Source organism: Spinacia oleracea, chromosome 5 (assembly GCF_020520425.1).
Source record: "Spinacia oleracea cultivar Varoflay chromosome 5, BTI_SOV_V1, whole genome shotgun sequence".
Taxonomy (NCBI): domain Eukaryota; kingdom Viridiplantae; phylum Streptophyta; class Magnoliopsida; order Caryophyllales; family Amaranthaceae; genus Spinacia; species Spinacia oleracea.
In genome coordinates, this window is record NC_079491.1 from 26,549,428 (window position 1) to 26,621,516 (window position 72,089).

The 72,089-nt window shown below is 34.2% G+C and overlaps 2 protein-coding genes and 1 long non-coding RNA gene across 13 annotated transcripts in view; 2 read left to right on the forward strand and 1 right to left on the reverse strand.

Annotated features, from left to right (window-relative positions):
- Nucleotides 1-970, forward strand: part of LOC110785136 (acetylajmalan esterase) — a 6,512-nt gene extending 5,542 nt beyond the window's left edge. The window contains exon 5 of the mRNA XM_021989580.2: nt 500-970. Within this exon, the coding sequence (XP_021845272.2) occupies nt 500-726 (227 nt within the window). The 3' untranslated portion in view covers nt 727-970. The remainder of the gene's footprint in view (nt 1-499) is intronic.
- Nucleotides 971-29,407: 28,437 nt separating this feature from the next.
- LOC110785137 (probable pectate lyase 5) lies at nt 29,408-34,211 on the forward strand. The gene is made up of 4 exons (XM_021989581.2): nt 29,408-29,899; nt 30,556-31,414; nt 31,858-32,063; nt 33,869-34,211. The coding sequence occupies exons 1-4, from the start codon at nt 29,754-29,756 to the stop codon at nt 34,161-34,163; spliced, it is 1,506 nt and encodes a 501-aa protein (XP_021845273.1). The 5' UTR covers nt 29,408-29,753; the 3' UTR covers nt 34,164-34,211.
- A 5,407-nt stretch (nt 34,212-39,618) lies between these two features.
- On the reverse strand, nt 39,619-44,580 carry LOC110785112 (uncharacterized). Of its 11 annotated transcripts, none has more exons than XR_008922078.1 (7): nt 42,986-44,116; nt 42,820-42,878; nt 41,714-42,465; nt 41,564-41,626; nt 41,391-41,450; nt 41,141-41,293; nt 39,619-39,983 (listed from the first exon to the last, which is right to left on the reverse strand). It is a non-coding gene; the product is annotated as an uncharacterized lncRNA (long non-coding RNA). The 11 variants fall into 11 exon arrangements; XR_008922083.1 differs by having other exon boundaries at nt 39,632-39,983; nt 41,714-41,886; nt 42,376-42,465; nt 42,820-44,107; XR_008922080.1 differs by lacking the exons at nt 42,820-42,878; nt 42,986-44,116 and adding an exon at nt 44,139-44,580 and having other exon boundaries at nt 39,634-39,983; nt 41,714-41,886; nt 42,376-42,465.
- Nucleotides 44,581-72,089: the final 27,509 nt, after the last annotated feature.

A 72,089-nucleotide genomic window follows, 5' to 3' on the forward strand; every position in this document is an offset into this window, starting at 1 on the left:
GAGAAATTGGTTGGCTAGGTTAAAAAGTTGGTGTGACTATTATTGCAACCAGTGATGGTCCAACTGTCCAAGCCTGAATGGTCTTAGAAAAATTAGGACATTTTCCTATTGAGTTTATTCTCAACTCTCTTGATCACGAGATAATATGGGGTATGTAAATGAAATTTATTAGTGGTAGCATTATGTCATCGTTTTATTTATTTTAAGTTTTACGTGAAAGAGTAAAAAAAAATACAATAATTCGGATAAATTAATTAAAGAAGAGCAGGTAATTGAACCTGTGAGAACCTCGATCACAAGTGTGTCATCATTTATAATCACATACTAGTTACTACGTAACATTTAAATAATTTGAAACGTTTTGCTATCATGATTCCCCTTGAATACCTATTTGTAACTGGAAAATGAAGATAATTTGAAGACAGAGAAAAGTTTGTCAAATGTTAATTAGTATTTAAATTGATGCCTAATAACAAAATGTTTGGACTTTTTTTGATAGGTTTTGAGCGAAATGGATCAAAGAAGGCATGTTGTGCAATTGGTCGCAATCCGTATAACTATGACTTAAAAAGAAGTTGTGGAAGTCCTGGAGTTCCAGTTTGTCAAGATCCAAGTAAAACAGTAAATTGGGACGGAATACATATGACTCAAGAGGGAAACAAAAATGTTGCAAGATGGTTATTAAGACAATTTGTACCTACGCTTCAAAGACGACGTCATGCTTAATCAAAGTAGTACCCGATACTCCATACTATTGCACCCTTTGATCAAGATTTCTCCCATAGAAAATATGATATTTTGTACCCTGAAGAAGGTATTCTAGGCAAATGTCAATTATAGTGAGCCTTGTTTTAGTTTAGGCTTCATTTCTATTTGAGAAATTTGAATATTGAATATGCTACAATGCTGGACAATTTTTCGATGGTGCTTTCGGACAACCCAAATGAGAAAAGATTAGTAAATTTGATGATTTAGGGTGCGTTCTATTCAATTTATTTGATCTAAACTTAATCTGATCTGAACTTATCTGATCTGAATTTATCTGAACTTATTCGGACTTATTGGAACTTACTGAAACTTATTATTAACTAGTTTTGAAGCCCGTGCGATGCACGGGTTTGTCAATTTTCGTACATCTTTGACTTATCATGTCGTCATTTATACATAGGTGTTTTTTATAAATTATGCCTATAATGAAAAGTTAAAAATAGGTCCCTATTCAAACTAGAGCATAAATATTTTCTTAAGATCGATTTAAAATATTACACTCATAGAAAAAATGAACTTATAAAATGATTAGTTCATGGGACAACTCTAGTAAGATTATTATTTCAACCAATCAAATTCATTGGGTCATTTAATTTCTCACATTTTTCCATTGGGGCATTAAATTTTTCTCATTTCCCAATATCAAAATGTTGATAAAAGTGAAAACATTATAAGTAAACGTAATTTATCTCGTTTAAATAAAAAAGTTGAGAAATTTTAATGCAAATTAATTATTCGTTAAAACGCGTGAAAAATAGCAAACGTAAAAAAAACAAAAAGAGACGGAGGGAGTACTTTGTAGTTAAGAGTAATAAGAGTAATTACTGATATTCTTCTGATTTATTTGTTACTTCTAAAGTGAGATGTCATTGAAATCCTCTTTATATTAGGCGTCCACTTAAGCTCACACCTATTTCTTTCCTTGCTTAAAGAGACCTAGGCGAGTCAACACAACCATAATGTCCATAAATAAAAGACATCACCAAAATTACTATGGCATTGGAAAAATTAACTACTGAACATTGCACTTTTCAGGCAAAACAAAAAAATGTATTCACATGTTTGTTGTAATCTCTTATCTTTTATCACATTCATAAGATAATAAAATATATTTATATGTTGAAATCTATCTCTTATCATGTTATCATATTAAGTGGTTTGTTGAAATCTGCCTCTTATCATATTAAGTGGTTTGAAGCTCATTTGTCTCCAACGAAAACTTTATTATCAGTTTCTAAATACGACAGGACTCGTTATTCATGTGATCTCAACAAAATCATTACATATATTTTGTATAAGTATATACTCTTTTTGTTGCTTCATTTTCGACGTAGTAGTTAGTTGATTGTTTTTTTTTTCTTTTTTAATATCTTTAAAGATAATAATTTATATTAACTATGCTACCTATCCATTCCAATTTATGATGATGATAATAATTATCATAACTCAAAATTATGATATAAATATTGATCCAAATATCAAAGGTTTAATGTAAATAAAACTCTATTACATGCTTGATAATTATCTCAAAATATAAATTAATCGTACTATTAATTTGACTATTCTATCTTTTTTTCTTGATTATTTTTCCTTTTTAAAATAAAAAACTTTAAGACTGAGTATAGCCTATTAATTATTTGACTCACTTTTCGTATTGGATTGTTTTGCCACGTAGATATTTTTAATGAACTAATTAATTATATATACAATTCCATTTAAAATTAAACACTATACTAATTAAAAATAAATCTAAAATTCAATTCAATTCAATTCAAAATAAAAAACTAATCTAATCTAATATATAAAATTTAACAATTGTAATAAAATTTTTATTTTAAATGAACAATTTAATAAACGACTAAAATCTAGATTTTACTAATACACGATTTAGGAGCGCGCATAATGTAAAAGTGATGAATTTTATGAAACGGAGGGAGAAGTATAATAGCATGGAGTAATTGTTTTAAACATCAAGCGTACATCGGTACATTCTTGTGTGTATCCATTAATTAATGAAGCTTTACGTACAATACAATTAGTGAATTAGGACATTTTTACAGAAGATTACAAATCAATCCCATTTACATTGAATCGTATTCATACGCTTCAAGTTGTACTTCTTAATCAAAATCTCATCAATCCTCCTAACCAGAATCCTCCTAACCAAGAAGCTCTCAACCAGAACATAACACCCCACATCGTGTAAAAGACACAAATCCTGACACAACCGCACGGGGTTCGCTTATATCATGGCTTTGGTACCATAAAAATACCATCTTCCTACGACAACAACATGAGGTGGTAGAGGATAAGGAGGAGGAGGAGGTAGAAGAAGAGATGTTGGGACAAACTCGTTAAGGCATAATGAAGTCATGGGTAATTTAAAGAAATAGAGGGATATATATACAAAAAGCTGGTAGAAATAGGATAAATTTTGTTGGAATCTAATCTTTATCATAAGCTAAAATATTTGTTAATATAATATATATATATATATATATGGCCGTAGGATTGGTGCTAACATTCCAACAATTTTGTTTGGTGCCAGGACTCTAACATAATATACGAAAAGGTAGACGTAGGATTTGGTGCCTAACATTCTAACGAAATTTAATTATGGCAGGGCTCTAATATATTATTTAATTTTATTTTTTGATAAACCTAAAATATTAGTGTGTGATGACATGAAAATCCTACGTGGACGCTCTAAATACTCTCCAAAAAACTCCCCTTTATTTATATATATTAGATTATAATGACAATAAAAAATAAAAAGTAATAAATAATAAACAAATAATAATAAATAATAATAAATAAATAATAATATATAATAAATAATAAATAATAAATAAATAATAATATACAATAAATAATAAATAATAAATACTCCCTCCGTTCCATAATGATGTTCCAATTGAGGTTTTTGACACTATTCACAATAGAATAGAATATTCTATATTATTCACAATAGTATAAGAAAAAACATATTCATGTGGGATCTTGTTTGATACGTCTCAATGAACACCTTAAGAATATCAAAAGTTATAATTTTTAATACTTCGTATTGTGTAACTATAGATAAATACGATATACTACCTCCGTTCCTAAAAGTTCTTTACGCTTTCCGTTTTAGTCCGTTCCTGAAAGTTTTTTACACTCCTACTTTATTCCATTTTTATTCTTATTTGGCCCACCATAACTTACCCACTCACAATACTTTAATATTAGTTTCCACCCACTCACATTATTGGACAATTTATAGCCACTCATTTTCCATTTGTTACCCCACCATCACATGTTCACCAAAATTCCTTAATTACCGTGCAAATAGTAACCGTAAAGATCATTTAGGAACGGAGGTAGTAAAACGTGTGTTGGAAAACGTGAAAAAAAAAATTGGAACATCAGTGTGGAACGGAGGTAGTAATAAATAATAAATAATAAATAATAAATAATAAATAATAAATAATAAATAATAAATAATAAATAATAAATAATAAATAATAAATAATAAATAATAAATAATAAATAATAAATAATAAATAATAAATAATAAATAATAAATAATAAATAATAAATAATAAATAATAAATAATAAATAATAAATAATAAATAATAAATAATAAATAATAAATAATAAATAATACTACCCCCGTTTCAGAAAGTTCTTTACGCTTTGGAAAATATGACCAAAGTATAAAAACTTTGACCGTAAATTCTCATCATTAGATACATCAAAACGTTACATGTAAGATCTTGTTAGATTGGTCTCGGGATGTATTTTTAGAATATTAATTTTTTATAATTTTTTTCCAAACACCAAGGGAAAAATAGTAGTTACACCGTCTATAAGAATAATGCTAAAAAGCCATGAACAAAAATGAGGACAATTCAGTCTTTTAATTATTGTATGAACAGTAAACTCAAAGTCCTTACTTTAATTTGGGTGTAGGATAGGGTTACTATGATTCAAAAAATCGTTAATGGGTATCTTAAAAAGTTGTTAAATTTTTATAGTCACCATATGAACAATAAAGGTCTATATGTATGTAAAAAAAGTGTTAGCGAAAATTATTAATTTTAGGTCCACGCTAATATTATTGTGCAGGTCCACCCAAGAATACCGTATGGACAGGACTTCAATCCATAACTTACTGCAAACTCGATCACCGTTCTAGTATTTTCTTAGTGATATAATTAATGAATCTATGTTACAGTAAACTTAATCAACGCTAACAAATCTGTATATAGCATAGGTTGTGTTCAAGAAATCAAATCACATTCACTTGGGCCCAAGACTAAAATGCAAGGCCCTGTTGTGTAGCCTTAACCATAAGCCCATAGCCCCTTGACTGGAGAAAGCCCGTTAGAGTAGTGTAGAGGACCAGTGCAACCCACATTACTGTACCAGTGCCAAGTACTCCGTATTAAGTAATGCCTTTATATGCATAATGCCTTGGCCTATTTGAAAGGGGTTTCACCTTCCAATCAAAGGTTCGGGGGGTTTAATCCTCATAATGGGCACTTTGAGAAAAGGTTTCCCTTACCATTTTCCCAATTCTCAAAGTGTCTAGCCTACTAATCCGGATGGGTTGATCCGTGTAGAGTTTGGACCTAGTAGATCATTTTATCTTACCTCCAAAAAAATAAAAATATCAAATATACTTTGTATTCATGCTACATTTCCACATTTTTCCCATTTTGCAAGCCGCAGACAGAGTTTCAAACAATATTTTAACTTTTTGTACACAACAATTAGGATAGATTTCTTTTAAAATTATAATCATGATATTATTATTGTATTTACATATATTAAATTTATATTTATATCTACTTTTGAAACAGAAAATCTTACATATCATGACAGTGCATGTCATCCTTTAATCATTCTGATGTTTCAAATTGCCGTTGCCTCTCCCATATTGCATAAACAACATTGTCAACATTTTAAATTAAGAAATTCATAAATCGCACGCTAGTTTAATCAATTCACTGTTCTTTTATGTATGATATTATGGCAAAAAAAAAAAAAAAAAATCAAATCACACTCACAAGTCACAAGTCACAAGTCACAAGTCACAAGTCACACACTCACACTAGCTTAGACTGTAATGTTCATTCGAGAGAGAGAAAGAAAAAAGCTTAAGACTATAATGCAAGGCCCAATTGCGTAGACCTTAAGCAGAACCCTTGCACTGGAAAAATGGTAGAAAACAGGCCCATTGTTCTAACGTCAATGTCTAGACTCTGAAAGATTAAGGGTGTGTTCTTTACACGGTTGTTAAACGCAACCTAATTTAGTTGCGTTTAGCATCTCCCTTCTTTTATATCTGTAATGGCTACACTAGGGTACAACCATCTATTGGTGTACCTCCCATGTCTCAAGCACGTGTATTAAAAAAAACTTATATATAAGATTTTAAAATAAAATTAAATAAAAAATTTATTTCAAAACCTCACTTTCTTTCCAAAAAATTCTTCTCTAAAAAACCAAAAAAATTCTCTCTCCAAACATTTCCATTTAAACTTCCAACTAGCTTTTTTTTTCATCCATTACGTCGCCATAACCACTCACAAAACACTAACATTTGTAGAAATCTGCATAAAAATTGAAAAAAACGAACATAGGTCACCCTTTTTTTTATTGAGATTTCAAACAAATTAATGAAGAAACAATTGATGTTTGAGAGAATATCAATTTGAGCTAAAATATGCAAAAATAAAAGGTGAGTGAAACATTTTTTTTTTACTCATATTTTGTTAATATTTAAGTGGTTCAAATTTTTTTGGTTTACATCTCCATTTATTCTCTACATTTTTCTTGTCAATTTCGAGACATTCAGACCTGGAATTTTAGTTTTTGTTTAGATCAACTCCTTCCGTCCCAAAATAGTTGTTACACTTTTCTTTGCATAAAGTTTTAGGTGATAAGTGATTTTTTGGTTATCAATTGTTATTTTATTGAAAAAGTAGATGTGATAGAAGTTAGTGGGATATTTTTTTTTAATTGAATGAGACTATGAGAGAGGGTGTGGTCACAGTGGCGTATCCAGGATTTTGAAACAGGGTAGACACTTTTAAAAAAAAAAAAAAACTACAATTTTTATAAAAAAAAAAAGATATAATGAAAATGACAATTTACGGCGTACTAATTAGAGAGTACAATGTTTACATAAAATTTACCAATTTCACCTTTCACTCTTATTTTATAAATTGAAAGATTTTAAAGATTATGCAAGAAAAATGTATACAGAGTACTCCGTGTTATATAAGCAAATAATAACAAAACTTTAAAAATATACGAAGTAGAAATTAAAAATCAGATGAGAATATGACGTGTCATCCCTGAAAAAAGAAAAAAAAAACTAGAATTTTAAATACTTAGCAAATAAAAATAAAGTTTATATATTTAATCTGCAACATAGAAACATAAAGGCAAGATGCTAGAGTGGTTAGCAATGAAATTTAATTAAGATATTGCCCCCTTTGGTCATGGGTTTGACTCCTACATTGAACAAATTTGTGTTTTTTTTTTCTTTTTTAAAACTCATCCTATTAAAATAATTTTTCAATTACAAAACAGAGTAGACATTGAAGGAAATAATGCCCTTGGTCCAAGTATGCATTCTATGTTAAGTCTAATAAATGCGGTTCAGTATTAATTAACAAGTTAATAATTCAGTGAGATCAAGTGAGCTGAATGCCTAGCTAGAGGCCGCTTCAGTTCAAGTGGAATTAATGATATTAATCCACAGCTTACTCTTGACTGAACCCGTAGGGTCACACAAATAGTACGTAAACGGATCAAGTATTTAATAGCATTAAATACTCCATCTATGAATATTCGGAACCGACGGATCTTGGTTTCAGTGGGAGCTAAGATCGTCACAGGCAAGGAATGAATACTCCGGAAACGATGATATTGCCGGAAACGGAAATATGGATCGTATCGGAAATATAAATATTATCCAAGTCGTAGATGTTGCCGGAAACGGAAACATGGTACGTGTCGGAAAATATTATCGGAAATGGAAATATTGCCAGAATCGGAAATATTGCCGGAAACGGAAATATTGTCAGAATCGGAAATATTACCGGAATCGGAAAATAATTCCGGAAACGGAAATATTAAATATTTGTTCGAAACGGAAATTAATTCCGGAATCGGAAATATTAAATATTGTTCGTATCGGATATGAATTCCGGAATCGGAAAATTTAATCGGAAGCGCATCGTACGAATAAGCATCGGACGAGGCCTGCCGGACGAGGCCCAGCACGAAGCCAGGCCATCGCCCAGCAAGCCAAGCGCGCCGCACAAACAGCCACGCCAGGCCCAGCGCAAGGCCAGGCCCAGCAGGCTGCGCGCAGCGCGCAGCGCGCACAGCGCGCACAGCACGCGCAGCGCGCAGCGCGCGCGGGCGCTGAGTGGGCTGCTGCTCGCGCGCACGCATGGGGCCCATCGTGGCTGTCGTGCGTGTGTGTGCAAGTGTTTGTGTTCGTGCACGTTTCCTAAAACATGCAGAGTTCGGTTAATGATTAAATTCCTAATTCTATTTGATAAATTAATTAAATTAGAGTTCTTGTAGGATTCTAGGTTTAATTAATTTGTATCTGAATAGGATTTCGATTCCCTTTCCATACCGCTATAAATATGAGGCTAGGGCTCACAATTTATAACACAAGTTTCAAAGTATTCAAAGTGAGTTTTTGAGAGAAAAATTCAGTCACACATTTGCCTATAAAGTGCCGAAAATAATAGTACCTTAAGGGCGATTCTAGTTGGTCAATCTTAAGGCGGATCCGGACGTGCTGTGGACTATCTACGGAGGGACGACACTTGGAGTCCTAAAGACTTGTTCTTGTTCGGTTCGAGCGCAGCTAGGGAAGGCACGCAACAAAGAGTATGCATCTAATCTATGCTAAATGATTATGTGTAAATAATATGTTTTCCTGGGTTTATGGTTTTTCCGCATGATTTATGAATTGTCATATGTATCATAACCTAATAGTGGTATCACGAGCCCCTTATTATTTTCATAATCTAAATTGCATGAACATGGTTAAATATTACAAATTTGCAAGAATTAAAAGGGGTGATTAATTTTCGTAATTGTTAATTAATTGCAAATTGCGTTTATTTAATTATACGTACGCAGCTTTTCGGCAGTTTCTTCGTTACTCATCCGAATTGAGTGATTTTTGTGTCAATTCCGCATGCAAAAGGCATTCTAAAATTTTGACAAAAAAAGTTTTTTTCTGCCGAACCCAGAATTCTCAAATTCGAAGCCTAACTATGACTTTTCGAAGGTTTTAGTTTTTCGAATGCAAAATTTCGTAAATTTAAGATGTTAAATTAAATATTTGCGATTCTTGTTGATAAATCTTGAATTTTTGATTGACCTACTGCATATGTTTAACAAGTTTGAATGCCTAGTCTTGTTAATTATGCAATCTAATTATTAATTATGATTAATTTGTTGAAAATTAGAATAATTTAGAATTAATTTGATTTTCATAATTAATTGTAATTTAATTAGAAACCTATGATTAAAAACCACCATAAAAATTGTAAATTTACGATAAATTTTAAATTTTTATGACCTAGACTTGAATCCATAACAATCGAAAATCAATTGATAATAAATTTTCGATTTTTCGCCCTAAAAATTATGAAATTAATATTATTTATCAATTTGTCATTAATTTTAAATATAAATTTTAAATTTTTATGCGATTCGTTCATATAACTTGCACGCACGAAGCAATGGACGCTTCGTGTTACCCTTAAGGGGTGTTGTATAATGCGGGCATGCGACGACGAGCAAGGGAGCTCGTCGCCCGTGCGGCACGAATGCAATGAGCAAGGGCGTAGTGCACGAGCACAAGGCAGCAGCCCTGCCTTGTGTCGTGTGCCACGACCAATGGACGAATGGGCATGGGCGTAGGGCGAGCCAAGGCAGTCGCGTGTGGGCAGCAAGCGAGCTGCGCCACAACGCGCGCTGCCTCGCACAAGAGCGCGCAGCCTCGCGCGCAGCGAGCGCAAGCTCGCGTGCCACGAGCGCTGCGCCTAGCATTGCTCGCGCGCACAGCGAGCGATGTCGCCCGCCCAGCGAGCGATGTCGCGCGCCCAGCGAGCGATGTCGCGCGCCCAGCGAGCGATGTCGCGCGCGCACTGCGAGCGATAGCCCGCGTGCGATGAGCGCTGGCGCGCGCAGCGAGCACCAATGCGTGCGGAGGCTTGCGATAGGGATGCAGCAGCTATGCGACGAGCGCATGGGCTGCGCGCACATGGCCAGCAATGGCTGTGTGCGTGCGGCCCATGGGCATGCAACGCGTAGGGTGTTTGCGTTACGATTAGATCGTTCTGAATGTTTAATTTGAAAATTTCAGTTCACGTAATTTTAATTAATTTTAAAATTAATAATTTAAATTATTTTCTTGGATTTTAATTTTGAATATTATAATTATAATAAATGTTATTTATTCTAATTATTTTACTAAAATTAAAATCATGAATTAATTTAAATGCGACTGAAATTAAATTAAACTTTTTGGATTCAATTATAAATTTATATGAGCTTTAAATTTTAATTAAATTTGTATGTTTCCGGTTAGACTAGAAATACATTTTTATGTTTAAAATTGGTAAAGCATATGAATTTATTGGTTTAAGTGGGAGCGCTTTTTAGTCATAAACTCTTGATTAGGTCTACAAATCCTTAAGGTTAAAACAACTTGATTAGAATTAATAAGGACTGAATAATTGGTAGATTATTGGTGCCCTTGATTAATTGCTGCAAATGTTTACGTGATGCATAATGTGTTTTACTAACCAGCTATGTGGGCCATTCATGATAATGAATGGGTGAATGGTATATATTGTATATGTACTGTTTTGCAGGTTATGAAGTGACTAGTATGGCCCAAATAGGATAGAAAATATGGTCTGCGTACCATTAATTTGAATGTAATTGGTCTAAAGTACCAAAGTTATTTTTCAATTCAAATATGGTCTGCGAACCATCAAATAGTTGTAATTAGTTATAGCTTATCCTATTTGAAGAAAATGGTGCCTCCCACGGAGATTTTCAAGACGGACTTTGAAGTCAAAGCTTCAAGATGAAGTCGGGCCATACTAGATCACAAATATCTTATGCATGTTTTAAGTTATTTATTGTTTTAAATATGTCTTAAAATGCATGAGATCAAAAGCTTGATTATGTTGCATGATTAAGGATTTTAGTTCACTTAAAATCTAACCAACATAGTAAGAGCCTTAAGTTCCAAACTTAAAAATTGAGTTAAAAGGTGCCATGCCAAAATATACACTTGCTTGGATATCCTTTACATCAATCTAGTAATAGTTTTCGCTCAGCGAGGTGTTACTTATTGGTCCTAAAGGGGCAAGGTACACAAATAATTGTGAGTACATGTTATTTTTGGTGAAACTCAACGATATAAGTAAGGAGTCCTTTTATGTCGTGGCAAATTCGATAGGTTTACCTAATAAGTTCTTAGACGTGCCTATCAACCAAGAATAGTTTCTAGACTATTAGCAAAAGGCTTTTGCTTACCTAAGATGTTCTAGGATTAAGTCGACAAACTGTGCTTAGTTCTTCAATGATTTTAGGATCTTGGAATCATTTTATTCACACCTGCCGGAACACATAATTTGAATAAAATGCTTAATAAACATTGAATTATGCATGTATGCTAGAATTTAAAGTTTATTAAGAGAAACTGTGAATGGTTATTTATTTGTTTATTCTTTTCAATTGTAGTTTTTAATATGGCAAACAACAATTCATTCAACATTCGATCAATTCTCGAAAAGGAGAAGTTGAACGGGAAAAACTTCCTTGACTGGCAAAGGAACTTGCAAATAGTTCTTATGCAGGAAGAAAAGGAGTATGTCCTAGATGAGGCGATGCCCGAAGCTGCAGGCGACGGGGTCACTCAGGCAGCCCTCAATCGTTGGATTGATGCCAACAAGGATGTGAAATGTCTAATGCTCGCCACCATGAGTGCGGATCTGCAGAAAACGTTCATCAACTCAGATGCTTTCACAATCATCAGTGAGTTGAAGAACATGTTCCAAGATCTGGCTCGAGTCGAAAGATTCGAGACTCATAGGCAAATTCTTGAGACCAAGCTTAAGAAAGGCGAGCCCGTAAGTCCACATGTTCTCAAAATGATTGGACTCATTGAGAATATGAGTCGGCTGGATCAGCAATTTTCTCAGGAAATGGCTATAGACACCATCCTCCATTCTCTTCATAGCGGGTATGATCAGTTCAAACTGAACTACAGTATGAATAGTCTGGACAAAACGCTCACTGAGCTTCACGGTATGCTGAAGACCGCTGAAAAGACGCTCAAAAGTGATAAGCAGGATGTGCTTATGGTGCGTGGGGGCAAGTTCAAGAAATCTGGAAAGAAGAGGAATGCTAAGAAAGGTGGCAACAAAGCCAGCCCAACTAAGCAAACTGGCGCCAAATCTGCAAAGAGAAAGGTCAGTCAACCCACTTCTGAATCCGAATGCTTCTACTGCAAGAAGAAGGGGCATTGGAAGAGAGATTGCTTGAAGCTAAAGGAAGATCAGAAGAACGGAACAGTCGTTCCATCTTCAGGTATTTTCGTTATAGACTGTATACTTGCTAATTCAACTTCTTGGGTATTAGATACTGGTTGTGGCTCACACTTATGTTCCAATCCACAGGGACTAAGAAGAAGTAGAAAGTTAAGCAAGGGTGAAGTCGACCTACGAGTGGGAAATGGAGCACGGATTGCTGCATTAGCTGTAGGAACTTACTACTTGTCGTTGCCCTCCGGGCTAGTTTTGGAACTGGAAGAATGTTTCCATGTTCCAAGTCTTACTAAAAACATCATTTCAGTTTCTTGCTTAGATGCTAAGGGATTTTCCTTTATAATAAAAGACAATAGTTGTTCGTTTTATTTTAAAGAGATGTTTTATGGATCTGCTAGATTAGTCAATGGACTTTATTTATTAGATCACGACAAACAAGTATATAACATAAATACCAAAAAGGCCAAAAAGGATGATTCAGATCTCACCTATCTGTGGCATTGTCGATTAGGCCATATAAACTTGAAACGCTTAGAAAGACTTCAAAGGGAAGGAATTCTAGAACCATTTGACTTAGAGGATTATGGTAAATGCGAATCGTGTTTACTTGGCAAAATGACGAAGCAACCTTTCTCTAAAGTTGGAGAAAGAGAAAATGAACTATTGGGTTTAATCCATACAGATGTATGTGGACCAATGAGTACAAATGCTAGAGGTGGTTTCAGCTACTTTATCACTTTCACTGATGACTTCAGTAGGTATGGTTATATCTACCTAATGAAGCATAAGTCTGAATCCTTTGACAAATTCAAGGAATTTCAGAGTGAAGTAGAGAATCAATTAGGCAAGAAGATTAAGGCACTGCGGTCTGATAGAGGCGGTGAATATCTGAGCTATGAATTTGATGACCATCTGAAAGAATGTGGAATTCTATCAGAATTGACTCCTCCTGGAACACCACAATGGAACGGTGTGTCAGAACGGAGGAACAGAACCTTGCTAGACATGGTCAGGTCAATGAAGAGTCAGGCCTAACTTCCATTAGAATTTTGGGGACATGCACTAAATACAGCTGCACTCACTATAAATAGAGCTCCGTCTAAAGCTGTCGAAAAGACTCCATACGAATTATGGTTTGGAAAGCCTCCAAATGTGTCTTTTCTTAAGATTTGGGGATGTGAAGTATACGTCAAACGATTAATTTCAGACAAACTTCATCCAAAATCTGACAAATGTATCCTTGTGGGCTATCCAAAGGAAACAAAGGGGTATTACTTCTACAATACATCTGAGAACAAAGTGTTTGTTGCTCGAGATGGTGTCTTTTTGGAGAAGGATCACATTTCCAAAATGACAAGTGGGAGAAAAGTAGACCTCGAAGAAATTCGAGTCGAACAACAAACTCTAGAGAATGCTCAAGATGACATTCAGGATGAAACTCAGAGATCTTTAGAAGAATCTGGTGAGAATCATGGTCAATCTAGAAATGTTACCCCGCGTAGATCGCAAAGATATAGATCTCAACCGGAAAGGTACTTAGGTATTTTGACGAACGAGAGCTATGACGTTCTATTACTTGAAAGTGATGAACCTGCGACTTACAAGCAAGCTATGACGAGCCCTAGCTCCAAGCAATGGCAAGAAGCCATGCAATCTGAATTAGACTCCATGTCTGAAAACCAAGTATGGGATTTGGTCGATTTGCCAGATGGCTACCAAGCCATTGGAAGCAAATGGGTTTTCAAACTGAAAAAGGACAAGGATGGGAAACTTGAAGTTTTCAAAGCTAGATTGGTTGCAAAAGGTTACAGGCAAGTCCACGGTGTGGATTACGATGAAACCTTTTCACCAGTTGCAATGCTAAAGTCTATTCGAATAATGTTAGCAATCGCTGCATATTACGATTACGAAATATGGCAGATGGATGTCAAAACTGCTTTCTTAAACGGCGTTTTAACAGAAACTGTGTTTATGACACAGCCTGAAGGTTTTGAGGATCCAAAGAATGCTAAAAAGGTATGCAAGCTAAAGAAGTCAATCTACGGATTGAAGCAGGCATCCAGGAGCTGGAATATACGTTTTGATGAAGCAGTCAGTGACTTTGGTTTCATCAAGAACGCGGACGAATCTTGTGTATACAAGAAGGTCAGTGGGAGCAAAATTGCTTTCCTAGTATTATATGTCGACGACATATTGCTTATCGGAAATGACATTCCTATGTTGAACTCTGTCAAGATTTGGCTTGGGAAATGTTTTTCGATGAAGGATCTAGGAGAAGCACAGTACATATTGGGCATCAAGATTTACAGAGATAGATCTAAAAGGATGATTGGACTTAGTCAAAGCACTTATATCAATAAGGTGCTTGATAGGTTCAAGATGGCGGACTCCAAGCGAGGCTACCTACCCATGTCTCATGGAATGACTCTAAGCAAGACTCAGTGCCCAAAAACACTTGATGAGCGTAGACGAATGAATGGGATTCCATATGCATAATTGATTGGTTCAATAATGTATGCTATGATATGTACACGCCCGGATGTTGCGTACGCACTCAGTGCTACGAGCAGATACCAGTCAGACCCAGGAGAGGCGCATTGGACTGCTGCCAAGAATATTCTGAAGTACCTGAAAAGGCACAAAGATGACTTCCTGGTCTATGGTGGAGATGATGAATTAATTGTTAAAGGCTATACGGACGCAAGTTTCCAAACCGACAAAGATGATTTCAGATCACAGTCTGGGTTTGTCTTCTGCCTCAACGGAGGAGCAGTAAGCTGGAAAAGTGCTAAGAAAAGCACCATTGCGGATTCTACAACTGAAGCGGAGTACATTGCTGCACATGAAGCAGCAAAGGAAGCTATATGGCTAAGGAAGTTCATAGGAGAACTTGGTGTAGTCCCCTCCATTAAAGGACCAATAGCCCTGTATTGTGATAATAACGGAGCTATTGCACAGGCAAAAGAGCCTAGACACCACCAGAGAGTCAAGCATGTACTTCGTAGATTTCACCTTCTACGAGAGTTCGTTGAAAGAAAAGAAGTCGAGATAAGCAAAATTGGAACTGATGACAACATATCAGATCCATTAACTAAACCTCTGCCGCAGGCGAAGCACAACTCGCACACTGCAGCTATGGGAATCAAGCATATTGGAGAATGACTTTGATGTCTCTGTTTAATGTTTTAAAGTTTTAGAGTTTAAATCTTTGTAAAACATTATTGGTTAATCATTCACAATAAATGAAAAGAATTCATTTTTCCATTTAATTTGTGGTTTATTAAATGATGAGTCCCTTCAATTTGACGATATATTCAAGATAGACTGTCAGGACCAGTCCTGTGACTAAGAAATGTCTATCAAGTGAACTTGAATGTCAAAGGTTGAAAATGGTCCCTAATCGGAGTTTTCTATAAAATTGGACGCATAGAAAACGTTAGACGATTAGAATGCAAGATGACTAGTAGTTATGTTTCTTGAACTATGTGGACATGGCAATGTCATAATCATTTGCATAGATACTTACTTTGGGAAGACTAGTATCGGACGAGACCTATGAAACTTTACTGTAAGAGATGAAAGTCTGTCATAAGTAAATTTCATTAAATTATTAGACACTAAATCCTCAATACCTGAGTGATTTGAGATTACTTGTTTGAGAACTGGTTGCTTTGACGTTGACCAACCGTCGCACCGTAAAAGGAGGCTATAAAGGCAACGCTCAGGTAATCACCTATCAAACGAAGTCTAATCTCAAGATCGCAAGATTGGGATTGTCCTCCCATAAATCGGGATGAGATGCTTAAAAGTTGTACAAGGCCACTCGGAGAGCTAGAAACTGTGAAATGCATGGCCGTGCTCGGATGAATCATAGGCTATGATTATCTGTTTATTTGATCAGTTGAACTCTGAAACCGAGGAACACCTCTGGACATAATAAGGATGACAACTCTTACCTTATGTTCAAGAGCAAGCATCGAGCGATAAAGGAATTAGGAAATGCACACTTGTCCCTAAGGACAAGTGGGAGACTGAAGGAAATAATGCCCTTGGTCCAAGTATGCATTCTATGTTAAGTCTAATAAATGCGGTTCAGTATTAATTAACAAGTTAATAATTCAGTGAGATCAAGTGAGCTGAATGCCTAGCTAGAGGCCGCTTCAGTTCAAGTGGAATTAATGATATTAATCCACAGCTTACTCTTGACTGAACCCGTAGGGTCACACAAATAGTGCGTAAACGGATCAAGTATTTAATAGCATTAAATACTCCATCTATGAATATTCGGAACCGACGGATCTTGGTTTCAGTGGGAGCTAAGATCGTCACAGGCAAGGAATGAATACTCCGGAAACGATGATATTGCCGGAAACGGAAATATGGATCGTATCGGAAATATAAATATTATCCAAGTCGTAGATGTTGCCGGAAACGGAAACATGGTACGTGTCGGAAAATATTATCGGAAATGGAAATATTGCCAGAATCGGAAATATTGCCGGAAACGGAAATATTGTCAGAATCGGAAATATTACCGGAATCGGAAAATAATTCCGGAAACGGAAATATTAAATATTTGTTCGAAACGGAAATTAATTCCGGAATCGGAAATATTAAATATTGTTCGTATCGGAAATGAATTCCGGAATCGGAAAATTTAATCGGAAGCGCATCGTACGAATAAGCATCGGACGAGGCCTGCCGGACGAGGCCCAGCACGAAGCCAGGCCATCGCCCAGCAAGCCAAGCGCGCCGCACAAACAGCCACGCCAGGCCCAGCGCAAGGCCAGGCCCAGCGCAAGGCCAGGCCCAGCAGGCTGCGCGCAGCGCGCAGCGCGCACAGCGCGCACAGCACGCAGCGCGCACAGCACGCGCAGCGCGCAGCGCGCGCGGGCGCTGAGTGGGCTGCTGCTCGCGCGCACGCATGGGGCCCATCGTGGCTGTCGTGCGTGTGTGTGCAAGTGTTTGTGTTCGTGCACGTTTCCTAAAACATGCAGAGTTCGGTTAATGATTAAATTCCTAATTCTATTTGATAAATTAATTAAATTAGAGTTCTTGTAGGATTCTAGGTTTAATTAATTTGTATCTGAATAGGATTTCGATTCCCTTTCCATACCGCTATAAATATGAGGCTAGGGCTCACAATTTATAACACAAGTTTCAAAGTATTCAAAGTGAGTTTTTGAGAGAAAAATTCAGTCACACATTTGCCTATAAAGTGCCGAAAATAATAGTACCTTAAGGGCGATTCTAGTTGGTCAATCTTAAGGCGGATCCGGACGTGCTGTGGACTATCTACGGAGGGACGACACTTGGAGTCCTAAAGACTTGTTCTTGTTCGGTTCGGGCGCAGCTAGGGAAGGCACGCAACAAAGAGTATGCATCTAATCTATGCTAAATGATTATGTGTAAATAATATGTTTTCCTGGGTTTATGGTTTTTCCGCATGATTTATGAATTGTCATATGTATCATAACCTAAAAGACATTTGTCTACCCAGTTTACACTATGCATCCGCCCCTGGGTATGGAGACAAAAAAAATAGTGGAAGAGAGAGAGACAATATAATAATTGTGGGGTCATTCCTAATTTAGAAGTGCAACAACTAATCTGGGACAGACAAAAAAGAAAAGTGCAACAACTAATCTGGTATGGATGGAGTAACGTTTTTCGAAGTTCATATTAAACATCTAATGTTCATATATTTCGTGATGTTCTAATGTTCATATCTGTTTATTATAAAGGTTTAACATATGTTTGTTGATTAAATGCTGGAATATAATAATGTTCATTTTCTGAAAACAAAATATTCATTTGGGAAAAAAAATCATTTTTATTGTGCATAATATTGTCATTGGACTTAAAATTCATTTGGTTGTTATGTAAGATATTTTAAAAAAAGTTATTGTTGAGATCTCCAATTTCTTTGGCCATTTTCTTATCAAATTTCTTCAAAAGTTTCAGATCTAGATTTTTTTTAAAGGTTCATATTAATATATCATTATGGTAATTTTGAAAAGTTATGAAGATTATTTTGAGATTATGATGTTCATGTATCTATTTATAATAAATATTAAATATATACTCGTTGATTAAGTTTTGTAACTTAAAAAATATTTAATTACAAATAATAAAATGTTCACTTTCGATAGGATGGCTTGCTACTTGCGAAGATTGGTGAAGATTGGTATTCAATGTGATACTTTGTGTTGTTTATGTAGCAGGGAACAAGAAGACATTGAACATTTGTTTTTTTCGTGTTCTTGGTGTTCTGAGCTTTGGGCTAAGGTTTTGAGTTGGATTGGGTGCATTAAGCAGGCAGAGTCATGGTCTTTAGAGATTGATTTTGTGACTGCTCATGCTGCTGGAAATCTTGCCAAACACCAGATTTATAGGATGGCGCGCTTTGCTCACTTCTGTCTACTTTGTGTGGAGGGAGAGGAACCAACGACGATTTCAAGGTGTTACGGGAGATTGAATCAGGTGTTTAGAGAGATTCAATGGGTTGTTTATAGTAGATGCTTCTTGTATAAAAAGCTCAGGAATGTTGGGCAGGAGTTATAGTTGGTTTTGGGTCTTAGCAAAGAGGGGCAATCCTAGATTGGCTGTCTTTCCTAAGTTTTTCGTCCCCCATTGTGTTTGTTTGTGTCTTTTGCTGTTTAGCTTGTATTTTGTTTATTGAGCAATATAAGTAAATAGAGTTCTAAAAAAAATGTTCACTTTCGAGCAGTAAAATGTTCATTTTGCTGTGTAGTACGCATGATATTGTCATTTATCCTAAAACTAATTTTATGTACATAATATTCATAGCTATAACCTTATTAAATTTTGAGAGTCGACAATATGTTATAAATCAAAATTAAATATTATGTCAAATCTGGGATGTTATGATGTTCTTCATTTATGTTAGTTGTTGAATTGTCACATTCATTTTGAAAGAATACGATATTCATTTGTGTAAAGTTTTATGTACATATTAATGAAAAGGTAAAAATAGTGCTCATTAAATTATGAAAAAAATTATGCTCATAATAAGAAGATGTTAAGTTCATAAACAAAATATCTTCGATTGTGACTACCGATCCCTAATTAGTATACGGAATATATGTTCAAAAACGTGTTTTTTTCTCTCTTCTTTGATCATTGACTTACTTAAACATGTATTGGTATGTATTTTATTAGATACATGTGGTTGTATGGGTAGTTTTTCAATGACAAAGTTGCAATTGTTGTACAATTACTACATGTAATTACTCCGTATATGTTTTAACTCAATATTCTTTAATGTAAATACATGTTCTTTTTCAAACAATTATATTTTCATAATAAAAAAAAACATGTTATTAACTACTTGAACTAAAGATCTTGTCATTTTAACTATTGTATCTAGATCGTACTTCTCTTAAATAATCAAAAATTTGAGAATACATCAAAAGCAAGACTCAAGATTGAACATGTGGAGCAATAAGATCGATTGTGATTTCTATCAATATTTTGTAATTCAAGTACATAATATAATTTTGCAAAGGCAATGACTAACATGTTCAAATTGTTAGTACCAATATACTTGTCATTTTTAATTGCACAATATGTACATACATATATGTTTTAAAGTAATACATATTCATACAATAACTATGTTCATTTCCTTTTTTTTTTTTTGGTAAATTTAAACTTTCATTAACCAAATTGAGAACAAGCTAAAACAACAACAACCTAAACACTCCAGGGATTTAACATCTTAAGCCTAACATCCCCTCTAGGAGGGCATTCTAGGACAACAACCCAATCAAGGCAAGCTATACTCCACATTTTGGAGTTTCTTAAACAAATAGCATCTCATATAAACAATCACAATATTCCTATAAATACTATTGCTGTCTTGAACATAATTTTGAAACTCCATGTTGTTCCTTTCCATCTAGAGGATATAAACAGAACTATGTTCATTTTCAAAATAGTAAATTTTTATTTTTTAAATTAGAAGATAAATGTTAGTTTCCAAATCAGTAGATAAATGTTAATTTCTGAATTATTAGATAAATGTATATTTTCGAATCAGTGGACAAATGTTCATTTCCAAATCAGTAGATATATGTTCATTTTCAAAGCAGTAAATAAATGTTCATTTCTAAGTTAATAAGTGAATGTTCATTTTTTGATTTTTTATTTATATAAATGGTCATATTGAACAACACAAAATGACGTCATTTTGAAAGGGGTATAGTCAGCAATGGTTGTAGCAAAAAAAAAAAAATCACCAGGATTTCACTTATTTATATATTGGTTCTACTACGAGGAGTTCCCACCACTTATATTATTGTATCTTATTTTTATTGGCCCTGAATTTATCGTAATTTTTTCTTCTTATTACGCCTTATCTTATCTTATTTTTATTAGCTAATTATCTTATACTTCCTCCTTTCTTATTTACATGACACAATTTACTTTTAGGGAAATTCCTTTTTAGTTGACGCAGTTCTATTATGGGAAAGTTTTGTATGGTGTTGTGATACTTACCCTCAATTTTCTGGTGATTTGGTGAAAATGATTGTTGGTTGTTGTTAAGGGGAACTTTTGTCCTATAACTTTCTCTTTTACCCCTCCTTAATATGTGTGCCAAAATTAATTGTGTCATGTAAATAAGAACGGAGAAAGTATTACCTTATCTTATCTTATTACCCCTTATAAAAAGATGTTATTTAAACTTATTGAACCTTATCTTAATTTATATATCATATCCTATATTATCTTATTAGATCTGAAATATGCAAGACATGAAATAAGTGAAAATAAGGTGAATAGAACAGAGCCTATAGAGTTTAAGTGCATATTTGGTCCTCCCTCTGTATTTATTTAAGGGATACACTTGTTTTTTTCGGCCGTATTTATTTAAGAATACACTTACTATTTTTAGTTAACTTATCAACCCCACCATCTAAATAAATAATCTATCTACACCCCACTCCCACCCCCCACCCCTAAAATGACATGGTCCCCACTTGTTTTACTTATTAAAATATCTAACAAACCCCACTTGTTTTATTACTTTATTTCATTCAATTTTTATTCTTAATACCCGTACCCGATCAATTGTATCTCTTAAATAAATACAGAGAGAGTATGAATGGAAAAAATGAAATAGAATGGAAACATTTAACTAATAGTAAGAGAAATGGTACGTCAATTGTTACTATTTGTTGTTTCGTACAGAGTAGACCTGATCAAACGGCTGGCCGGGCCTGGGCATAAAAATCAGCCCGGTATGTCGGGCCGGGCCAAGTATCGGGCCAAAAATTTGTTCCAAAACCCGCTATTTTCGGACCTAAAATACCGGGCTTTCGGGCCATTTTCGGGCCGGGTCAAATTTATAACTAAAAAGTGTATTTTCGTGTTTCCCAAATCCGCCCAAATAAATTAAAATTTCGGGCCGGGCCCGAAAACCGGGCCGGGATATTCTGCCCAAACCCGCAAAGTAATACCTAAGTAAAACAATCCCTTGTATCAAATTGGGGATTGAGCAGGATTTTTTTTTAATGAACGGTAATGGTTAACTTTGAAAAATGTAGGTAATTACTTTTATTACCAACACTTAAAAAATACTAAATTATATAAACTTTAAATTGTCTATTGTTCCCTGAAAAAAAAAAAAAAAAAAAATTGTCTATTGTTACCCACATTGAAATACATCAGTAGTTATACAAGTATGTGCACCTTTTAAATTTGATCAGGTAGAATAGTCTTTTCGACATATATGATACGAAGTACAATATACACAAGTAACACAGGCGTAATCAACTTAAACCAGACAGGAATTTGAATAACTCAAATCCCACTTCTTACTTAATTCAATCCATTTATTTTAGGAGAAGATTGTCCTAACTTTTCAGGAAAACACAACCAAAGAAGATAAGAGGGGAAGAAGGTTAAAATTTGCAATATATTTTTGACAGCATCAAGGCCAATTTACTTTAGTGGTGACTAAAAAGAATAGTGAAGCCCTTAATAAATTGGGCCAAACTGGTAACAATAAAAGTCCTAAAATGTGAACTACTTTGGGACTAAGCAGTAAGCACCCAAAAGTGAAAAGGGTTTAAGTTTGATTAAGACTTTAGAGAGATGAAGGATTGAAGGCTTATCTAATGATAAAGTTTGTGTGATCCAACTTAAGAATGGAGAAAGAATCTCGGATTCCCAAATAAAATCCAAAATCAAAATTGGAGCATTAGGATATTAACTTTTTGCAACTTGGAATATCTAATCTTCTATTTTACTCTTCTATTTCCCCTTTCCACACCTTTATTACAATGTACATTAAATTTATGCCAAAATGGTATTTAATTTTCTTATATTTTCTAGTAAACTTTCCATATATTCTTGAGATCGTCCATTATATTTTTGTTCCCAATACAAGATTAATATTCCCCAAATTCTTATATGAGACTGTCCTCACCATCAACTGATGGTGAGACCAGTTCACACTTACGAATTTAGGTATGTTACTTCTATAGTTTAGACATGTTACTTTTTTTTATAATTTTAGAGGAACTACTTCTTTTTAAAATTTAGGTATGTTACTTCTATAGTTTATACATGTTACTTTTTTTTATACGGAGTAGTTTTAGGGAAGATACCTTCTTAGTTTAGGTATGTTACTTCTATAGTTTAGACATGTTACTTTTTTTTATATATAATTTTAGAGGAAGTACTTTTTGTAGTTTAGGTATGTTACTTCTATAGTTTATACATGTTACTTTTTTTTTTATACGGAGTAGTTTTAGGGGAGATACCTTCTTAGTTTAGGTATGTTACTTCTATAGTTTAATTATGTTACCTTTTTTTTAATAATTTTAGAAGAGGTATTTTTTTTAGTTTAGGTATGTTACTTCTATAGTTTAGACATGTTACTTTTTTTATATATATATAATTTTAGAGGAGATACTTTTTTAGTTTACGTATGTTACTTCTATAGTTTAGATCTGTTACTTTTTTTTTATATAGTTTTAGGGGAGGTACCTAATGGTTTCGCGCTTGTCACACCATCAAGTTGATGGTGTGACTGGTCTCACAGGAGACGCGCTGTTAATATTCTGTTTCAATGGGAAGACATATATTTCATATTCGAAGATTATTTGTCCTCGAAATATTTTCATATTTTTCACATTTTTTCATTACATAAGTTTTCCAATTCTAGTGACTTAATTTAACATAGATTTCATTTTCTCTTAATTTATTTCTTCTTAGTTTTCCTTTAAAAGTGGAATTGGCGAGAGTTGAGGGATGAGGGATGAGGGTATCATAAATTCTTATTCACACAACAGTTCAAATAATTATAATAATTGAAATACTTACTATAATCGGGTGAAGTGATTTAAAATAAAGTTTATTAGGTTCCATGTTGAGATGGTGTTGGATAAGCTTGCCAAGTTTATGTACTCGTGTTTTGACAAATCATAAATAAAATAGACATGTTTAGGCCGTTTAGGGTTTAATTCACTTGATCATATTATTCATCAATACTTGAGCTGCATGTATTCAAATCCTGTGTGGTCATGATTTAAGGCCTTTGTAGCCGGGCCGCTCTTTTTCTTTCTCTTCTCTCTCATCTTCTAGGGTCATGATTTAAGGCTTTTGTTTTTTTTTGCATTGTTTGCTATTCAGGTTCTGTTTTTTTTCCCTTTTTGGTTGGTTTGTTCCCAATTCATTCTTGTGTTGTTCCCAATTTATTCTTGCGTTTTTCCTATACATTTCTAGGTTATTGATTCTCATTTGTGGTTGAGAATTTATTTTTAGGGTTTCAATAATTGAAAAGGTGGTTTGGATTCATACGGGTTTAGGTTTTATTATCAACTCATCGATCGGAACTATTCGTGTACAAACTGCGAATGATTCTATTTGAAAAGATGCGAAAACGTCGAAAATCACTACTCGCATCAAGCTAGAAATGGTGGACTACGAGATGTGCTTTGGGATGCAGAACATACATAATTGTTGTGATTGTAAGAATTATGTATTTTCTTTAATTTTGTGGTATATAGATCTAATTGATCATTCTAAATGTCGTATGGCTGATTATAAATGATTTATTCTTACTCGAAAAAGAAAAGAAAAAAACAGTGTATCGTCCAATTGTATTTCGTAGAATTTAGGAAACGTAAGATAACTAAGAAACAAATTAAAATTCACAAAAGATGATACTACCAAATTATAATTAACAAAATCATCTCCTAACATAAATGACCTTAATGATATTATTATTGTCGATATTAATTTTTACACATTCGCATAACATATATTCTTATATCACTAATAAAGCATCTATATCTATATAATATACTAAAAGAGAGGAAATCAATGTGGCGATGACATTTGTCACTCATTGATTGGTCTCTCTTTTAATACAAATAATTATGTTTAAAAAAATAATTAACCAACAAATAATACAAAGTCCACTAATATCATGTAAAATATGTTCCAATTTCCAAAAAAGGATCACCATGTATAACGCATAAACTGGATTCAGCCCATAAAATTGTTTGTCAATTTTTTTTTAGGACAACAAGTTTAGAATTCTCTCCTAATATCACATAATATCACGTAATTTATGTAAAACTTCCAAAATAAATACACTAAAAGATTCATATATTATGCTAAATATTCTCTTATTGAGGAATAATTATACGCTAAAGATTCATATATTATGCTAAATTAGTCTAAATTTATTTTGTCTTATTGAGGAATAATCAGAGAAGATAATATTGATTACCATTATAAAACTTAAAGATTATGTTAACAATAAACATCCTAAAAATATTGTGTTCGTAGTAAAATTGCAAACTACCAAGAATTCGATTCTTACATATCCATATATTATGCTAAAGTTCTCTCCTAAACCTAAAAAGCTGATTATATGTTATTTAATAAAAAATATCCATGTCATTATATTATTTTGACGTAGCTAACAATATTATCCAAAATATATGGACATATATTTATGCATGTAATCAGAGGCTTAAGTAATTATTACACGAATGTTTCGATTATCTACGCTATTAACTAATAAATTATGGCAAATTAACTTGCAAAGATGAAAATGCTAATATGTTACTCCCCCAGTCCCTTAATACTCGCTCTACTTTCCTTATATAGTCGTCCCTTAATACCCGCCCCGTTCTATAAATGACACACTTTTACTAAATATTATATCGTTTCTCTCATTTAACATGGACCCACATATATTCTTACTTCCTAACAAAAAAAAATTAAAAAATTAAACCCACCTCCACTCTACCCCTTTATTTGACACATTTTCCACTAACTATATTAAAAAAAAAACACCTCACTATCAACTACCACCTAATAAATTAATAAGTCAATTTCGGTCAAACCGGACGAGTATTAAGGGATGGAGGTAGTACTTGATTACTTAAGCCATGAAATTGGAAATTATATAAATTTATATATCATCATAAATGTCACAATCATTCATGATTTTTTATATTGGCGGGCAATTTTTTTTATTGATGTCGTTTATCATATATCTATCTATATACTCTAATAAAACACAAGGCGCTCGATGTTGTTTATCATATATCTATCTATTTACTTTTTTCAATTTACATATATACTCCGTATTGAATAATTATTTAAGGTAATCAATATCTTTTACAAATCCATTTTATCATATGCGGAATATTTGGAAGAATAAAATAATTCTAATACTTTGTCATATTTAACAAGAGTTTCCTAATATAATAATTCCTACTTGAATAAAGTAGATGGTGTGAGTAGGTGTTAATTGATCGGGTAATTGGTAGATGGTATATCAAGTATATATTAGGTGGTGTGATTATCATAGTAAAGGTGGATGAAAATAACTTTATGTTTGCCAATGTGATGAACGGAGGTGAAAATAATCTTTGTTTGGAATAGGAGGGTCTCCCACAAATTTTCTTCAAATGTGGTTGATTTGGATTTTAATTAGAATAATATATCTAAGATCTATTTAGAAGACAATTGTATATAACTATATAAGATTTCATGCACAAGTAATGTTTAGATCATAAATCGTGCATCGCACGGGTAATATGCTAAATATTATACTAAAAGAGAGTAAATCAATGTAAAAAAATGTCACTCTCTAATTTGCCTCTCTTACAGATATAAAAACTTATTAAAAAAATAGATTCTATAATTATTTAGTTAAATTTTACTTCATAAAAATATTTGACTTTATTTTACATATATCATTAAATTTTAGATAGCCTCTGATGCAAAATGCATAATTAGTTTTAATAGAAATCAGAGATTTATATATATCAATAACTCAAATTTCGTATTAGTAAGATATAATTATATTATATTCATTATACACAATTTTTCATTTTTGAGGGTAAACATTTTATGTCGAATACTAATTTATTTTCTAATAAATCAAAAGTGATCTTAATATATATCACCCGTGGCCGCCTGGCCCTATACTATTTTACCACGAGTTCTAGCCTATACTTTATTTTTAAATTCAAAAATAAATTTTTTCACGTTCTTATTGTCGTAATATTTTTACATGAATCAGAAATAATCATATATTCCCTCACACAGAGTATTACTGAAGTCATTAGGGCATGTGGAATTAAACTTTTGACTCATATATCGTAATCAACTATTTCTAAAATCATAAGATCTAGCAATATTTTTACTAACTTGGATAGAGCATTTCCTATGTATGTATATATAATCAAATTCTACGCAAATCTAATTCAAATATACATCACATATGTTAATTCATAATAGCCAATATATACCATAAAAATTAGTCACTTATAACAATAACTATTGATAACCAATACTCTGTATAGAAAATCTTATAATAGTTAAACTTGTACTATCAATTCAATTATTAAATACTATCAACAGTTTAAAAATTTGTGTCGTATAATAAATGTGGATGTGTATAAAACGTTAACTCTTGATTTGACATACTTAACAAGGTTGTCTCAAACGTATTATAGGCTCCATGCTAACTAACAAAATGAGGCCCTTGGCCCTATATTTTTTATGACAGGTTATAGCCTACACTTTATTTTTAAATTCAAAAATAATTTTTTTCACGATTTTATTGTCGTAATATTTTTACACGAATCATAAATAAACAATTATTCTTTCACACCGAGTATTATTGAAGTCTTAAGGGCAAGTTGAATAAATTTTGACTAATATATCCTAATCAACTATTTCTAAAATCATAAGATCCAGATGATTAAGTTTCCTTATTATGTTAGCAACAACAATTTATTTTTTTATATGCTAATGTAAAAGATCACAATATCATTAACTCTGTAATATATATATATATTATATATGTATAAATATTATATATATATATACATATATATATATATATATATTTCGTACAAAATTAACATTTTGATAAGTAGACCGTGCATCACACTTGATGATAGGGAGAGTTAGGATTTTAGATAAAGCAGACGACGAAGATAAACGTGGATGATTGACTAATATTGACTAATAAATATAGATACGGTGTTGGTGAGCCGGTATAAGGATAACATGTACCCACCTCAGTGATGGGGCGAGTTTACATTTCCTGGATTTAGAACACGCATCCAATCATAATTATGGATGTCACTTTTAAATATTTTATCAATATTATAGTTAATACAATTAATATTAATAATAAAGTTATGTCAATATAGTCAAAAGTTAGGTTAATCAAAATGACTTATTTATCGAATATAGGGATGTCAGGCTGTCAGTGGAGCTGGTTTTTTGGGAGATCCTCTGTGCATCCACTCTACGTGGGCGGGAATGAAGGAAAGTTTGGTGGGTGATTGAGTTAAAAATATATCCGCCGCGGGTAATGAGGACGAGAACGGATTTTAAATTGGACCCGCCCGCCCGCATCCCTTTTCTTTCATTTAATTGATTATGAATATATCATTTTTTACTACTAACGTACATATTATAATGTTTATTTATTTACTCAATTTAATCTAATCAGACAATTGAATTATCGAAGAAGCCAAAACATTTTACCAAAAAAAAAGGTTGACTCTAGGGGTGGGCTTACACAGGTGGGTGATGGAGCTTGGATGAATTTTATTTTGTATCCGACCTCTCGAGATGGGGATTGGGAGGGGTGGGTAGGCATTAAGTGATCGAATAATGAGGTAAATGAGGCAAGTATTAAGTGGGTATGACTACCGAAAGGAAGAGTGGATGAGATAACTTAATGCTTGAGAGGGGGTGATGAATGGATTTTAAAATAATTTTGTCCATGTACCATTATTTTTTTTAAAATAAATAAAAAACCGAAAGGGGCAATAATAAATTTATCCGTCAGTGCTTTAATTAGGGGAATATCTATAAGCACTATTTTAATGATACTTGTCTACCAGATTTTCATATAAATTTATATTTAGATTATAAATCGTGCATCGCACGGGTACTATACTAGTATAGTAATAAAAATCAACGGATGTCTTGACCTATTGGTTAAGACTTAAGATTGAAGGTTTGTGTACAATAGATTTCCAGGTTCGTATTTTCTCGTCCCCATTTATCTTGCCCGGTGACTCTCATTCGCAACAAAAAGAAAAAAAAACTAATATGACATATAATCATATTCCTACCATATTTACCAATTGTCTGTTGGTTAAGTGGTGATTGAGGCTGAGCTTGGTAGGGAAAACCCGTATTCGATCCCCCGCAACAACAATTGAGAGGGGACTGAAACCTAACCACCGAAAACTCGCCCCGAATTCGAATTAGCCCTAAAAGTGAACCGGATGCTAACACCAAAAAAAATACTCCTACCATATTTTCCCCTCAAAAAAAATACGCCATATTTACATAATTTTATCGTTCCCTAAATTTTCCTTTCTGACACCCTTCTCCCTAACATAACTAAAATAAACAAAAATTAAATCGGTCATTAAAATTTAATTACCAAACACACCATTAAGACGTACCTCCAAAACACTATCTAACAAAGCATCAGCCGCCACATTTCCTTTTAAACTATACGATGAAGCAAGGTAGAGTTCCAGTTCAGGGTTGGGAGCAGCTTATTCCTTCTTTCCCGCCCTCTCTCTTTCTCCCTCTCTCTCTCTCTCTCTCTCTCCAAAATCACTGCTTCTCAAATCATAAACTCTTCTTCTCCAAAATTAATCTTCCTTTCTTCTCATTCAAATAATCTTAAAAACCTGCCAACAAAGTAACTAATTTATCACAAACTCGTTTCACACATTCAATTGCTCCGTATTATTATTTTTATCAATTATCAAGACTTATGTAACTTGTTACTATATAACCTCATTCCACTTTCTTTCTCTTAAATTTTTCTACACATTCTACCCATAGATATTGAAGCAAGTATGCTTCAAAGAACCCACATTCATGTTATTCTCATTGTCCTGTTTTCCTGCAATTTTCTCTTCTCTTTTGTTTCGTCTTCCGCTTTTAATCTTACTCTCCAACATGAACACCCTTATCCAGAACATATTGTTCAAGAATTTCACAGGTTAGCAGCTCTCTTTTCAATTTTTGTTTGGTTTGTTTTTTGTTTGAAGTGATTTATTTGCCTTTTGTGGATTAATAAAGTTGTAATTTTGTTACCTGATTTCTTCTGTTTTAGGAATTTAATGTAGGATTTCTGCTTCAATTCCTTGGTTTTTTATTTTTTTGGGACTATAAGAAATATATGATAATGTAGTAAATGTACCAAATTCATTCTACTTTGTATTTTAGGTTTATTACAGCTGAGTATATATTCTACCTAATTCATTCTGTTTTCAGGTACTATACAACTCTAATGTCGCAATGTAATTAAATGTCCAGCATTCTTGTATCCGTCTCAGTGCAACCTAGATAACTACCTATGCTCAAAAACTAAAAAGGGGCGGCTAATGAATTATGTATTGCTTTTTTTTTTTTTTTTGTTCAGAGATTTGTCAACTATAGTTTTTCCTCAGTTCTGTTTTCCTCTGTTTTCAAATGAATTTCATCTGGGTGTACTTAATTATTGAATTTTTACAATCTAGATTCCACTATTTTAATCAAATTTTATGTGGGTAATTTTTATTTTTTAATGGGTATTTTAAAATTTAATTTTTTTATTTCCTGTAAAATAAGTTATTGAAGCATAACATAAGTCTTGTGTTCCTGCTTTTCTTGCAGGAGAGTTAATGCTTCTCTAAGCAGGAGGAAAACCCTAGAGTCCTTGCAAGAAAAGGACCAAATTTCTTGTGGAACGGGTAATCCAATTGATGATTGTTGGAAATGTGACCCTAATTGGGCTTCTGACCGGCAACACTTAGCTGATTGTGCAATTGGGTTTGGTTACAAGGCACTTGGAGGCAAAGGTGGGCCCATTTATGTAGTCACGGACTCCTCGGACCCGAACCCACATAAGCCTAAGCCGGGGACCCTAAGAGACGCCGTGAGCCAACCTGGCCCGGTTTGGATTATATTTGGTAGTGACATGCTTATTAAGCTCAAATATCCCCTAGTAGTCACTAGCTTTAAAACTATTGACGGGCGTGGTGCTCATGTGGAAATAACCGGTGGAGGGTGCATAATAATAGAGCATGTTACTAATGTGATCGTTCACAATATTAACATACATCATTGTTATCCAGCTAACTCAGATGGTGATGGGCTACATATATTTTCGTCGAGTAACGTTTGGGTAGACCATTGCACGTTGTCTAATTGCGCGGATGGGCTAATTGATTGTACGGTGGGATCAACGGCTATCACAATATCGAACAACCACTTCTTTAATCACGATAAGGTGATGTTACTTGGGCATAGTGACGACTATTTTGGTGATAGAGGGATGCAGGTAACGGTGGCATTCAATCGATTTGGTGAGGAATTGAATCAAAGGATGCCTAGGTGCCGGTTTGGGTATTTCCATGTGGTGAATAACGATTACTCGAGTTGGGTTGAGTACGCGGTAGGTGGTAGCTCTAGACCTACTATCAACAGCCAAGGAAATCGGTACATTGCACCACCCAATCCAAATGCCAAGGAGGTACAGACCCGACTTTTGGTTTGCAACATACATACTCTTTTAATTAGATCAATCCAATGCCTTTTTATTAGGTTCACATGCATTCAAGAGATTATACGTACAAGTGGCTTGCTCAAATGTTGCTTTCCTTGAATAAAGCATTCATAACTATGATAAGATTCTTACTCGATTTAGTGACGCATGCATTATAGATAGGTTTTGCATTATTATGTAAAGTATTAGGCTATTCAATAATGAGTAAAGTGTTGCATGAAACCTATAGTGAATTAGTGAGAATTCAAAAGTTACCCCTCAGAATGTATGATTAACGCACATTGTCACTCACATTTTATTAGTGAGACCATGGATACAGTCGTGCTAGGGTTAGTCTAATTATATTTAATGATCTTGATTGAAGTTGAGAGGTCTAATAAAGTTGTGCATGTATGGTGTTAATTGTTTAGGTAACAAGAAGGTTGGATGCAGATGGGCAAGAATGGGAAGGTTGGAATTGGAGAACAGAAGGTGATTTAATGATGAATGGAGCCTTCTTTGTGCCATCAGGTGATGGGGTTAATCCTCAATATTCCCTAGCCTCAAGTATGGAACCTAAACCTGCTGCTTTTATTGACCAACTTACTCTCTACGCCGGCATCTTGCTTCCTAATCGGTATTTTTCTAATTCTCCTTTTAGTCTCGTTCGATTAATTGCATTTCCTACATGCATAATAATGTTTCGAGTCTTTATGTACCTATATATAGTGTACTTAAAGAATGTACATCCTGTCACACGTACATTTTTTTTTTTTTTCGAAAGGTAAGGAGAAAGTAACTTAGGAGCCCCTCCGCACGAGGAGTTCTCCTAAGTAATCGCTATCTAAAATGGACAGTAATTGGGGACTATTACAAGATTCAATACACATAGTGTTACTAACTAAATGTCCTACATTTACTATCCAATCTGCTGCTCGATTTGCTTTTCGTACATGTCACATTAATTCCAACTCAATAATTGATGTACGTACATACACTCAAATGTGTAGTGCGGCCAACATTATTGATGATATACATAAATACATAATACATGAATACATCCCTCAGTCCCTCACCTATATAAAATATAAATGGACCATTCTAATTGTGAGTGAGGGTTAATAACTGCCTCAGCCTCACCTTGCTTCGTCACCCATGTTCTTATGCATATATTCTTTGGTCCTTTCCCCTAAAACTTTGTAGATATTTCTGATTGAGCCGTGTCCTATTTAACACAATTTTCAATATCTGCCTTTTTTCTTCTTCTAGATATTGCATCAATTAATTATGCGAAAACAAGAGTTGTAGGCCAGTAGGGAATAGGCCGGGATGCAATACATCAAATTCAACATAAGAGATCAACTTATTTAAGCAGATATTATTGTTTAGTAAACAGGGGAAAGCCTCATCCTATATACGGAGTATTCACATTAAACCTTGTTATTGTGTTTTTTGGTTGTTACCCTGACACTTGGTCCGTCATTCATATAAACGCTATTTTACTCCTAACAGAGTATTAAGGTTATGCATAAGTTTTTAGAAAATGTTAGGTAATATAATACCTAGTATATTGAAAAAAAGTTAGTTAACTGAGTGGTCAAGTAATATGAAATGGAAGGAATATTTTAATACGTGTACACAAATAACATGAATGTTTGTATGATCATTAGTATCTTTAACAAAAGATATGAGAACGTTAAAGAAATAGGTGCTAGAAATAAAGATTTTAATTTTAATTTTACCTCAAAATTAACTAAGATAAATAAACAAAAGACTTTCACTTTATTCTACTCCTAAATTCCTAATACAGTTCTTCAAATATAAAAAAGCCACTTTTTCACATGGAAATATGCAAATCTAACATGTAAAAGAACATTATCTTAGAATCCAATCGAGATCATTGGCCAAAAATTGTTTGCAAGTCAAAAGTTTTAAAAGCAATACACAATAGTACAATAGGTATCAATTTCTCATGCAATTGTTTGAGGGAATACATTCATATACAAATAAGGTGAGACATTGATAGATCGATGATTCGATGGTGGATGCTTACTTTGGCAGTTTGATGTCGACTTATATGATGCCATCATAAGGCTTAAATCGAGTAATCAGGGGAAAGTTCATCGCGGATTATTGTAGACACCAAATTTCAATAATTACTCCATATTTCAATAGTTCAAAAGGCAATAAATAAGTGACATTTCTATTTAAATCAGTGTATTATGACTTTATGTCACTTGTGGAACTACTTTGTGTTTGGCAAATTGGCGGATCGAAACTGAATTTAGCACCTCAGTAGAATATATTCCGTATAAAATTGTGTTTTAACGTGGATATATGTCCCAAAATCATTGCTCCTTATTTGTGTGTGGTCATATTATCATATACACATTGCTCATTATTTGCATGGTTTTTTTTTATTTTTATATAATGATAATACAGAGGCATAGCGAATCCTGGATCAAGAGGTAGTGGCATTAGTAGCGGTGGTGGGCTAATTCCTGGTGGCGGTGGTGCGGTCCCTGGTGGCGCTGGGGGTGTCCCTGGAGGCATGTACGGCACGGGAGGCGGTTACAATAACCCTCCAGGAGAAGGAGACTACTATGAGGGAGGAGAAGGTGGATTGTTTTTTAGCAGTGCACCACCATCTTCACCTTGTTGTCAAGCATTCATCATTTTGTCAACATTACTTATTTTGACTTTACGTTTTACCACAAATGGTAATTTTCTTTTATAGCTAGGCTTATAAAATTAATACGAAGTAATTATATAGATCATTATTCAAGGTCAAGGTTATACATCTTTATAATCCATCATTTCCTTTCTCCTCCCATAACATAAGTAGGAACATTTGTCGATGAGGTTTTAACCTAATGGTTAAGACTGAGGGCTATGTATTTGTATTGCTTTTGTGACTCATTCGCGGAAAAAAGAAAAGGAGACATATCAACCACTAATTATGAATTGTACATTCTTCTTTCAAACAAAAATTATGAATTGTTCCTACATCACATCAGACCAAATTATAGCTTAGTTGAAAGGAGAACAACGACTCATTATATGATAAAGCAAATGGTTTTCATATCCAATTGATATGATTGCGATTTCAACAAATTGTAAGTGAAATTAAAGGGTTTTAGAAAGTCACTTGGCTAAACCCTCCGGCTAAGTGGTACTCGTATATTCCATCATTTATCTCTATTTTTTTGTGTGAATGAGCCACAAGGGTGGGGATGAGAATCGATCTCAAGATCACCTAGAATCGGGGTGGAAACTCTAACCAACTGAGCTATCCCTCACTCTCTCATTTATATCTATTCTATAACCCAACTCTTGAAGACTTGAGGTTGCCTTTTTTAGTGTCCCCCTATGCAGTACTCTACCTCGTTATTTAATGTTAATTAATATTTATAAAATTATACTTCCTCCGTCTTTTAATACTCGCAACGTTTGTTAGTTTCACGCATGCCGATGCACACCTTTGATCATTTATATCTTAAATTCTCTTTATGCAAAAATTATAAAAAGTTGATATTTTGAAAATACACATTGAGACGAATCTAACAAGATCCCACATGACTATGTTTTATCTTATATAAAAAACACTACAAATAGTCAAAGTAGATTATATGAATAGTGACAAAAGTCCAAACGTTGCGAGTATTAAATGACGGAGGAAGTATAATACTTCATTATTTTAAGAAATATTGTTATTCCAATGTGTGTAGTATAAAATTTTACGGTCGCATCGCGTGCATAAACACTAGTAATACATAGTAATCGATTAGACAATGTACATATATATTACACAACAAAATGTCACTATTGTTTTTTGTGAATTTGCTATTTTGGTGCAAAAAAATATTTACTTTTATGAGTCTAGTACCACCAACTGTGTGATAAAAATTGTTCGATAGCGGGAATTTAAAAGGATTAACAAAATGAAAGTATATTAATAATGGGACCCTAAATAATTTAATCAACGCTGGCACAATTATATTTTCCCTTTTTTGGAATTTTATGATGATTTTCGTTTAATAAGTGATGACGAAAGTTGAGAGAGCGCGCTGCTAAATTCAATGTTCATATGGGATTGATTAATTTCTTACTAATCTTATATGCACGCGATGCATGCGAATATAAGAAATAGATTTGTATTATTATATTTAGCCTGAAATAACATGTAAAAATTAGATTATAAATGCGATGCGTGCGAATATAAGAAACATATAAGTTAGATAGAGCCGAACGCATATAAACAGATTGATTAAAATGGTAAAAATTTATTTAAGGGGCTAAATTGATTAAAATGCTTCTTTTGGTTTTTCCTATTGGATAGATTGTCATTATATTCTTTATTCTGTAAGTGTGAATAGTAGTTTAGTAAATCAAGGGGGGAAAACCAAAAGTGAATTTATTAAAATAATCTCACCTCTACACTTATATAATAGAGATAAATGCGAAATGATTTACATATTGGGTAGTTGATGGAAATAATACATATACTCCTCATATAGATTCGCATCAAAAAATATACTCCTCATATAGATCAGAAATGATCTAAATAAGTAAAAAAGTATCAAAATAAGGTGAACTAAACCAAAAGGTCTTGCGCGCACAAGGTGTACAATAAATTTATTGTACACCAAGATAACTTTTATGCAGTTTTTCGTAACTTTAACCTATTTTTCTATAACTTTTATATTATAAAATTAAAAAGTTGATAGATAAACATTTTAAAGGGTTAAATGATTAATTTATACATTATTAGTGATTTTGAAGAAATAATTTTTTATTCAAATGAAAAATTTATCATTAAAAAATAGATAACTTTTACATATATAAATGTAACTTTAAAGCATTTTAAGTCAACTTTTACTTCGGTGTACAATATTTATTGTACACCCATTGTAAATAAGAATTTGTGGAACCAAACATAATCTAAATAAACTAATTAAATACACTCAAAAACTGTAAGTAGTTTACAATACTTTATTGTTGTTTTTAAAAGTAAAACTGTACCGGTTACATATTTAGAGAGTGTAATCCATGTCATTGAGACATAAAAACAACACCGCCGAATATTATGGGTAATGGGTAGACCTGTCAAAAATCGACCCGACTCGAAAACCGACCCGAACTCGACCCGAAAATACTGGGTCCTGAACAAGATTTTGTGACCCGTAACCCGATTTTATCCGAACCCGAGCAACCCGAAAAGTAATGGGTCAAAACCCGACCGAACCCGTTTTGGACCCGACCGATTGAAAATCGTTGTATTTATAGTAATAAATGCGATTATGAGAAAATTTAAGCATAATAAACACGCTGTTTTTACTATTATTGTGTGTAATATGATTTTAATTTGAACTATACGCCATTTTATGGTTGAATTTGACTAAATATAAACTTATGTAGGAAAATTTGTTAATTTGTGCCCATATTTTGTATATTTATCACCTAAATTAATGAAAATATAATGCGCGTTTTAAAATCTCTCAACCCGTTGGGTCGACCCGAACCCGAAAGTTCTGGGTCTTGAACAAGCATTTGTAAACCCGAACCCGAAAGTGACCGACCCGATCTAACCCGAACCCGAAAATAATTTTTTACAACCCGACCCGACCGACCCGTTTGACAGGTCTAGTAATGGGTGTTGGGTGGTACCAAGTCTCCAAGTCCGGCCGCGCCGGGCTCCAATCTCGACTAAGACACTTTTTTGTCTCTTATATTCATAGAAAGGTATGCATTACACCAACCAATGCTCATCAATTTCCATATAACTTCAGCTTTATGTTTTATCTAGCATGTCAAATTTTCAATATACTCACTCCCGAGTCTTTTTAAACGCATTACGTACTTATATGAGATATCTCTATAGAAAGAATATTTTGAGTGTAGAAGGAAAGAGAGGAAATAATAAATATAGTAGAAATTACCAAATATACACGTGATGTATTTAAAAAAAACATGCATAGAAGACAAGTGATGTATTTTACAAAAAACGGGGAGTAAATAATTATCAAGTTGTAATCTAGAGAATAGTACCCCTTTGTTTCATAATATCTTACTCGTTTGACTTTTTACACATACTAGAAGTAGAATAATGTCTTATGATATAGAAGCGGGATTCTCTAAAAATCCAAGGTCGTGGTTTATATATTTATTTGGACAATATTCTTTTTACTAAGAAATGTTGCTATGATAATATCGTTGAATGGTTTTCGATGTATATTTTCTTAATATCAATTTATACAATTGTTTAATTGCTAAGTCACAATCAAGAAAAAATTGTGATAACCCGATGAAAAAATTTCAACCATTCCTGGGCCTTTTACATATTTTTTGCATTGTTTTGGTAGTGGAGTTGCAAATAACTTTTGGAAAGGTATCAAACACAACAAAAAGGACACCAAGTTTTGTGGACAAGGATGAAGAATTTAACAAGTACCATAATCTAATCTTTTAATCTTGCGTCTTGGGCCTCATGGCCCATTCATATACAGTTAACATTTTGGCAGAACTGTCAAATCGTGTAAATGATCATTATGGGTCTGGTGTAATTGGTTCAAGATATATTGGATAATGTTATACGAGATCACTATTTCCATGGATTGAAAGTCTAGAAATGTCAATCACTTACTCTGTTTTTTTTTGTTGGATTGCGGGTGAATCTAGTCAACTTTTGAGTTTATAGTCATATCGTAGTTTGATACAAGTACGAGTAACTTACAAATAAAATTATACTACGTACTCCCTTCATCCCTTAATACTCGCACCGGTTTGATCGGTGCGGAGTTTAAAACATTTGAATTGACTTATTAATTTAATAGGTGTTAGTTGATAGTGGAGTATTTTTTAATATAGTTAGTGGGGAATATGTAAGAGGAAGGGAGTGGTGAGTGAGAGGTATGAATTTTTAAATGATTTTTTGTAGGGAGTAGGGGTGTGGGTGGGTTAGTAGGTAAGTGTGAGAAATAATATAATATTGGTAAAATTTTCTATTTATAGAAACAGTGCAAGTATTAAGGGACGGCCCAAAAAGGAAAGTGGTGCGAGTATTAGGCCAAAGAGCAAGGTTTGGAACCCCAATCCCCCCTTTGAAGGGAGAGGGGTGAACCTTCTGTCTGATTCAATCTCATCTATTGCTCGCTCCGATCGCTTAAGCGACTACGTTCCTTTGTCTTGGTCCCGAGGGACGGAGGGAGTAGATAATAAGAAAAATATTTTTTTGGGCCAATGTCTTGCATGGGACTCGGGTTAACAAGTTAGGCTCTTCGGAAGTGACGAATGTTAAGAGATTCCCTCCTTCAAAATTCCCCTAGTCGGTGTCGTGTGATTGATCCCTCAACTGAACCTATCTATACACTCCATTATTTTCCATTTAATTTTCTTGTGTTCCAAAAGATAAACCAAAAGCCTATATGAGCTCTTTACAAAGATTAGAGACTACAAAACCGAAAAAAACTCTCTCTCTCTCTCTACATTTTTCTCTAGTCTTTCCTCTCCGCGCCCGCACAACCCCCCCCCCCCCCCTTCTCCCCTTCCCTTCTTCTACTCTATCTTCTCCTCACTTTTATGATTTCAGTCTATAACTAAAACCAATGAGAAATAATCATCTTCCCAAATTCATCCTGAATGAAGCGATATAGGGCCTGAGACGAATGGGACATATGTGAGGGGGTCGGCTAAGGACGAGGCACTTTTCCTATGGAATGGGTCGAATCAACTGTGCTCGAGGATGTGACAATCCTATTAAGTATAATGGGACTAACTGTGGGCATTAGCCTCTTTTTACTAGTCATTGGAGTCGCTATTTAGTTTTCAATGACATTCACTAGTAGAAAAAATCACATTTGCAGCGCGGGTAAAACAGGCTTTTTGCAGCGTTTTCGCGCGCTGCAATTGTGATGGCTGCAAATACCGTAAGTTTTTTTGCAGCGGTCATAGGCGCTGCAAATAATAGGTTAATTGCAGCGCTGGTAGACCTGTATAAGTTGCAAATAGTGTATGAGTTGCAGCGCTGTTTGACCCCTATAAGTTGCAAATAAAAAGTAGTTGCAGCGCTGTTTGAGACATATGGGCTGCTATTAGTTGTCATTTTGCAGCGCAGTGCCAGTACACGCGCTGCAATTAATTCTTTATATAAAAAAAAATATATAATAGCTCCGGTCAGATGCATATTTATATATTTATCCCTGGACAATCCTATTGTTTTGACAAAAAATTATAATAAAAACATTATAAATAGTTTAATAGGTTGCAAAAAATTTGCCATAGTTTCCCTTGTAATTTACGAAACCCGGACAAAACGGGAATTTATAAACACCTGTATATAAGACATAACATACATATATGTTCCAACAACCATATATAGCTCCAATTAGCATCCAACGTCATATCCAACACATAACAAAAACATAAAACATAACATTACTAGACAACAAACTCATTCGCCGGCATCCTTCAAATAGTTGTCCTTAAAATACTTTGCCCATTGTTCTCGAGTTTCTTCTAACTCCTCATTAGAGTATGGCGTTTCTCTTTGTACATAACCCTTCAAAAAGCAAAAACTTGGTATTAGTTACTCGAAAACTAATTTAAAAGAACTTGGTATAGGCAAGAGTGACTTGAATACCGTCATTTTCGCTACCAACTTTGCACTCAAGAACCTAAGGATTCATTTTAAACTAAATACATGTTTTATATGCTATGTTTAAACTTTCTAAGACTCATTCCAATCAAGTTATGCACGTTTAAGGCTTGTTGGGTCGTTACGGACATATTTAGGCTAAAATGATACATTTTCGTTCCCATTTTCGAACTCATGAACCTATGGACTCATTTTAAACTAATTACATGTTTTATATGCTTTGTTTAAACTTTCTAAGACTCATTCCAATATGGTTATGCACGTTTTAGGCTTGTTGGGTCGTTATGGGCATATTTAGGCTAAAATGAGACATTTTCGCTCCCATTTTTGAACTAATGAACCTAATGATTCATTTTAAACTAATTACATATTTTATATGCTTTGTTTAAACTTTCTAAGACTCATTCCAATATGGTTATGCACGTTTTAGGCTTGTTGGGTCGTTATAGGACATATTTAGGCCAAATTGAGGCATTTTCGCTACCAACTTTGAACTCAAGAACCTAATGATTCATTTTAAACTAAATACATGTTTTATATGCTATGTTTAAACTTTCTAAGACTCATTCCAATCAAGTTATGCACGTTTAAGGCTTGTTGGGTCGTTACGGACATATTTAGGCTAAAATGATACGTTTTCGAACTCATGAACCTATGGACTCATTTTAAACTAATTACATGTTTTATATGCTTTGTTTAAACTTTCTAAGACTCATTCCAATATGGTTATGCACGTTTTAGGAGTCCTGCAAGATGAGAGTTCGAGAAGTTGTGTAGGGGGACCCCTTCTCCTTCCCCCTACTCTCAAAGGCTCTGGTTTGTTAAGCTCAACTGAGTTTACCTGCTTGTCCAGTAGGGTCCTTCTCCTTACCAATTAAAAAAATAAAAATAAATTCTCAAAAAGTCATGGTAGTGTCACAGATTTAGGCACGGAGATTTTCAGTTTACTAATCATTAAAATTAAGGGAGCACAAGGAGCAACAATTCTCAAAATTGACCTCAGAACATGAAGCTGACAAAATTTCAACCACTGGAAAAATGAATATGCAATCAATGTATACCTCAGGTCCAGCATTATTCAGCTCCTCGTAACCCCTTTCAATGACTGTCCCCACAGAAGAATCAAGAGCAATATCCAAAAATATTAGATCCTTCAGCCGATTGTGAGATTTGAACAACAATGGTCGGAGTTCCTGTCATGCCTCTAGTAATGCCTGTGTATTATTAGGTCGGATTTAGGAAAAAGTGAGTTATTTAAACCAAATTAGAGATAAAGTGAACCAGAGATGTGAAGATGTATGATCTAGGTACCTCAAGCAGCGGCTCCACATTCTTATCTTCCACATGTACCAAAATAAACTGAAGCAAATCCTGCAAAAAAAAAGGATATACAACATTACTTGAAAAGTGTACCTAGCATACATATGACATAGAACCAACAGAGAAGCAAGCAACAGAAATGGACAGCAGTAAAAAAAGATTACCGAAAATGCAGCTGGCAATCCAGGAAGAGGATCGATATTCACGCCAACCATAAAGCCTTGACCCTGAGGTTATCATATATAAAATATCATGTCTTCAAAAAAGAACCGAGTAAGTGAGCAGTATAGAAGAATGCAGGTGACTGACAATACCTCAGTTTTGTATCCCATGCAATTTGAAATAGCAGCCTCCAGATCTGCTCCTGAATGAATTGCCTGCATAATCCAACTGAAATCTTTCTTCTTCGCATACTTGTGTTGCGTACTTGCAGGCTTATTCTGCTTCCTGGTCTTTGTTGTAGTAAGCACTACTGAGTCTTTGCCTCCTGCTTGAACAGACACAGTCTTGGGGTTTGCAATCCCTTCAATAATACAAATACGAAAAAAACAGGAAGTCACTAAGCCCTACGGAATCATATAAATATTATTATTATATATATACAAAAAAATAATCTTCTAAAAGCATTTTTCAGGTTATGGTCTGCATGATAACAAGATGAGTGAGGCCTTAAATGAGCTCAAGACCAACAAGAAGGGGATTTATCTTTATCTTTACCATTCATTAACCTAAAAAAATTAAGAAAACACAATTGAAAGTAAAGAGACGAAAGTAAAATACACATTTCTTAAGTAATGTCTAACAATATGAATAACCACCGATTAACCGTAATTCATAACCATGTTGTAACAACATCAGCAGTAAAGGGAGTAAAGGGTATGTATCCAACTTCGAGCATGAAAACAAGATTCAATCTAAAAACTACCCAATAAAATTCTACCATACTTGAAGAGACCCAATACTAACTTGCCCTTACCATAAAAAAAACGCAGAATGGTGATACTCCGTACCTTTTCCAGTATTGCAGTTCAAGAAATATTTGCAATATCCGCAACAATGGGAGATTCTGCAGCAAAATCCAGATTAAACAAATGCATCAGCAAAATTCCCTAAATCGAAATTCAGTAGAAACTTCAAAAAGGAAAAACCTTAAAAAACAAAATCGACATAATTCAACAAATTTCGACAACATTTACCTACTTTGGCCCCGAATTCAACAAAATTGAGAGAAATAACATTGAAAATAATAATAAAAAAATAACCTAAAAGGAGCTGAATCGGTCTCTTAACCGACAGAAACCCAGAAATTTATGTCAAATTAATATGTTAAACAGAATAAACCCTAAAAATAATCACCAACTAAACATTATAAATCAAACAAATTCGAAGAAAACAAAGGGTTTATGAACCGAATTCTTACCGCAATCAACGAGGCAAAGGTAGAACAATGAGCGAGAGTGGAGTTAATCGTCTTTCTCTCTAGAGTTGAACCCATTACATTATTTCAAAATAATCGACCAGCATATCCAAAAAATGAGAAAGAAAAGGAAAAAAATGGTGAGATTTAGAGATAGATAGAAATATACTTTTGCACGAGGGGAGTTGGAAGGAACCAGATCGAAGTTCTTTTTCGAAATCCCATTGAACGATTTGGACGAAACAAAGAGATAGAATTCTAGGGTTTGAAATGGACGGAGAGTTATAGGGAGAGAAGGAGAGTTAACAGTGTTGCAAATGACGTTTTCTCTACTAGTGAATAGTTTCTGACCCGCAGAGTGGTAAGACTGGATCACTTTTCAATGTTACCAGATGGGTGGATACCTATATAGAAATGATTCTTCGTAGCCATTGCATTTATTAGTTTTTGCATTCTTAAAGCTGACCAGTCAGCAGTTTTATCTGTGTTTTCCATTTGTGGTCGTTTTCGTTTAAGCACTTCACCTACAATCCCAAGAATATAATTCATTCTTTCCTCCGGTTATGAATTACTCTTCTGCTATATTTCTTACACTTCTGTTGTATTCTTATTTGGTAATTTACATTATAAATACTTATAATCCAAAAATTACTAGAGTTTGTTTGCAACTAATTAAATTGGACTATTTGAATTTGATCTTTTTTTTAATCTTTAAATCAATATTAGAATTTTACCAGGATTAAGAACTGAAATTACTGAGATAATCTGATAATCCAGTTCAGAAAATCAAAAAATGAATTGAGTTTTGGTTTTAAATTTTACCCATAAGCATTTTGTTATTTTCATGTTACTGTCATCGTGCTGTTGCTTCATATTTTATATTGGATTGTTGCTTTCTTTTGATCTTCAAATAAATAATTTAACAATGAAAAACCTTCAGTAAAATGGATATCACCAATGGTGGGGTCTAGATAGGGTCAGTCTTCCAAATGTTCGGAGCCTTACCCTAACCTGTAGTATTATTAGAGAAGTTGTTTCTGAGAGTATACAGAAATCACAACCACATCAACAACGCTAAAACAGTGACAAATCCCTAAAGAAAAACAATTAATCAACTACCTACAGCCAAATAAATAACAAATTAATCAATAAGTTCAACAATCAAACAATTTCAACCATCAATCAAGACCTAAAAATGCGAAAATCAAACGAGAGAGGAAAAGAAATAACAAATTAATCAATAAGTTCAACCATCCAACAATTTCAATCAGTAATCAAGAACACAAAAACGCGAAACTCAAACGAGAGAGAAAGAGGAAGACCTCAATTTCGGATAATTGCAAGGAAATCCCAGATAAATCCACCCTTCTCGGTGTTATAGGCGGTGGGAGTTGAAAAAGAACAATTTCAATCATTAAGCAACAGCGTTCGCGGTGTTATAGGCGGTGGGAGTTGAAAAAGAACAGAAAACCTTGCGCGGAGGAGAGAGCAAGTTACCGCCGGTGAGATATGCGGTGGAAGTTGAAAAGATTTAGTTACTGCCGGTGAAACGTTTTCCGATGGCTGCGCGGCGAAGGAGCAAACCGAAGATGAAGAAGGGAGTAAATGGGGGTAAGATTTGTGTAGATTAGGGCAGAAATTGGCCATGGAGATTCGAAGGTTTCACTGGATATTTTTTCTGGAATTCGATCGATCTAGATCTGCGTAGTACAAGGAGGTTTTGAGTGAGTGTTTGAAATAAATTGCAGCAACCTCACAGGCCAAAGTTGCAACTATTTTGAATTGCAGCAATTGACAAGCGCGTGAGTTGCAATTTATTCCACTAATTGCAACTTGTACAGTCTCTACGCGCTGCGAATTTTTTTTTTTCAAAAAAAATTGTTTTTTGGCAACTCGGGGTCAATGAATTCGCTGCGAGTAGTTCATTTAATAGTTGACCCGCGTTGACCAAACCTATTTTGCAACCCATATGACTTGCGTGAGTTGCAATTGATGAGTTGCAAATGACAATTTTTCTACTAGTGATTGAGGAAAACTGACAAAACCTAGTTATTGTGATACGCAAGGGAAGCCGAAGCCCATGCGAACATATTCGACCACAACGGCCATAGGTTCCATTGTGATCCCTATTGTGGAGATCGCTCAACGTACATCCAACGTAATAGAGATTGAGAGTCGGGGACGTTTACTAATAAGGTCGGGGATGTTAGGTTATGATTCATATGACAAAACATAAATCATGCGGAAAAACCATAAAGCCAGGAAAGCATATTATTTACACATAATCATTTAGCATAGTTTAGATGCATACACTTTGTTGCGTGCCCTCCCTAGCTGCGCCCCAATCGAACAAGAACAAGTCTTTAGGACTCAAAGTGTCGTCCCTCCGTAGATAGTCCACAGCACGTCCGGATCCGCCTTAATCTTGACCAACTAGAATCGCCCTTAAGGTAGCTTAGGAATTTCGGCTATTAGGTGCAAGTGTATGGCTGATTTTTCTTCAAAATCTTACCTTTAGAATACTTCAATTGTATCTATAAATTATGACCCTAGGCACCTATTTATAGAGGTATGGAAAAGGAACTGGAATCCTACTAGGATACGAATTAATTAAACTAGAATCCTAGTAGAACTCTTATTTAATTAATTTATCCTTTTAGGATTATGAATTTAATCATATATCGAATCTTGATAGCTTTAGGATTCGTATATGAACACAAACACACACACGCACGCACAGCAGCCCACGAGGGGCGCCATGCGCGCGCGCGCAGCCCGCGAGCACTCGCAGCCCATTGCCACGAGGCCCACACGCTGCCGCAGCCTTGGCGCGCGCTGGGCCTGCCTTGCGGTGGGCCTGGTGCAGCCTTGGCTGGTGCGTTGTGGCGCGCTGGCTTGCTGGGCGATGGCCCGACTTCGTGATGGGCCTTCGTCTGGCAGGCCTCGTCCGATGCTAATTCGTACGATACGCTTCCGATTAAATTCCCGATTCCGGAATTTATTTCCGATACGAACAATATTTAATATTTCCGATTCCGGAATTAATTTCCGTTTCGAACAAATATTTAATATTTCCGTTTCCGGAATTATTTTCCGATTCCGATAATATTTCCGATTCTGACAATATTTCCGTTTCCGGCAATATTTCCATTTCCGATAATATTTTCCGATACGTACCATGTTTCCGTTTCCGGAACATTTACGACTTGGATAATATTTATATTTCCGATACGATCCATATTTCCGTTTCCGGTAATATCATCGTTTCCGGAGTATTCATTTCTTGCTTGTGACGATCTCAGCTCCCACGGAAACCAAGATCCGTCGATTCCGAATATCCATAGATGGAGTATTTAATGCCATTAAATACTTGATCCGTTTACGTACTATTTGTGTGACCCTAAGGGTTCAGTCAAGAGTAAGCTGTGGATTAATATCATTAATTCCACTTGAACTGAAGCGGCCTCTAGCTAGGCATTCAGCTCACTTGATCTCAATGAATTATTAACTTGTTAATTAATACTGAACCGCATTTATTAGACTTAATATTATATGCATACTTGGACCAAGGGCACTATTTCCTTCAGTCTCCCACTGGTCCTTAGGGACAAGTGTGCATTTACCTAATTCCTTTGTCGCTCGATGCTTGCTCTTAAACATAAGGTAAGAGTTGTCATCCTTATTATGTCCAGAGGTGTTTCTCGGTTTCAGAGTTCAACTGATCAAATAAACAGATAATCGTAGCCTATGATTTATCCGAGCACGGCCATGCATTTTACAGTTTCTAGCTCTCCGAGTGGCCTTGTACAACTTTTAAGCATCTCATCCGGATTTATGGGAGGACAATCCCAATCTTGCGATCTTGAGATTAGACTTCGTTTGATAGGTGATTACCTGAGCGTTGCCTTTATAGCTTCCTTTTACGGTGCGACGGTTGGTCAACGTCAAAGCAACCAGTTCTCAAACAAGTAATCTCAAATCACTCAGGTATTGAGGATTTAGTGTCTAATAATTTTAATGAAATTTACTTATGACAGATTTTCATCTCTTACAGTAAAGTTTCATAGGTCTGTCCGATACTAGTCTTCCCAAATTAAGTATCTATGCAAATGATTATGACATTGCCATGTCCACATAGTTCAAGAAACAGAACTACTAGTCATCTTGCATTCTAGTCGTCTAACGTTTTCTATGCGTCCATCTTTATAGAAAACTCAGACCAGGGACCATTTTCAACTTTTGACATTCAAATTCACTTGATAGACATTTCTTAGTCACAGGACTGGTCCTGACAGTCTATCTTGAATTTTTCGTCAAATTGAAGGGACTCATAATTTAATACTAAACCAAGATTAAATGGAATATGAAATACATTTCATGTATGATAAATGTTCAACCCCAATGTTTTACAACCATGGGCCTCAAACCCATCTTTAAAACAGTTCATGGAATTCAAAGCTATGCTTGATTTCCAGTTCCACAATGTGAGTGTTGTTTCTCACTTGTTGCATAGGTTTAGTTATCATGCTTTGCCAATCTTAATATCCTTTTCATCGAACGTTCTTCGAGATAGATGATAAGATCTTTTGAGTATGTGTATTTTGTGATCTAGTCTTTCTTGCTACAATAGTGGTTCTACGCATTTTGCAATGAAGAACCATTAAGTCAACAAACATGTGATCTTCCCAAGTTCAATGAAGAAATCATTAATATAAACAACTCTGTTTTATTGCTTCTTAGGCAATAAGTACTTTTACTTCAACTGTTTAGGTTGCTAGTGATGCTTTGTTTGGATTTAATTATCCAAGCAGTTCACAGATATGTGGAATACTTTCCAGCTGTATCTTAGAACATAGAAATTAATATTTTAGCTTCCCACGCAACAACTCATGGTCTCCAATCCATGTTGCCATTTTAAAACACGATGCTCTATAGCTCGTCCTTATCAATGGTTAACTCCAAAGGGTCTTGCTTGATCCTTTGCCAGTGTTTATGCGTGTAGCATCAATATTTAGCATATCTTTATTTCCTTGAATCAAGAATTATTCCTATGTACCTTTTCAAGTACCATAAGTATTCTTGATCTCAATCTAGTTGATCTTCACTTAGATCAATAGAGATTGGTATATGTTCGTCATGCCTAAAGTCATACGATACGTTTTTGGTGATCCTCATATTATATCATGCATGATAAATTCTTTTGCAGAATAATTCCCAATTGAATTCTATTCATGTAACTTTAGCTCATTTAATTTCAGTAGATACTGAATCCAGCTAAATTCTTTGACATGTAATATAGGTTAAGAATCTTACTTAGATTCTTTGATGTTTAACTTAGTAAATGCTTATACATAGTTCAAACATCCTTTACTTAGATTTATTCATATGGGTCAAATGTCTCCAATGGAGACTTTCGTGTTTGATTTAGTAAATGCCATTTCTTAATCCAAAACAATATTATAAGATCTTTGTAAATAGATCTTAATACCCAGTATGTACTAAGTTTCGCCATGGTCCATAATTTCAAATCTAAGTCATTAGCATTTGAATGTTATTTCACAATAGAGAGATATGTCTGTGATACACATAGGACCAATTAAGTTTTACGTACTCCCACTAAACTTCTTATATATCTATAAGAGTCATGTACATTTTATGAAACTAAAATACTTATTAGCATCACTAAAATACATTTCCAATTCCCAATTGCTTGCTTAAATCTGTACTTAGATTTCATAAGCTAGCTTTCCTTTTCAAGCATTTATTTATTTGGATCCACAAATCCTATGACATAACATGTACATAGTTTATTCCAACATTTGATTGAGGAATACGTTTTGTCATCCAATTGCCATATTAACCAATATGCAATCATTGCTTGAATTATAGACTTGAGTATTACGATTATGCATGAGGTTTCAACACAATTCACGCCGTGAATTTTCTTGTAACCTTTAGCAACTAATCTAGCTTTGTGTGTGAACACAATTTCATGTTTTGATGGTTTTATCCTTAAAACCAACTTGCAACCAATAGGTGTGAAACTATTCTTGCAAATCAACAAAATTTCAATTTTGTCATCAAAACATTGAGTATGTTTTATGGCCTCTAACCATCTAAAACATTTGAGTCTATATATGGCCTCTAACCATTTTAGGGAATCTATATTTCGTCATAGCTTTCTTGCAAGTCACAAACTCATTAATCTACATGATAATAGTTTGACTGCAAGTTGTAGGTTTCTTTACTATCTAATAGAAGAATCTCATAGTTTCATTGACCTGAACTCTATGTTTCTTCACTATCTAATAGAAGAATCTCATAGTTTCAGTGACTTGAACTCTATGCCTACTTGGGTATAGAACATCAAACAATAGAATATCAATAGCCACTTGAAAGTCTTTTGAATATTCTGTTCTCCTTGAAGCACTTGTAAAGTCTTCTAAGAGATGTCTATTCTTTAAAGCCACTTCTAAAGTCCTTAAAGAATACATGTTTGGATTTTCTAAAGAACTTCGAAAAGCCTCCTGAATGTCCGTCTATGTTTGTTGTTCGCCTCGAAGAATTTCGAGGTCTATTTTCTCCCACTTGTCATTTTGAAAACGAATCTCCAAAAGGACATTATTTCGAGCAAACAAACATTATGTTCTCAAATATTCGTGGTGGAAACAATACCCTTGTGTCTCATTTGAATAAATCACAATGAAACATATATCTATACTTGGGCCTTAGTTTGTTGAACAACAAACACTAAGCTCCCACTGAGTTTTGCAACTCTTTAGATATATATATTGTTGAAAAGATATTCTGAAATTACTTTTCAAATAGCTTTGACGAATTTGGTTTAGTTTAGTGGTAGTTGAGCATTTTGTGTTAGAAATTATAGGAAAAGTCTTTATGATTCATCATTGATCGAATCAAGTACTAATTGACTTCGATTATTCCAACGTAGATATGCCATATCTTATGAAGCTAGATCGTGAAATTACAACACACAATCATTGATGATCATTCTTGACTTAAGTAATCATCAACAAGATCTAACCTAGATCTTTATGATTTCTTGCCAAGGTTTTTATACTTCTGAATCTTTGAACTAGCCAAACAGATTCAAACTTATATCACATTGAGTAAATAAACCTATATTCACTCAAATATGTGTGAAATAATAAAGTCATAAAACCTTTCTTTAGCTTTGAACTCTATCGTCTAGGTGTTCTAACAATAGTTCATATCTTTTGTTACTTTCAACAAGTAAGACTAGCTTGTCTTGAATTGATCTAGAAATCAATCAACTTTCAAAAGTCCATCAAAATAGAGATTATGAATGTTAACTTGTTGACATGGCCTAAGCAACAATGCCAAAGATTAATGGAACTCAAATCAAGGGGTTGATTTGAACCTAGTAGAGTTTTTATTGTTAAAGAGTTGTTTGTTTTAATCAAGCATATTGACTCAACCCGTAATTGACCATTTCATTCAAATAAACAAACAAATATTGTTTTTGTTTTTCTTGAATGTGAGTCTTTCTGTGTTTGAAAACTGAAATTTAGGTATGCTTATTTTGGAACAAAATAGCCATTAAGTTCCAGCCTTTGAAAGGACTTAAAACAAACTAGATGACCCTACAACTAATGTAGCATTGCCATGCTTTATTTCCCACTTGTAGGCCATTAGTGTAGCCTAGCTTCCATTGTTTGAGTTATTACCGAAGTAAGAGCCTCAAGCGGTATATGATACCAAGGAAGTTTAATTGCTAGGTCTCTTCTCTTTAAACATAAACTTATAGGTAGAAACGGAATCGTAAATTCCTTTTATTTGTTCCTTGTTTTCCTATTTCTTGTACCCTTTCTTATAGTCTTAAGAATTGAATTCTTTAGTGTTGACTTTTATACTTTGTTAGACATGTCCAATGTCACTCCAACAAGGTTCTTACCATTTAATTTATGTTGAATATTTTGTTTCAACTAGATAATCTTACCAGAAGCTTCTAAAGTTCTCTAAGCATCGATCTATTCGAATGTCTAGGGTCTAGACTCATTCGAGAATTAAATGGAAAAAGATATTAGGTTGTTAACAATTGGTAAAGTTGAGTGTTTAAACTCAATGCTTTATGATCTCAAAACTACATTGTATTTTGAATTCACAAGCACCAATCGGTTTGCCATTCGACTTTGATACTCGAAAACAACCATAAAAGTCGCTATAAGAAACGTACATTTTAAATCGCTCAGTTTCTCTCATTTCCGTGAATCGTTCTTGGATTCACAACCAATCGAGGAAATTTACTGTTACCTTTCGAAAAGGATTTACTGCAGTGCAAGATATTTAATTAAAACATTCATTGAAGCATGCAAAGTCTAAACATTTATCATGAATAATAACTTGAAAATTAAAGCAATCATGCAATTCAAACAAGTTATTAGCATTTTATTCGAATTTATTATTCCGACAGGTGTGAATAAAATGATTCCAAGACCCTAAAAACCATTGAAGAATTAAGCACATTATGTATTTAGACTCAATTCTAAAATCTTTTAGGTAAGCAAAAGCCTTTTGCTAATAGTCTAGAAACTATTCTTGGTTGATAGGTACGTCTAAGAACTTATTAGGAAAACCTATCGAATTTGCCACGACATAAAAGGACTCCTTACTTATATCGTTGAGTTTCACCATAACTAACATGTACTCACAATTATTTGTGTACCTTACCCCTTTAGGACCAATAAGTAACACCTCGCTGAGAAACTATTACTAGATTGATGTAAAGGATATCCAAGTAAGTGTTTATTTTGGCATGGCACCTTTTAACTCAATTTTTAAGTTTGGAACTTAAGGCTCTTACTATGTTGGTTAGATTTTAAGTGAACTAAAATCCTTAATCATGCAACATAATCAAGCCACAATCTCATGCATAATTAAGACACATTTAAAGCAATAAATAACTTAAAGCATGCATAAGATAAATGTGATCTAGTATGACCCGACTTCATCTTGAAGCTTCAACTTCAAAGTCTGTCTTGAAAATGGATTGAAAAATCCGTCTTGAATTTCACCGTGGGAAGCGCCATTTTCTTCAAATAGGATAAGCTATAATTAAACTAATTACAACTATTTGATGGTACGCAGACCATATTTAAATTGAAAAACAAATTTGGTACTTTAGACCAATTACATTCAAATTAATGGTACGCAGACCATATTTTATGTCCTATTTGGGCCATACTAGTCACTCCATAACCTGCAAAACAGTAGATATACAATATACACCATTCACCCATTCATTATCATGAATGGCCCACATAGCTGGTTAGTAAAACACGTTATGCATCACATAAATATTTGCAGCAATTAATTAAGGGCACCAATAATCTACCAATTATTCAGTCCTTATTAATTCTAATCAAGTTGTTTAACCTTAAAGGATTTGTAGACCTAATCAAGAGTTTATGACTAAAAATGCTCCCACTTAAACCAATAAATTCATATGCTTTACTAATTTTAAACATAAAAATGTATTTCTAGTCTAACCGGAAACATACAAATTTAATTAAAATTTAAAGCTCATATAAATTTATAATCGAATCCATTAATTTAATTTATTTCAGTTGAATTAAACGAATTTAAATTAATTCAAGATTTAATTTTAGTAAAATAGTTAGTATAAATAAAATTTATAATTATTATAATATTCAAAATTAAAATCTGAGAAAACAATTTAAATTACGAATTTTAAAATTTAATTAAAATCGTTTCCGAACTGAAAATCAATATTAAAATTCAAAGCGCATCAATCGGGTCAAGACGAGGCCATGGGCTTGCTCCCATGCCCCGTCGAGTCCTCGAGGCAGCATCGCCCCTCACGAGTGATCGCACAGCAAGGCACGAGCAGCAGCCACGCGCAAACGCAGCAAGCCAAGCCACGCTTGCGCGCAGCATTGCTCGCTGGCTTCGTAGCGCAGCAACTGCTTGGCGAGGCTGGGCGAGGCAGCGCTCGTGCTGCGAGGCACCCCTCGCTGCCCGCGCGCGCGCCTGCCTTACTCGCTCGCCTTGCTTCTTCGCCCATCCGCCCATGCATCATCGCAGCACTCGACGCAAGGCAGGGCCACTGCCTTGTGCTCGCGTGCCACTTGCCTTGCTCGTTGCATTCGTACCGCATGGGCGACGAGCTCCCTTGCTCGTCGCCGCATGCCCGCACTATACAACATCCCTTAAGGGTAACACGTAGCGTCCATTGCTTTGTGCGTGCAAGTTTTATGAGCGAATTGCATAAAAATTAAAACTTTTATTTCCAAAATTAATGACAAATTAATAAAACATATTAATTTCATAATTTTAGGGCGAAAAATCCAAAATTTATTAATCAATTAATTTCCGATTATCAAGGATTCAAATCTAGGTCATAAAAATTTAAAATTTAACACAAATTAACAATTTTTATGGTGGTTTTTAATCATTGGTACCTAATTAAATTATTAATTAATTATGAAAATCAAATCAATTTTAAATTATTCGAATTTCAACAAATTAATCATAATTACAAATTAGGTTGTATAATTAACAAGGCTAGGCATTCAAACTTGTTAAACATATACAGTAGGTCAATCAAATATTCAAGATTTATCAACAAGAATCGCAAATATTTAATTTAACATCTTAAATTTACAAACTTTTGCGTTCGAAAAACTAAAGCCTCCGAAAAGTCATAGTTAGACTTCGAATTTGGGAATTCTGGGTTCGACCGAAAAACATAATTTTTGTCAAAATTTTAGAATGCCTTTTACATGCGGAATTGACACAAAAATCACTCGATTTGGATGAGTAACGAAGAAACTGCCGAAAAACTGCGTACATATAATTAAATAAACGCAATTTGCAATTAATTAACAATTACGAAAATTAATCACCCCTTTTAATTCCTTGCAAATTTGTAAAATTTAACCATGTTCATGCAATTTAGATTATGAAAATATTAAGAGGCTCGTGATACCACTGTTAGGTTATGATTCATATGACAAAACATAAATCATGCGGAAAAACCATAAAGCCAGGAAAGCATATTATTTACACATAATCATTTAGCATAGTTTAGATGCATACACTTTGTTGCGTGCCCTCCCTAGCTGCGCCCGAATCGAACAAGAACAAGTCTTTAGGACTCCAAGTGTCGTCCCTCCGTAGATAGTCCACAGCACGTCCGGATCCGCCTTAAGCTTGAACAACTAGAATCGCCCTTAAGGTAGCTTAGGAATTTCGGCTATTAGGTGCAAGTGTATGGCTGATTTTTCTTCAAAATCTTACCTTTAGAATACTTCAATTGTATCTATAAATTATGACCCTAGGCACCTATTTATAGAGGTATGGAAAAGGAACTGGAATCCTACTAGGATACGAATTAATTAAACTAGAATCCTAGTAGAACTCTTATTTAATTAATTTATCCTTTTAGGATTAGGAATTTAATCATATATCGAATCCTGATAGCTTTAGGATTCGTATATGAACACAAACACACACACGCACGCACAGCAGCCCACGAGGGGCGCCATGCGCGCGCGCGCAGCCCGCGAGCACTCGCAGCCCATTGCCACTAGGCCCACACGCTGCCGCAGCCTTGGCGCGCGCTGGGCTGCCTTGCGGTGGGCCTGGTGCAGCCTTGGCTGGTGCGTTGTGGCGCGCTGGCTTGCTGGGCGATGGCCCGGCTTCGTGATGGGCCTTCGTCTGGCAGGCCTCGTCCGATGCTAATTCGTACGATACGCTTCCGATTAAATTCCCGATTCCGGAATTTATTTCCGATACGAACAATATTTAATATTTCCGATTCCGGAATTAATTTCCGTTTCGAACAAATATTTAATATTTCCGTTTCCGGAATTATTTTCCGATTCCGATAATATTTCCGATTCTGACAATATTTCCGTTTCCGGCAATATTTTCGATTCCGGCAATATTTCCATTTCCGATAATATTTTCCGATACGTACCATGTTTCCGTTTCTGGAAACATTTACGACTTGGATAATATTTATATTTCCGATACGATCCATATTTCCGTTTCCGGTAATATCATCGTTTCCGGAGTATTCATTTCTTGCTTGTGACAATCTCAGCTCCCACTGAAACCAAGATCCGTCGATTCCGAATATCCATAGATGGAGTATTTAATGCCATTAAATATTTAATCCGTTTACGTACTATTTGTGTGACCCTACGGGTTCAGTCAAGAGTAAGTTGTGGATTAATATCATTAATTCCACTTGAACTGAAGCGGCCTCTAGCTAGGCATTCAGCTCACTTGATCTCACTGAATTATTAACTTGTTAATTAATACTAAACCGCATTTATTAGACTTAATATTATATGCATACTTGGACCAAGGGCACTATTTCCTTCAGGGGATTCCCAATATTAGCCCACGAGGCGGTCCTTACTAGTTCAATGCGACGACGAAAGGGTCATGCGTTAGACTACATTCTAGTAAGTTGATTTTAATGCACAAATAATTAACTAACAACGTCAAAATAGTGATTTAAGTTGATTCAAGGAGCCTAGTAGTAACATATTTGTCCAAAGAATATCTTATTAGGCGTGATCAATATGAAAGATTATATGAACAGTTTTATGATGGTGGTGAAAGCAATTAAAAAAATAATTTCAGGTTACAATATATCTTAGGCTATACTGCGGTTCTCAGGAACACTAACCACTTGTCTTTAATTACTGGATTATCTGCTTCGAACTTCTTGGCAACTGACTGACTGCTCTCGATTCTAGGTACGATTCCTCCAGAGTTTCCCCTTAGATTCTTTGGTTTAGGCTTATAAATTGGCTATAATTCCGGCAGTAATTGGGACAATTTTGGGTGTTCAGACGGATAGAGTTCCTGCTTAACAAAAGTTAATACGGCAGACTGATCAAATATACGAGACGATTTACAGCTTCGGTCAATACTCAAGCTTAAGGGGGGTATTTGGTTGATATTTGTTACCTATTTATAGATTCTAGAGGGTTTTATTTATAGTGTAATTGGTCGAAATAAGATAAACATTTGAAGAGATTGATTTTTTGTGAAACTGAAATGGCAGCGCCAGATATTTCCAATGATGACCTGATTAGCACTAGAAATAACAAGCGCTTCCCAGGCTGCGCCATATCTGTTATTTGTTGAGTTAGTGAAAACTCATTTTGAAAATTTATCCGTGTCGTGATTGGTTGAGAACCAAACCGTAGCGCCTATATATAATGGCGCAGGTTTCTGGGCGCCAAAAATTAGTGGCGAGTGTATGCCACGCGCTAGAAAATTCTAACGCTGGTAAATTCTATCCGCGTGTTTTATTAAAACCTTCCAGTTTATTCCGGATTCTTATCTCTCATGGTTTAATCTCTTTAGTGATATCGGTTGGAGTGCAACTCTTATCTTTTTCAAGGATCAAATGTAGTGCAATGTAATCACTTTTAATATATCTTGTACGTTACTACATTTGGTAGATGTTAAGCATGACAATTACTATAAATGACAGTTACTAAAAATGGAAATATAGGTTCTGGGGTCACGTCAGTCTGTCACTGATTGTTCGATGCATACTTAGGAAATTGTTGACAAGCAGTGTTTGGTTTCATCCTTGAACTCACCGCTTCGGGTATAGGGGACAAATGTAAACGTTTACAACCTATAATAAGTTATAAGTTCCTAACTATCTGAAACTGTGGTGGGATGGTGGTGGTGTATAAATTCATTGGTAAACGGTCCTTCTTGGAAGTGTAATTCAAGAATGGGTGCGAGTAAAATGGTCCATTTTTAGTAAAAGTAGGGTTGAGAAGATGGAGGACCTCTTCTTCTTTCAATGTAGCAATATTTGGGACCGTGATAATATGGTCGATGTCGGCGTTTCTTGTTATCAAGGGGCATTGATGGTTCACCATTGTGGCAAATATGATTTGTACTTTTTTAGCTTTGTAGAGCCAATTGACTCTCAAGAGTTACAAGCTTCGTAAATTCCAAGTAACAATCTCACTGTGAGAGTAAGAATGATGTGTGGAATCATAAAGTAAAAGAGGTTGCAGTTTATCATATGAGATGTTGTAGCTTGGTTTGACAAGTTGATGTAGCAAAGCAAAACAACAAAGGTTATTGCCTACAAGTTCTCATACTTATGCTCTAAATATTTGCTTATTTTTTACAATTTTTTCAAAATAAAAGGTCATTGTCGTCGATGGCAGAAATTGTACACCGCGCCGATCATACATTGATCAACCATTCTTTACCACTGAATCGAATTCTTACATATCAACTCGTGATGCATTTTAATATTTATGTGGGGGAGACGGTTTCCCCCCTCACCCCTTCCTTTTTCGCGGCTGACAAGACCTTAATAGTGTGCTCAAGAATGTACAAGAGTAGCTAACTTTTACTTAAAACTTAATTTCTTTCATAGCGACGTTTCTTTTTCCTGCAAAACTTAACTTGATTAAATTTGAATGTTTTTATTTTCTTAAATTTTAGGATGACTTTTTAACAATAGGTAAGATATAAGGGTGTGAAGCCTTGTTCTTTAGGACTGAATGAATCCGAACTAAACTGAATTCAATTATATTGTTAAATTAAAATAAACTAAATTGAATGAAATTGAACTAAATTGAAACAAACTTATTGGACTAAATTAAACTGAATTAAACTTGTTGGATTTGAATTGAACTGAAATTATGAAGAAGAAAATGTCCCAAAAAACAGAGCATAAGTCCCTCGATAAAACAGTCTAAACTTTTATCGATATATAAATCCAATGAAATTAAAATAATAATTTTTTTTGTTTTTGTAATAAATTCTCTACCATTTATAAACTATCAAACCACAATCTACATTACTTTATGGATACCAACTAGCTTAATTGGTAAAGTCTTGAGGGGTTGATACCAAAGACTTGAGATCAAATCCTGTCTACATCACAGGGGCGGACCTACATGTACCTTGAGGGGACCAAAGGAACCCCCATTTTTTTGGAAAAAGAAAAATTAATAAAATCTGGAAAACTGTATATAAGTATATATTTTATTTAATATCCGCTTAAAACATGTATTGGTGTAGCTCAATGGTTAATGTACTTGCAAAGACTCTAGCCTTTGAATGCGGAGGGTATTGGGTTCGAATCCTGACACCTGCATCTCTCAAAGCTTTAATTTTTTTCTTGCTCTTTATTTTGTTTTTGTTTTCTTATATAATAAGATGTTAGTACTGTATTTTATAATTGTTCAATTTCATTTAATTTTTTAGGGTCTAATCTATACATAGTATTTAAAAAGGAACACTATAGATTATTAGAAGTCATGTGGCATCTCATTATTAGAAGCCATGTGGCATCTCTCTTTTCATCCATCATTTTGTTTTGTTTTTTTTTTCAATTTTTTCTTTATTGTTTATATGAATTTACAACTTCTAATGCCTCTTCCACACCATTTTCCTTATTCAACATCAAGATATTAATAGTCTAATATACTCATTAGTCTCTTCCACTCCACCCCTTTAACATCCAATATTTATTCCACATATAATTTTTATATTTTTCCAACCTTCAAATTACACCTCTATTTAATTCATATATTACCAAAAATTATAAGTACTCACTAATTAAAACTTCATCTCACAAGTAATTCATATATAATTTTTTCTTTGAGATGAATCGTTGTAAATTATTGCTGGACTAATATATTAATTTCTATTGCTGTTAAGCCCACAGACAAATTCTTAAATATTCACTGCATGATTTTATTATGGTATTAATAAAATTTACTACCTAACGTTCCCTATTTCCACATAACAAAAGGGCAAATAGAAGGACAGCATAAGCAAAGAAAAAAAAGGTAAAAATTAGACTCCATTTCTGAATTCTTGGATCCGCCACTGCTACATCATTTATCACCTTACCCTTTGCGGCTCTCTCAACACCAAAAAAAAAAAAAACTATTAACCACGATCTAATTAATAGAAGTCCAGTTGGTTAAAAGTCTAAAACAGACCCAAACACTTTATTCCAGAATATTGGTTGAGAATGAGAAGCCCATGATTCTAACATGGTTAGTGCGGCCCAAAGACTAATTGATTTTGGATATGGATTGTTAAAGGAGCTAGCCCAGCTAGGTAAACGAGTAAGAACATGAATACATGATCAACAAAGCCAAGGGCGCCTAAATAAGAATGAAAATTACAATGTTAAAATACAAAAATATGTTCCACACCTTTTGTTGATGGAAAAATATGTTCCATAACTAACTATGAGATGTGAATACTAATTAAGGAGTAAAAAAATACTAAGTAAGAAGTAAATTTTTCATGTCAACAAGTAATGTAGTTTCATATTTTGACCTTGGTTACTTACACATCTATTGTCCTAATAGAGTAGTACGGCATATCTAACATAAACTATGCTCAGTGGTGGATCCAGAAATATAGAGATTGGGGTATGAAATGAGAATTTTTTTCAGACAAAAGAAAAACCAAGAAGTTTTTTTGGCCAAATAATATAGCAAGTAATTTCGTCCACCATTTTATTAGTCATTGTCGTATTCACTCTTCTACATTGATACCGAGTATAAGTCTAGTGGTGTAAAAAAGAATTTTATAAACGTTTATTGTGTTATTGATCCATTGAATTAATTCGCCAATTGTTATGCTAAACATTTTCTACGTAATTATTAGCAAGTATACCTTTTACAAAAAGAAATTTAAGTTAATTATTATGCATTTTCTCTGAATAGGAGAAGAATTATGCCTTTCCAATTCTAATACGGGTTGTATATGTATAAAAAATTATACATGTATGTAATGAGGAAAATAAATTATATGTCTATTTCTGACAGAAAATTTAATTTCCGGTGGAATTCGGTTGGAAAATGTTAATTGCTCATTACACTAAACATTACTCCGTATATAGGAGTTGATGCTTCAATTAAAACACATGGGGTTAATTTGCACATTAGACTATAGTTATGGAGCTAATTTACTACATTGGCCGTTAATAAACAAAACACAAGAAACCCTAGATTTTTTATTATTTTTAGGTAAGAAGAAGGGACCCATAACTTAAAGAAGTTCATAGACAGAACTTCATTTGAGAGAAGAGAGGGAGAAGTTTTTATTGATTGTAAAAACTGTATTACAGAGAAGAGAAGTAGGCTAGTATTTATAGTTAAGCTATGCACTACATCTCACAACTGATCAGATGAAAGAAGAAGTTAGTTACAACTAACTTTGCTCAACTAACACAGCTAACAACTTAACTAACACAGCAAACAACTTACAACTAATCATTACATGTCAGCAATCTGTGTAAGCCAACACCATGTCATCAATCTGTGTATCAACTAATCTGAACAACTGAACTAACAAAGCACACAGCAGCTTGCTTCTGTGTTTGTTGGAGACTTCAGTAGATTCAGTAGGAACTTCAGTTGTGAGTTTGTTGTGATCAACATCAATCCCATTGCTGTTATTGTTGTGTTCTCCAATAGCCCCCCTCAAGCTAGGCACTGGATCAGTAGGAAACATGCCTAGCTTGGACAACAGTTCAGAATGGTGAGGAGAAGGCAGAACCTTGGTAAGAACATCAGCCAGTTGTTCAGAAGTAGGGACATAAGTGAGCTCAATCAACCCTTCTAGAACTTTGTCTCTAGTGAAATGACAGTCCAATTCTATGTGTTTAGTCCTTTCATGATGGACTGGATTTCTTGCAATATGAATTGCAGATTGGTTATCACAGTTGATCTTGATAGGAGTTAGGTTAGAAATTCCCATCTCCTGTAAAAGCCTAACAAGCCAAGTTACTTTAGAGGCAGCTGCAGCCATTTCTCTATACTCAGCTTCAGAGGAAGATCTAGATATGGTGCCTTGCTTCTTAGACTTCCAAGAGATTGGACTGGTGCCTAGCAGAGTGTTGTAACCAGTAACAGACCTTCTAGTATCAGGGCAAGCAGCCCAATCAGAGTCACAATAGGCTTGAAGTGTCAACTTTGATGATGGCTGAATAGAAATACCTTGACCAATAGTATGAGCAACATATCTGAGCAGATGGTTCAAAGCTAGATTGTGAGAAAGTTTGGGTGACTGCATAAACTGGCTGAGTGTTTGAACAGCATAGGATAAATCTGGTCGAGTATGAGTGAGAAAATTTAGCTTTCCAACTAAACATTTGTACTGAACAGGATCAGCAAATGGCTCATCCTCAAAAGAAGTGATCTTTAGTTTGGTTGGAAGAGGAGTTTTAGCCAATTTTGAAACATCCATCCCACAATCTGCTAACAACTCTCTGGTGAACTTGGACTGAGTTAGGAATACACCATTGTGAACTCAAGAAATCTCAATCCCAAGAAAATAACTAAGTTCACCCAAATCCTTGATGTTGAACTTATGATGCAGATGACTTTTCAAGGAAATGATAGCTGCTGTATCAGGTCCAGTAACCAGAATATCATCTACATAAACTGCAATCAATGTTTGAACACCACCTACTCTTTTGATAAAAAGAGAATAGTCATTCTTGGATTGAACAAAACCAAGATGAACTAGTTCTGATGTGAGTTTAGCAAACCACTGCCTGCTTGCTTGTTTCAGACCATAAAGTGACTTTCTAAGTCTGCACACCTTGTTATCTGGATTTGAAATCCCATCAGGAACCTTCATATAAACCTCTTCTGTGAGATCACCATGTAGAAAAGCATTGTTAATGTCTAACTGATGAATTTTCCCATCATTGGTTACTGCTAAAGCAATTAAACATCTGACTGTAGCCATCTTTATAACAGGTGAAAAAGTTTCCTCATAATCCACTCCATACTTCTGTGTGAACCCTTTAGCTACAAGTCTGGCTTTGAATCTCTCAACTGAACCATCTTTCTTCAATTTAATCTTGTAAACCCACTTGCAACCTATTGCCTTTTTCCCTTTAGGAAGAAAACAAATCTCCCAAGTTCCATTGGCTGTGAGAGCCTCAATTTCCTTATCCATTGCCAGAATCCACTCTTTTGACTGTGAAGCCTCAAGGAAACTAACTGGTTCTTGTTCCTTGACAATTTGATTCACCAAGGCCTTGTGTGCAATAGGAAGATCATCAAAAACAACAATATTGCACCAGCCGTTATGTGATGTCAGACAAATGTAATCATCCATCCAAGCTGGAGTTTTGTGTGTTCTTGCAGACTGTCTAGTTTGGTGATTGGGCAAAGGAAGATGTGGTTGATCAGCTGTAGATTCAAGGGAAGGATTAGTGTTTGTAGGTTTTGTGTTTGTGTTTTCTGTGTGTATAGTTTCAGTATCTGGTGTTTGTGAGGAAGAAGTGTTTCGTGGTGGATTATGAATGATGATCTGTTCTGGTGTTTTTTCTGATGATAGCTGAAAAACATCAGGCATATCAAAGTCATGTATAGGTAGGAAGAAAAATAGGGCTAGATTTTGTATGTTGATTGGCAGAAATATGAAATGGTAAGTGTTTCTCATGAAAAACAACATCTCTGGAAATAATAATCTGCTTGGTTTCTAGATTTAGCATTTTGTATCCTTTCTGATCAGGTGGATAACCAACTAGAACACAGGGTACAGATCTAGGATGAAACTTGGACCTATTTGCTTTGATAGTTGAGACATAACCTAGACAGCCATACACCTTAAGGTGTTCCAGATTCACAGTGGTTTTGTGCAATCTTTCATGAGGAATGTCAAAATCAATACTACTCAGTGGCATTCTATTGATGAGATGAGTTGCTGCACCCTAAAACCTCAGTGGGAGTCTAGACTGAAAAAATAGAGCTCTTGCTGTTTCTAAGAGATGTCTATGTTTTCTTTCCACAACTCCATTTTGTTGTGGTGTATCTGTGCAACTTTTCTGATGCCTAATCCCATGAGACTGTAACAAATGTAACATCTTGCCTTCACAAAGCTCTTTGGCATTATCTGTTCTAAAACATTTAGCCTTTAAACCAAACTGAGTATGAATGTAGACCAAGAATCTAGACAAAATATCAACTGAATCAGTTTTGTGTTTCATCAAAAAAGTCCATGTATTTCTGGAATAGTCATCTACAATTGTGAGGAAATAAGTACAATGATCATGAGTTGGAACTCTATATGGTCCCCAAACATCAATATGAACTAACTCAAAACACTGAAATGTCTTAGTCTGACTAATTGGAAAAGACTGTCTACATTATTTGGCTTTTGGACAAATCTGACAGAAACTTTCACAATTTCTTCCTACTGAAGGCAAATCTTTATTCACTAAGTGTAGTTTATCAAAGGGCAAGTGACCCAATCTGAGATGCCACAACTTGATTTCATCACTCACTGTAACCAAAACTATTGGACAGTCTTTATTCTCCTCTCTCTTATTCTCCATGCTTTCTTCAATCACAGCATATAATCCAGACTCTATTTTACCAAGAACCACTGTAGTTGTCTTGGAAAGCCCCTGAATCATACACTTGTCATGAGTAAATATAATATTGCATGATAAATCTTTGCACAGTTTGTGAGTGGATATCAGATTAAACTGACAGCTAGGAACATGAAGCACATTCTGAAGGATAATATCTTTACCAATTCTAACATCACCAATATGAGTAACCTGACATTTCTTACCATCAGCTACTGTGATAGACTTAGAACCCTCATCAACCAAAGAATACTTGTGAAACAAATCTAAGTTGGAGCAAATATGATCTGTGGCTCCACTATCAATGATCCATCTTGAATTAAAAGAAGTAATTAGACAAGTACCTGCCATATTCACTTTGCTGTCTGTTGGCTTGTCTGTATTGTTGATTAAACTCAAGAATTGGTGATACTGTTCTTATGAAATATGTGTGATATTCTCATCAGTTTGCACATCATCGTCTGCATTACTCCTGCAAATCTCTTTGCCTTATGGTGAGTTGGTGGATAACCATGTAGCTTCCAACACCTTTCCATGGAATGTCCAGCCATATTGCAGTGATTACAGAAATAAGAATTCCTTTTGCTTTGTACTGCAAACTTGTGATTTCCAGGCCCTTGTAAGACTTTAGGCTGAAACTTATTATAGTTACCCCTCCTGTCATCAGAAATTGCAAATTCCATTGGCTTAATTTCTTGATCTTCTGACATTTGTTGTTGCTTCTCATCTTGAATGAGCAATCTGTATGTAGTTGTAATACTAGGCAAGGGATTCATCATCAGAATATTGGTTCGAACTTGTGCATGTTTCTTGTGTAATTTCATTAGCAACTGGACCAGCCTTTCTTCTTCCTTTTCTTGCAGAAATTTCTGGCTAACATTACAAGAACACCCAGTACAAACACAAACTGGCACAGCTTTTGCACTGCTGAGTTCATCCCATATCATCTTGAGCTTAGTAAAGAAGTCAGTTACACTATCTTCACCTTGTGAAATTTCACTTAGATTCTGTTGCAATCCATAGAACTGTGGGCCAGAAGTCACTGAAAAACGTTCCTCTAAATCTTTCCAAATTTCTCTTGCAGTGGACAAATACACTACACTTTTTGCAATTTTTGGACTCAAGGACCTCAACAAGTATGACATAACCATGCTGTTGCATCTATCCCAGGCTTGAAAATCAGCATGATTGAGAGCTGGTTTGGGCAAAGAACCATCAATAAACCTCACTTTATTCTTGACTGCAAAAGCAAGAAGAATTCCTCTCTTCCATTCAGCATACCCTTCTCCATCAAACTTGTCTGATACTACTGCTGCATATGGATTCTCTGATGTATGTATGAAATACACACTGTTGGGATCTTGCATAGGAGGAATGTCTGTCATTGTTCTGAATTTTGCTTGACTTAGCTTTGATAAAAAATTGGAAGTGGGAAAAGATTCAGATTTATTGGAATTTGATTTTGATCAATCTGAATTTTGCAGCTTCTTTTGTTTTGTATTTTGTTTTGGAATTTTGCGGATTATCATGGCAGGATCATTGCCTGCTCTGATACCATAAAGAAGTTCATAGATAGAACTTCATTTGAGAGAAGAGGGGGAGAAGTTTTTATTGATTGTAAAAACTGTATTACAGAGAAGAGAAGTAGGCTAGTATTTATAGTTAAGCTATGCACTACATCTCACAACTGATCAGATGAAAGAAGAAGTTAGTTACAACTAACTTTGCTCAACTAACACAGCTAACAACTTAACTAACACAGCTAACAACTTACAACTAATCATTACATGTCAGCAATCTGTGTAAGCCAACGCCATGTCATCAATCTGTGTATCAACTAATCTGAACAACTGAACTAACAAAGCACACAGCAGCTTGCTTCTGTGTTTGTTGGAGACTCCAGTAGATTCAGTAGGAGCTTCAGTTGTGAGTTTGTTGTGATCAACATCAATCCCATTGCTGTTATTGTGTGTTCTCCAATATAACTGAACCAGCACCTAGCACAGGTTAACCAGCCTAGCTCCGCAGGTCATCGCTTGAGCCACTCCCAGGCATTTCGCAATTAATGGGGCTCGAACTTGTGACCTCCAAGTTACAAGGTGAGTTCCCCACCAACTCCACCAACTTATGTTGGTTCAAGAAACCCTAGATAATACTTGGAAAAGGAAATTATGCATTGCATACACCCAACTAAAATAATTTTAATTAAAAGTATGGAGCCTTGCTTAGTCATCCCAAGTTGGGATTCCCAACCTATATTACCAATTTTAAAAAACTCAGCATTAGCGGGTGTTCAGATTTCCTGACTTTATTTTATTTATTGGCAACATATTTTCAGAGTTATTATGTCATGATTGTCATCCATGAAGAAGTTCAATGACAACTGTTAATTGCATAACGTAATCCATATTTTTATTCAAGTTTTTTTACCAGTTATTAATTATTTGACCATTTTATGCTCTTTTTAAGAATGCATTAAGTTCTGTAGTTTCCACTTTATGCATACAAATATATTAGGGAAATTCTCTTTGGTAGCAATCAACTCTTGCGAATTCTCAATGGTAACAAAATATTTTCCAATTCCTCCCAAATAACATTACTTTTTAAAATTCTCCCTATGATAGCATTATTTTTATGATTAGCACCTAATTAACCTAATTAAAATAATAATAACAATCTAATTAACCAAATTAAAAAAATAAGCACCTACTTTTTTATTATTATTTTAGAAAAACAAAAGTTAATTTGGTTTTATACGGAGTATAATGGAGAACTAAAAAAAAGAAAGAAGGAAAGAGAGTGGAGAGGTTGCATGGAGAATGAAACTATGAACTAGCAGTGAAGCGAGAAGATCTCCCAACTGAGCAGCACTCGACCACTCATACCACATGGAGAGCTCCAACTCATGGGAGAACTAAGCTAAACCCTTATACTGCAGTAATTGAAGGTAAAGTGGGGATGGAGATGATTGTTAGGGATGAATTAGGCGACATATGTGGGTGGCTGGCCGGAGGGCTGAGCATGGGTCAGTGGTGTCGGATGCCGTTGGATGTAGGTTGGTTTCCTATGGTGGTGGGTGGTTCAGGATCTTTAATGGGATTAAGTTATGATTTGGATTGATTTCCTGTGATTTTTTTAATTGGAAGAAGTGCGGTTGATGTCATGAAGACGAAGATGAAACGAATGTTTAATCTGTTGTTTTGTTTAGATTATTTGTGTTTTGGGTTCTTATGATTTATGGGTTTAGAAATTTTATTTCTTACTTTTTATTAGGTTAATTTTTTATCAATCAGGTGCTAATTTTTTTATATTAATGGTTACTTACAAAAATAATTCTACTATAGAGAAAATTTATAAAAGTAATGCTATTTGGGATAATATGGCAAAAATTTTGCTACCATTTAGAATTCGTCAGAGTACATTGCTACCGATGAGAATTTCCCAATATATTATGTGTGCAGTGTGCGTGATTTTTTCAAAAAGCTTGATTAACTGGTTAAATTTTCATTATATTAGTTTTAAACCTCATAAATACTTACACATAATTATCTATGGTTTTTTCACAAAATATCCTTGAGGTTTAACTTAATTCAGCAAATATCATCGTGTTTTCAATAATTCATCATACACCCCTGACATTTCCCTTAATGCCTTAACGCCGTCAAGTTTCCGTTAGTTTTCACCATCTTCCTTCTCCTACCTTCGTCCAATTCATTTTGTATTATTTTTCAGAATTAGAAACATTACACTCAATAAAAATCGGAATCATTATTCAATCAAATTATTCAACAACAATTCATCAAAATTTTCTCAACCTATATTAGAATCATTAAGCTCAATCTTAATTAATTGCATTTTATAATATTTTCAAGAAATTAAACACCAAGGAACTTAAAGAAATCCATTCATGATTATCATAGCATTTAAAAAGAGCAAGAAATATATATATATATATATATATATATATATATATATATATATATATATATATATATATATATATATATATATATATATATATATATATATATATATATATATATATATATATATATATATATATAAAGGAAATTTGGTGAAACACTACCTTTAATTTTGGTGGTTTTGTGAATTTCTACCTTTTAAAAAGGAAATTATATTTTACTACCTTATAAGTTTGGTTTGTTTGACCAACACTACCATTTGCCGTTTTTTGTTAATGTTTTACGTCTTTGGACTCCACTACAACGGTTATTTAATATGGCAAATGCACAAAATGACAAATGAACAGAGATATTTAAAAGAATAGAAGAAATACACGACGGAAAACATTAACGAAAAACGTCAAATGGAAGTGTTAGTCAAACAAACCAAACTTATAAGGTAGTTAAATTGAAAAAAGTTTTTATAAGGTAGCAATTCACAAAACCACCAAACTTAAAGGTAGTGTTTCACAAAATTTCCATATATATATTCAAGAAAGGAAATGGCAGTCCATCATCACAGGTGGAGGTGGAACGTCGTCGTTTACTCCTACTCTTCAAGTTCTTCATCATCTTGTTTTTCTCTCTCCTCCATTACCAACTTCTTTCACTTCATTGCCGCCGAGTTTGACTCGCTCTCTCTCCTCTCGATTTCCCTTTTTTGTCTCGATTTTACTTCGAAGATATATGAACTGGTTGAGTAGGGAAGAATCGCGTGTCAATTGGAACGAAATGGATTGAATTTTGTGGGTTAGTGTATTTGATTTTCAATCCAAATCATCGCCATGGAGGAGTTTGATATCGATGTGGGATGGTGCTGGGGTTTTGTCCGCCATTATTTGGGGTTTCGAAGCAAGAACTAAGCTTCTGCAATTTAGGGTTTTTTAAGAATTGGTTTTTTCTGGGTTTGTTTTTTGGATTTTCTGGATTTTTAAAAATTGGTTTTTTGGCTTTTGAAAATTTAGAAGAATTGATGAATAATTGGTTTTTGGGTTTTTTCCCTCAAGGACAATGGAAGCTCCAGTAATCATTAGCCTTTGTGTTCTTCTGCTTTGATGTTGGGGGTAGAGAACTAAGAGGAAGAGGAGGATAAAAGACCCTAAATTCTAACAAGGAGTTGACGATAGGGCCACATCGTGAATATTTGAAAATCTTAGGGGTATATGGTGAATTATTAAAAATACGAGGGTGTTTGGTGAATTAAGTTAAACCTCATGGATATTTGGTGAAAAAATCGTTAAATCTATACAATAAAATTTGACAGAAAAAATAATTTAATGTAGTACCAAAAAAGTTGGAAAAAAATATACTACCTCAGTTTCAAAATAATCTTTATACTTTCCGGTTTAACCTGTTTTATAATGATCTTTACATTTTTCTTTATGTTAATTTTGGACATGAAATTTATTTTCTTAACTTTCTTACCCTGCAACATTTACAACTTTTCACTCTACTTATCTTACTTTATTATTATTTCTTACACCCACCTAAATTTTTACACATTTCTCTTATTTTATCCATATTTTATTATATTCACACACTTTTTACACACTTTTTTTCCCCCAAATATTGGTGCAAACAAAAAACTTAAAGATCATTTTGAAACGGAAGTATTAGTTATTACTCCGTAACATTTTTTAATTTTCTGACAAATAGTCGATATATGCTTGATTTTCCATTCAGCGCGTCTCCTGTGAGACCAGTCACACCATCAACTTGATGGTGTGACTAGCGCGAAACCAATAGCGTACCTCCCCTAAAACTATAAAAAAAAGTAACAGATCTAAACTATAGAAGTAACATACCTAAACTAAAAAAGTACCTCCTCTAAAATTATATAAAAAAAAGTAACATGTCTAAACTATAGAAGTAACATACCTAAACTAAAAATGTACCACCCCTAAAACTATAACGTATAAAAAAATTAACATGTCTAAACTATAGAAGTAACATACCTAAACTAAAAAAGTACCTCATCTAAAATTATACAAAAAAGTAACATGTGTAAACTATAAAAGTAATACATAAACTAAAAAGGTACCTCCCCTAAAACTAATCCGTATAAAAAAAGTAACATGTCTAAACTATAGAAGTAACATACCTAAATTCGCAAGTGTGAACTAGTCTCACCATCAGTTAATGGTGAGGACAGTCTCATATAAGAATTTGGGTTTTTCATTTTATAATGAACATCATTTTATTGCATTAATGCAGGGTATTACTGGAACTTATGTCTTTGATGACACCTCGTGAACGGGCTTATATAGAGAAGAAGAAGATTAATGGGTTTTATTTAGGAAATTTTGTGAAACACTACCATTAAGTTTGGTGGTTTTGTGAATTGCTACCTTATAAAAACTTTTTTTAATTTAACTACCTTATAAGTTTGGTTTGTTTGACTAACACTACCATTTGACGTTTTTCGTTAATGTTTTCCGTCGTGTATTTCTTCTATTCTTTTAAATTTCTCTGTTCATTTGTCATTTTGTGCATTTGCCATATTAAATAACCGTTGTAGTGGAGTCCAAAGACGTAAAACATTAACAAAAAACGTCAAATGGTAGTGTTAGTCAAACAAACCAAACTTATAAGGTAGTAAAATATAATTTCCTTTTTAAAAGGTAGCAATTCACAAAACCACCAAACTTAAAGGTAGTGTTTCACTGAATTTCCTTTTATTTATAATAAAAGAAATAAGAGTTTTGCTATGAAGTATAAACTCAAATAAGTCCATCAGTGGAAAATAAGATGAAATTAGGGGTAGAAAATTAAGAATCTTTTATGCAAAAAGAAAAAAACCCCTATAATTGTGAATATAATAGAGTAACACTAAACTAATTTAGTTGGTTAAAATTTTGGAGTTAAATAAGTGATACACAAGACTTGCAACCAATTTCCTTCAACTAAAGAAAGGAAAGGATTATTAATTTACGAAGTCTCTTTTAGCACAGTATTAGATTAGGTCCCGTACACGCACGGTTATTTAAAAATTATTAATTGACCATCTTTTTTAACTAAAATATTTATCCCTTAAATCTATCGCTTAATTAATGAATCTCGAACGTACTCATTTTATCATATAATATACAATTTTCGCTCTATTACGTATTAAATATTTTATATGTTTAATATGATGATTTGACCAAATTAAATATTTGATATGCTTAATATGAACAAAACACTGAGTTAGAATGCTTTCTATTATTGATGTGACGATCTGTAAATATTACCAAAATTGTCTAATAATGTCATATTTAATAATCCTATAATTTTTTCTATTTATAAACATTTATACAGAAGGAGAGAAAATAAAAGTAGAATAAAGTAGATAATTTTTTTTAGGAAAGGATTTTTGACGGAAAAAAATAGCACCAAGAATTGACACGTGTCATTCATGGTGTCTCTTTTGGTATATAGTAGATAGATTGTAGCATTTCTAGCATGTATCCTCATATAGCCATATAGGCCATTGGGGTGTCAATTATACTTCGTACGAGTTTAAATTTGTAAACGAAAAGTTAAAAATTAAAAACTTCGAAGTAAATTAAGGGTGCGTTCGGCACTGTTGAATTTTTGCGTTTTTTTTTTTTAGAAAAACGAAATCAATTCTGTACGGGATTTTCGTTTTATAAAACAACTTTGAAAATAAAAACGGAGAAAGGGAAAACCACTTAAAGTGGTTTTTTATGTTTCGTTTTTGAAAAATGGATTACAGTGGTTTGGGATTTAACCCTACACCATAGCTTCTGTCAAGCCTATTTATCATGTTGTCCACAATGTTCTGACATTGAGTCTTGTTCCGACCTGATCGGAGATTTCTGAGAGAAGTTCCCAACAAAGCTCCGACCAATTTCTTTTCTGCGGTTCTTTTGTGCAAAAAACCATAACAAACGCCGGAATACTCTATCGGTCGGCAACGATTAGGTCAAAGTCGCAATCTCCAACAATCACCAAGTGGTGTGGGGAGATGAAAACAAGATGTAGCAAATTGAAAAGGGGGTTATGGAGTTGGGTGAAGATCGATGGTTCCACAATTAAAGGCATACGGTCGTTGGTGAGGATTAAAATGTCACTAGTGACGGTGTGGTGGTGGTGGTGATAAATTTTTTAGAAAGGGAGATCGAAGATAGTAATAATGGTATTATGAAAGTCCAAAATTCAGTAATGGTTACTAGTGGGAGACTGGGAGTTATGGAAATAATTTTGTTTTTAAAAGTTTTATTTTTATTTTAAATAAAAATATACCATTTAATCCATATATTTTGTAAAGTTTAAGTACACCGTTTTTTAAGTTTTGAAATTATTATAAAACCAAATTGAAATTTGTTTCTAGTTTCGAAAAAACAAAAAAACAAAAATTACAAGTGATACCAAATATTCCCTAAGCAATTGGAGGCGGGATTCCAAATGATGCTCAATTTTCAGACTTCTCTCTCAACTGCATTAAGCAAAGGTGGATCACACTTCATAGCAGTGCATATCGCTTTTGATACATAGCGGTACATGACGTTCGCCGTAGACTCATTCTCATTTTGCACTTTTATTTTGTATTTTTGTTTTATTCTCTTACCTTCTTTACTTAGGCATTGCTCATTTGCTCATGATTCATGAATGGGTTGTTGGATTTGTCGCTACTCCCTCCGTCCCTTAATACTCGATCTGTTTTGATCGATCGGATATATTTGCCAATGCACAACTTTGACCATCAATTTCTTTAACTACATATTATAAAAACTTATAAAAATATTAATATTTTTAAAATATATATTAAGATGAAGCCAACAATATATTATATACTAACATTTGTTTTCATATACTAGAAATAAAATAGGGTCAAAGTGAATTATGTGAATAGTGCAAAAAGTCAAACCGGGTCGAGTATTAAGAGATGGAGG

Excerpts from the sequence above, each read along its gene's own strand:
- LOC110785137 (XM_021989581.2), top strand. The coding sequence starts at position 29,754 with ATGCTTCAAAGAACCCACATTCATGTTATTCTCATTGTCCTGTTTTCC. Across the intron at positions 29,900-30,555 it reads ATTGTTCAAGAATTTCACAG|GAGAGTTAATGCTTCTCTAA; the intron begins GTTAGCAGCTCT and ends CTTTTCTTGCAG. Across the intron at positions 31,415-31,857 it reads CCAATCCAAATGCCAAGGAG|GTAACAAGAAGGTTGGATGC; the intron begins GTACAGACCCGA and ends TTAATTGTTTAG.